This window comes from Sarcophilus harrisii, chromosome 1 (assembly GCF_902635505.1).
Source record: "Sarcophilus harrisii chromosome 1, mSarHar1.11, whole genome shotgun sequence".
Classification (NCBI taxonomy): Eukaryota; Metazoa; Chordata; class Mammalia; order Dasyuromorphia; family Dasyuridae; genus Sarcophilus; species Sarcophilus harrisii.
The window spans coordinates 644,423,275-644,495,363 of record NC_045426.1 but is presented as its reverse complement, the minus strand read 5'-3'; the positions used below and the strand labels follow the sequence as shown (position 1 = coordinate 644,495,363).

Genomic DNA, 72,089 nt, shown 5'->3' with positions numbered 1-72,089 from the left:
CAACTTGTGCTTCCCAAAAAAATGCCCATTATAATACCTTTGAGAAATGGTCATCTGGCCTTTGCTTAGAGAGCTCCAATGCAGGGTACCCTATCAACTGACAAAGCAATTCATTTCATAAACACACACACACACACACACACGCACGCACACACACACATACCTGCTCTTGTTGTTTAGCCATTTTAATCATGTTTGACTCTTTGTGACCTCATTTGGGGTTTCTCAGCAAATATGCTAGAGCGGTTTGCCATTTCCTTTTCCAATTCATTTTACAGATGAGGAAATTGAGTTAAATAGGGTTAAATAACTTGCCTAAAGTCACACACATAGTAAGTTTCTGAGATAGAATTTAAACACAGAAAGATGACTCTTCCTTACTCCAAGCCTGATACTCTACTATACCATCTAATTGTGTGTATGTGTATAGAGAGACATAGATACAGATACAGATAAAGATATAGTTATAAATAGATAGATCTATATATGTGTGTTATAATTCATGACCCTATTCAGGATTTTCTTGGCATTATAATTATATGTGATATTATAATTATATAAATATAATTATAAATTATAATTATATTTATATACATATATATATATATATATATATATATATATATATATATGTAGGCACACAAATGAAATTGCTGACAGCGAGTCCAGATTAACCTTTTTGAAATTTTTACTGATTCTAGTTATAGCCTTTGAAGTCAAAGAAAATAAATTTAATCCTTCTTCCACATGACAGATCTTTGAATGCTTGAAAATAACTATCATCTTTTCCCTAAGTCTTTTTTTTTTCCTAGGATAAACATCACCAAGTCCTTTCTTTAACTAATCTTCATATGACATAAAGTCAAGGCCCTTTACCCCCTGGTCATTTTCCTATGGCAGTTTTCTAGTTTATCAATGACATATATTCTCCCAACAGAATATAAGCTCTTTAAGACTGGAATGTTTTTAGATTTTTCCATTATGTCCTTAGTTAGCACTTACTCTCAGTGGATACTGTCTGGGGTAGGGGAAAGTGGTGATGTCAAGAAGAGAGGTAGATGTGGGGTAGAAGGACCATGATTTATTTTGGGCACGTTGAATTTAACTTTGAAAATTAAATTAGAAAATAGACTGGAGTAGAAATATAAATTTCAGAGTCATTTACTTAAAGATAACACTGGATAAAATTCTGGGTCTGGAGTTAGAAAGACTCATCTCTTTGAATTCAAATCTGATCTCAGACACTTACCCTGTGTGACCCTGTGTAAGTCACTTAACTATGTTTGCTTCAGTTTTCTCATATGCAAAATGAATTGGAAAAAATAAATGGCAAACTCCAGAGTCTTTGCTAAGAAAATCCTGAATGGGGTCATGAAGAATTGGACATGACTGAAAAACGACTGAACAGCATCAACAACTTAAAGATGAGAGAGAGACAGACACAGAGATATAAAGATGGAGAGAGAGATTCAGAGACAGACAGAGACAGAGAGCACCTAGAGAGAACCTTTGGGTATACACTCGTGTAAAACTGGAATATGAATGAAGTTCCATCAAAAGAGATAAAGTCTGAGTAATGTCATGAAAACCCTGGGAGAAAAGAGCATCTAGAAGACTATCACATATTCATTTGTTTCATTTTTTAAAAACCAGTTGATACTTTGTTCTTCAAAGGTAATAATTACTATAATTTATTATTAATTGTTATACTTTTTTGTAAGAGCCCTTTAATGTAATGGAGGCTAATCTGTAAATGTTTATAATGGGGACAAAACAGAACACATGAATAAAACTTTAAAAAATTAAACTGGTTTGCTATTAATTGGTTCTATCACCTCCCCAACTTTTGGGCTTACATTTGAGCCATTCTATTCCTCCAAGAATCAACCATTAACAAATATTTTTCCACCAATTGTTTCAAATAGTCAAATATTATGCTTGTCTTTTTTTCTTTACTGATTTTATATCTAATTTTGTAGATACCACATATCTTGTCATCACTTTTATTGACTTTATTAACTACCTTAAATATTCTTCAAGTAGCTTCATTTTGGCTTCTGTGCATCTATTGTTTTTTCTGGAAATTTTCACTGTATTGGGGCATTTTTTCATTACTCACTTTTTTGTTACATTTTATTTTTTAAGATGATTTTTTTTGCCTTTTTAGGTTGTTCTCTTTTACTAAGGCACAGTTATTTCCATTTTGAGGTGAAGTTGAGGAGATGAGCTCAGCCATAACCTCTTGTTTAGCCATTTTGGATTCCTCATTTCAGCTCTTCTATAACAGTCTATTTTCACCAATGATGTCATCAGAACCATCACATTTGAAACCCAATTCTTCAATTTATGAAATGCTGCATCCGGAAGTAAAAGTAACACAACAGAAATCAGAAATGTTGGGATTATCCCATTTAGCAACACAATCTTGAAAGCACTAGATGATCATTTTTACAAGATTTCAAGAGGAAGACACCCAAAGCATGGGGGGAAATAAATACTAGTAATGATGTTTCCCCTTGAAAGGGCAATTTAGAAGACATTCGTAAATATTGACCCATGTTTCTATTTGAAATCTTTATGAGAATGATCTCTATGTATCTACTGGGTATCTGATGAGAATGCCAAGGTAAAATTTTATAAGTTTTCTGATAGAAGACTTTAGAGTCATATAGTTGATAAAAAAAATACAGTTTATAAAAAATATCATTGTGTTTGATTACAAAAAAAAGCTTTTAACTCACTAGAGCAAATTGCAGCTTTAAAGATTCTCCCTTCCACAAGAAATCTCTTGTGTCTGTTGCAATCATATAGGATTCCTTGATAAATGCAACAAAGAAAACTCTATTCAGTGATTCTCTGTTATTAAACATTTCTCATTTTTATTCAATTCAGGACTAAAACAGAAATATACATATGCACAAAGGGAGTATTATTGTAATGGAGAATGTTCTATGCAAGATGCTAAAATGAGGAATTCCCTATCAATGATCCCTTCCAGAGGCTCTTGTTTGTGGGTAATCTTGTGTTTATTGCATCACTCCTCAGGAAAATAGGGACTTGTCTCCTCAAAGAGGTCCATGATTACCAAAAGGAGTTAACCTAACCATCCACAAATGAAACATCATATAAATTTTTTTAAAAAACATACTCTCCAGAAAATGATGCACACCTTGATGACCAGTCTATTGGGTCTGGATTGGTGACTGCAAATGGAGAATGAGTTAAGTCAGAACTGAACAGGGAAGATTGTGGGCTGCCCTATATTTGAGAAATTAAACAATGCTTTTAATTACCCCAAAATGACAAAAAAAAATCCTATCTCTGAAATAAGTTTTCTTGATAATACTAAATGGTTTTGAATTTGTAACTCAATAATCTTCTGAGCATCAAAGTTGCTGGTTAATACCAGGAAAAATACTGCTACATTGGTCTATCATTAAAGTACTAAAGTAAATAAACTGGGGCATGTTTTCACAGAGAACTTATACAGAAAAAGTAAAATAAAACATATTGTTCAGGTTATAAATGAATAGAAAATTAAATCATTAGTCTTGTGACAAAAGAGATGGACAGTGGATTGCTATATTAGTACTCATAAAATGTCCTTGAGAAAGGCCTGCAGCATTGGGTAGATTATCTGTGGAGGGTCTATGGAAGAACATAGATGTTACTTGCATAAGATGTAAAGGTCTTCAAGGGATTGCAATTTACAGTAAGTAGGAAGAATACATTGATGAAATCATAGATCTACTTAAGTATTTGAAGGCCAGGGTTCAGGATACAGGCTGAAGATCTGCTTTCTGTTCTCCTCTCTCAAGGGGCCAAAAACACTGGCATTTGGCATATGGGGGCAAAATCATAAGAACATTATAGGAGCAATAGAGACCTTCCTCCTGTACTGCAATCTCCAGAAAAAAGCCCTCATTGGACATGACCATCCTTTCCTTCTGTGGCATCTAGGTAACATTGAGGCTAGAATGCCACTTTTGGAGTTAGAAAGATCTTGGGTTCGAATTAGGAATTAGGTACTTACTGTAGTTGTACAACCCTACTCAAGTCAGTTGACTTATCTCAGCCTTTTTTCTCATCTGCAAAATTGGGATAATAATAGCACCTATATTACAATATAGTTGTGAGGATCAAGTGAGCTAACATAAAGTGTTTTACAAACCATGAAACACTATATAAATGCTACCTAGAACTTATTCTCCCCCTAACTTCAAATAAATCTCCGGATCACATAAGAACATCATGTATGATGACTTCTAAAAGAGTGTTCAGGCCTGAATGGAAATCCTACAAAAGTATATGTTGAATGAAACATACAATCAATCAACAAGCATTTATTAAGTACCTACTGTGTGCAAAGCACTATACTAAGTTGTGGGGGTGTGAAGATAAATTCTCTATCAATGCATACAAAAGGAATCCTTGGGGCAGCTAGATGGTACAGTGGATAGAGCACTGGCACTGAAGTCAGGAGGACCAGAGTTCAAATTTGATTTTAAACACTTAACACTTACTAGCTGTGTTACCCTGGGAAAGTCACTCCATCTCAATTGCCACTCCCTCTCCTCCCCCCACAAAAAGGAATCTTTATCCTACACCCATCCAGGCCATATGTAAACTGGGAAAAGAAGACTTTACAAAAAGAACTGGGAGAAGCAAATCTAAAGAGAAAAGAGAGAAAGGACCAGAATGGAGACAGAAAAAGAGGAAAAGTCTAGAGAGGAAGGGAAGAATGAAGGAGAAAGACAGGTTTCAGGTGAAAAAGAAGAAAACAACAGAGAAAGAAAATGGTCCTGGTAAAGGAAAAGGAGGAAAGATTGAGCCTTAGAATGAGAAAAGGAATTGTGGTAAAAACATGCTGAGGTCCAGAGAGAGGAGAACAAAGGTACAGAAAGATGAAGGTAGGATAAAGTAAAAGAGATGGAGTCAGAGCAGAATGGAGGAAATGAAAGGAAATGGGGAGAAAGGGGAGAAGGGAGAGACAAGCACAGAATGGTCTGAAAGGGTAGAGTAGAAATGTTGGAGCAGAGACTAAAGTGAGCTGGGAAGGCATGCTATATCTATTATTTATACATTTAATTTCCATAAAACTGCAGTTTGCCCATAAAATGAGAAGGGGCTGGAAGAGAAGGCATAATCTCTGTGTTTGCTTCTTGTTAGAATAACACTGATGAATTGTAGTAACCTAGTTAGCTAAGGGTGAGGTGAGGCAAGGTGTGAAAGACTAATAGGAATAGGGAAATAATTTTTTATATAAAATGGGAAGCATCAAGAGAGAAACAGACTTGCCATTTGGGAAAAAATGGAGCACAATCTCAGTCCCAGTATGTCCCTTATCTTTTTAAAAATTTAGTAATACAAAAAAGTTAAGCAGTTAATCTAAACAAGGTAACATATACGAAAAATCTCCTTGAAGTTGGCTTTTGCCAGCTTCAAAAGACTCTTAATGTTTGTAAACATCAGCTCACAGAGGTTTGCTTCTCAGGGTTGTGAAAATGTTATTTGGTCTGCTCACTCTGTGTAAAGATTAGAATGGATGGACAGTTTTGGATTGAAAATGAGGAACAGAAGGGAAAGAGGATGAAGATGATGGATGGGCAGAAGACTGAAGAGAATGAGATGAGAGGGCTATTGAAGGGAGGAGAAGGTGAGGGTATGGAGCTTGTGGAGCATAAGAGAAAAGGACTGAGAAGACAGGAGGAGTGGAGATGAAGCAACGGAAGAGAAAAGGAGGAAGGAAAGTGAGGACAGAGGACTGAGGAAGATGAAAAAGTTAAGAATGTAGGAATGGAGACAGAAGTGGGGAGATGAGGAGGCAGAGGGTGTGGGAGTAGAGAGAGGAAAGGAGCAGGGAAAGAATAGAAGAATAGGAAAAGAATGAAGGGACAAAAGCCTAAGTGGTGTGTGTGTGTGTGTGTGTGTGTGTGTGTGTGTGTGTGTGTGTGTGAAGAATGGAAAGGAGAAGTAAGAAGGTAGAGGGGGCAAAGAGGAGGGGAATGAAGGTTAGAAGGTTCTGAAATGAAGGGATAAGGGAGAAAAGATAGGAAGGCATGAGACTAAAGAAAATAAAAGAAAGATGGGGAGAGGAGAAGAGATGGAGGGGTAGAATTGCAGGGATGTAGGAACAGTTTGTGGAAATAAGAAAGTATGAATGAATGGGTAGGAAGCTGAAGAGGAGGAAGAGAGGAGTTAGGGAAAAGGGGAGAGTAGGAGATGGAGAGGCTGACCTAAGGGCCAGAGGAAGAGGAGGGCCCCTCCCTTGGAAGGTCTGGGCAAGATCAGAGATGGAGGCTCACCTGGGGCAGGCACCTCAATACGCTTCGCACTCGAGGTTCTGGAGTTACCGAGCCGTCTCTAGCGCAGGAGTCAGACCAGAGGAGAGCCGCAGACCCTACCCCTGAAGTCCGCTTATTCCGTTGGCACCAGGGGCCTGCGGAACCCTCGCTATCTCAGTGGTCCTCTGGCTGTAGCCGCTGCCTATTGCAGCGCTTATCTAGTCCAACAAGATGCCAGGGCAGCCTTACAAGGAGCGCTCCAGAGCCGGAGGACCCAGTGCGGGTGGAGGGGGTGGGGCGAAAAAGTTAAGGAGGTAGAAACAGAGCCCCATAGGGAGAGGAGGGGCTAGAGCAGGCGTGGTTAATTGGAGGGGTGGGACCAGAGACCCGCCCCTAGATGTAGGCAGTTTCCGCAGCTTACTTTGCCCCCAAGTCTCCACAATCACTTTCGATTTCTGGATCTGTGCGGCTTGTTGCCTTTGAGCTGGCGGGGAAGCAGAGCCACCTTCTCTATAGCTCGACCCCCAAACAGGAGCCCCAGGCCTGGATACGACCGTCTTTCACGGGGAGTGAGGGTGCAGTCCCAACCGGTCCATCCCTTCAGTGGATATCCCCTCTGAAGAACCAGAGAACCAGAGCTGGTCGTCTGAAATCACCAGGGTGAGTGCTCAAAACTTTATCCTGACTCACTCCTCAAACTTATACACTTTACTACTTTAGAGCTCATACAGTTTGTCCTCGTTCCTCCCACTCTCTATCCCCCCTTCCCCAATTCATACTGCCTCCCTAGAACTCAAAGAAATGTGTTCCATCTCCCTGAGGTCACTTGGGTATGTTCCTGCCCCCAGAGGATTTATGCCAGTTTGCCCATTCTCATCCTTCCTTATCTCCCTTGGGCATATGTAGCAGTTTGTCGCTCCCCACCTCAAGGACTGGCTCTCCTACGGATAAGTACAACTGCTGCAACAGCTACTGTAGATATAATGTTGATAGGTTGGCAAGGAGACATGTAAAAAGTCTCCATTTGGAGACTCAGGAGTCTCTTGCTAGAACAAAGATTAAAAATTATTTCTTGATCTCAATGTACCTTCTAAATCTTCCCTTCCTTCACCCCTTTGAGTTCCAGGGACCGCTGTGTTCTTGGTTGTCAGCATCATTCTCCCAGTAGGATTTAATTCCTATTAGATCATGGACTGAAGGAAAAGCAAGTTATTTGCCTTAATTCACCCCTAGGTCATTCTAAATGAAAGCCATTCTTTACTTATTTTGCTTCCACTCTTGCTAATCTTCCTTTTCTTAAATGTTTAGCAATCATTCAAGTGAAACTGTTTTCTCTAGTTACCAAAGATTTTTTTTTAATTTTTATTTATTTATTTCAAACATGCTTTTCTATTTAAATTTTGAGTTCTAAATTCTCTTCTCCCCCTTTCTCCATTTACTAAGAAGGCAATCAATAATGATATTAATTATACATGTGAAAATGTACAAAGTTTCCATGTTAGCCATAGTTCAAAAAAGAAGCCAAAAAGAAGATAAAGGAAGTGAGAAAATTATACTTCACTTTGCACTTGAAGTTTTGCAAACTCCAAGTTCTCGCAAGGTTTTTTTGAATTTTATTTTTCCATTTGTAATTGTCTTGGAATTCTTTGGAATTGTCTTGGATCATCATATTGATCAGAGATGCTAAGACTTTCACAATTGATCATTATTACAACATCATTACTACTGTGTGCAGTGATCTCCCATTTCTTCTCACTTCTCTTTGCACCAATTCATATAGCTCTTGCCATGTTTTTCTCATCTCTCTCTATCATTTCTGTCTTTAAAAAAAAATTTCACCCTAAGGCAATTAGAGTTAAGTGATCTACACAGGATCACACAGCTAGGAAGTGGTGTCTGAGACTAGGTTTTTTGCAAGTGATGATGGTACTTAATCTTGAGATTATGGAAAAAAGGAATAGATGAGGGAGACTATTCAGGGACATAGGACAGTTAAAAAGTACTATCTGGGTTAGGAGTCAGAGGACCTGGGTTTAAATTCTGGCACTCTCACTTCCAAACCTGTGTGATCTTGGTCAAGTCACTTTATCTCTTTAAGTCTCAGTTTCCACATTTGACAAATAAGTGGATTAAATGTGAGAATTTGTGATGCCCCTTTCTACCCAAATCTAGTCTGTGAGAGAGTTCAAGTCTGAGAAGTGGGATGAAATATTGTATGAGGGATACTTAGAATATAAGATATTTGTGAAACCCTCTCATGCCTATTAAGTTGGCAAAATAATAAAATGAATAAGAATTAGCATTTATATAAAACTTTACAAATATCATCTCCTTTAATCCAGATAACAATCTTGTGAAGTAGGTGCTACTGTTATGCCACATTCTCTTTGAACTGTTCTACCTCAGTTTCCCTGCACTAGTTTCCCTTATTGTCCTGACTGAGTTTCCCTGAATTTTTCTACCTCAGTTTCCTTAATTGTTCTACCTCAATGCCCTTTAGTTGTAAAACTCCCCCTCTGGTCCATTAAGACTGAAGACCATGTGCTCTAAGGTTATAAATTGTCAATGTGAGACTCAAGATGAGGGGGAGATCAGACTTCTTGGCTCCTAACTCCTTTTGCCCTCAAGAATTTATGGCACTACCCCTCTAAATATTCCAAAAGATAAGACTATCTGGGATACCTCATTCACATCCTTACTTCTGCTTATTCAGACATCCTGACTCTGGCTTCCAATTTCCCCCCATCCTGCTAGAACCAAATTTATGATCCTGAAACTTCCCACTCTTAATGTTCTGACTCTGTCCCCACCTTGGTCTACCCCTGTAGCTGAGCCATGTGGCTATATATTTCATTGAGAACTCACATTCACCACTGGATACTTTGAGACCAGAGTCCTGTCCAGTCAATTATACTCTCCATTTAATAAAATATTAAAAACTCTCTAATCTCTATCTTGCCTCAGTTTCTCCAGCATTACAGCTTGGAGGCCCCAGCAAGATATTAGAAGCTGAGAATGGGAATAGAGATTAGATTAGTTTCAGGACCATAAATTTGGTTCAGCAGGATAGGGGGAAACCAGAAACCAGAGTCAGGATGTCTGAATAAACAGAAGTAAAGATATCAATGAGGTATCACAGATAGTCTTATCTTTTGGAATATTTAGAGGGGTAGTGCCATAAATTCTTGAGGGCAGAAGGAGTTAGGAGCCAAGAAGTCTGATCTCCCCCTCATCTTGAGCCTCACATTGACAATTTATAATCCTTAGAGCAAATAGTCCTCAGTCTTAATGGACCACAGTGGGAGTTTTACAACTAAGGGGATTAAGGCAGAACAGTTAAGGAAACTGAGTTAGAACAATTCAGGGAAACTCAGTCAGGACAATTAGGGAAACTAGTGCAGGGAAACTGAGGTAGAACAATTCAAAGAGACTGTGGCATAGCACTACTATTATCCAAATTTTCCTGATGAGGAAACTAAAATTGACATAAGTTATATTACTTGTCCAATGTCACATAACTAATAAAAGTCAGCTCTTAATTTCAAGTCCAATTCTCTATCTACTATGCCTCCTAGCTGTTTCTAAAAAATCCAATGTCATTTGACTGTGGCAAAAAAGAAAAATGGTAGTGGAATTTTTATGGGGGAGGAGTAGAGAGTCCCAAAAATGGATTGAACAAGACAGGTAAAGGTAGAAGATGAGTTTAACCTTCAAATTAATTTATATATTTTTGGTCAATTTAATGATAAAAGTTTGATTTACATATGTTTTATTTTGCTTTTTTCCCCTTTTTGTATATATGAATGCTTATATCGGAGGGCTGACAACTATGTAATAAAATTATTTTTATTCAAACAAAAAAATTTATTATATAGTTGTCAAAATGATTCTTGTAGGAACAAAAAGGGTTACAGCAGATAAAAGGAGTGTGTAAAAGAGTATCATGTGAAATAAGACTGGAATGGATGGGTGGAGAACCTTAAATGCCAGTTAGAAAAGTTCATATTCTAGATTGTAGATAACTTGAAAAGTTACTGAACAGAAATGTGATCTGGTCATATCTGTATGTCATTAATCAACAAACATTAATTTAATGCTTTTACCTGTGCTAAGCACCAGGAATAAAGAGAAAGGCAAAAAATAATCCCTATGTCTTGGCAACTGGATAAAGAATGAGATAATTGAAATATTAGAGACAGGTTTACAACTTTAGAAGTTGTTACAGTAGTTCAGATTAGAAGTGATGAGGATTTGAAGCTAGAATGGTACTGGGAGAATAGAGAAAAAAATGAATTCCACAGATGATATAGACATAAAATCAGGTCTTGATAATTGTTTAAATCCAAAAAGAAATAGGTTATTTAAGGAGGAGGAGAAAATTTCAACATGGGTCATATTGAGTTTTAATTTCTGGCAGCACCTGAAAAGAGACTTAAAGGAAGAGAAAAATTTTATCTAACAGATGATAAAGGAAAAGTATCCTCCATCTGTGATACTTCCTGGACAAAGATGCAGCAGTGTTCAGCAAGTAATTGGAGAATACTTTGGGGAAAAACTTGGCTCAAGATGTAAATTTGGGAATTATTTGCATAGAAGTGATAAACCCTGGGAGTAACTAAAATTATCAAGGAAGAAAATTTAGAGAAGAAGGTGAGAAAAGAACCTTGTTTGGACACCCACACCTTAGGTGACAGGGTGAGGACATAGCACCAGGAGAAGAGAATTTTTTAAAAACTAGAGAATCTCACTGGAAGAAAAAATAAATAATGGCATGGGAAATAAGAAATAATAATTAAAAAATAAAACCTTCCCTTGATCATGTCATTGCCCAGTGTGGTAGTACTTTTCCACTTTTACATTTTTGGAAAGAATAGCCCTACTACTTCTCCTGGAATACCTATCTCTTCTGTCACTACTATCCATACTACTAAATCCAACGATCTTTTTTCTGCCATTATTTTTCTTGATCTCTCAAAAAAAAAAACAATTTTTGATACCATTGATAACCTCCTTTCTTATTTCCCATACCATTATTAGGGGATACTCAGTAATTGGAGAAATTGATGAACAAATTATGAGACATACTATTGTGATGGAAAAAATATCCCCTAAGTTTCCAAGCTACAATGAAAACAATTGTTATAAAAATTTTGATTTTTTTCTAATTAAAGCTTTTTATTTTCAAAATATATACCTGGATAATTTTCAATATTCACCCCTAAAAAGCCCTATGTTCTAATTTTTTCCCTCCCTTCTCCCCACCTCCTCTCCCAGTTAGCAAGTGATCCAATATATGTTAAACATGTACAATTCCTCTATACACATTTTCACAAATATGCTGCACAAGAAAAATCAGATCAAAAAGGAAAAAAATGTAAGCAAATAACAATAAAAAGAGTGAAAATACTATTGTGGTCCCTGTTCAGTTCCCACTGTCCTCTCTCTGGGTGCAGGTGGCTTTCTTTATCACAAGATCATTGGAATTGGTCTGAATCACCTCATTGTTGATGAGAGACATGTCCATCAGAATTAATCATCATATAATCTTGCTGTTGCTATGTGTAATGATCTCCTGGTTTTGCTCATTTCACTTAGCATCAGTTCATGTAAATCTTTCTAGGGCTCTCTGAAATCATCCTGCTGATCAGATGTTCTTAGATTTATTTAGAATATAGGCCCAAAAGTGGTATTATTCTTTCAAATGATAGGTACAATCTACTAATTTTTTGGACATTTTTCCAAATTGTCTTCTAGAATGGTTTGACCAATTCAAGGCTCCACCAAAAGTGCATTAATGTTTCTTTTTCTGAAACACTTCCAGGGGAGGTAACAGTGTTGGCAATTCAAATAGCAAAGTCCACAAGGAGGGGTATAGTGGAAGGGAAAATGAAAGTTTAGTTGGGGAAACAATTAAGGTAGAGACCTCTAAGAAATTTATGTTGCTCATCAGCATTGTATATTGAGCAAAATGTAAAAAATACCCCTATATTCAAGGTCTTTCATTTATAAGATACCTCAAGAAGTCTTTCAGATGAAATCTCCCTGTGCTCAGAGAACTATGGAAAAAAGTATTGGTCTCCCAGAGAGTCTTGGTTTTCTCTCCAAATCATTTCTTTCTTCTTATTTTCAGAACCAGTCCTGTCCAACTCCTTTCTTTCTCCTCTAATCATTGGCCTACTTATCATGCCCACCCTTTAACACAGTTCCTTAGTAAATGTTTACTAAAGTGCTTAATAAGTGCTTTGTTTCCTTCCTTCTTTTCCTTCCTTCTTTCTTTCCTTTCCTTTTTCCTTTTTCTTTTCCTTGATTCCTTCCTTCCTTCCTTCTTTGCTTCCTTCCTTCCTTCCTTCCTTCTTTTCTTTCGTTCTTCTCTAACTTTTCCTCGATCTTTTCTTTTCTTGTACCTAGCCATTCAACAGATTCAGATGAGTACTTTGAGATCAGAAAAGACTAGAAAATTTCCCATGTGTTCTATCATAGTTGTGGAGCAGTGGAACATTTTTAGTTGTATTACAATTAAATAATGTGTAGGGAATAAAAGTAGATTGATTTGATTATATTAAAAACAGATGATGTTTGTATAAGAAAAGGAAATGCTTCCAGAATAAAAAGAGAAAAAAACAGATTAAGAATACAATCTTGATGATAAGAACTTTTGACAAAAATTTGATAGCTAAAATCAATACCAATTTAATAAGAGCTATTTCCAAACACCAGATTAATGGTTTAAGGACATGAATAATTATTTTTCAAAGAAGAAACACAAACTATGTAGAGATTTCAAGGGATGTATTTAGGTTCCATGTATGAAAAAAATCTCAAATCCAAAAATGATGTGGACTTTCTTAGGAGACAGTAGATTCCTTGTCCCTGAAGATATTCAAGTGAAAGCTTAGCTACCTATTTGTTAGATGTGTTTCAAAGGGAATTCTTGTTCAGAGATTCTGTAAGCAACATGGTTCTGATCAGGATAACATAAGCAGGTATTAGGATCTTCAGTGAAGGAAAAGGTTGTTGCTAAATGAGTGTGTTTCAGGGATGGGTCCAGTATGGGGAAGAAGAGAAGGAGGAAGAGGAGGAGGAGGAGGAGGAGGAGGAGGTTTTTTCCATTTGTTGGAATCTACTTGGTATAGCTTCTAATTATAGATTACAGATGAATTATATCTCAGGAGAGACTTATATCTCAGGAGAAACACAAGTTTAGTTGCCTTATTTCAATTTCTTTCTATTTTACCTCAAAAATAGAAAGTCATTTTCTGATGAAACTTTCTTCACCTTCTCAGGAAGCATACCAGATCAGCGATTTTATCAAAATCCTGACTAGAGTCAAAACAAGGACTTCTTGAGCATGGGACAAATTCAACTGGGGAGGGCAGTTGTTCATAGAGGACATTCTATCTCAGATTGTTGTTGCTTCTCTTTTGCTCTTGAAGGAGATCAATGGCATCAAGAAGGTGATGTTTTGACTGGCAAGTGAATTGGATTTAAGTGAGACAGGACTGTACAGTCACCATCCTCGTTCTTTTTTTCTGGAGCTATCTAGGTCCATTGACAAAATATAGATCAAGTATGAAGGACAAACAACAATTTGTGAGTAGTAATAGCTGCTCCTCTAGGGAACACAATGATTCATTTTCAGTTGGGCAATGCTTCTTTTTCCTTCCTTTTTACCTCAGATATAGTCCTGCTGCAAGAGGGAGCAATCCATCCATAAGACAGGAGGTCTTTGACTAATTTTTTTAGGTCATGGTCCTTTTGGCAGCCTGGTAATACCAATGGACCTTTTTCACAGAATAATATCTTTAAATTCATAAAACATGGCTATTTTCAACAATGAGGTGACTCGAGCCAATTCGATTTATGATGGAGAGAGGACTATGGGAATTGAATATAGATCACAACATAATATTTATTGTTGTTTGCTTGCTTTTTTTCTCATTTTTTTCCATTTTGATTTGATTTTTCTTGTGCAGCATGATAAATGTGGAAATATGTTTAGAAGAATTGCACTTGTTTAACCTATATTGGATTACTTGCAGTCTAGGAAAGGAAGTTAGGGGGAAGACAGGGAGAAAAATTTGTAATACAAGATTTTACAAGGGTGAATGTTGAAAACTATATTTGTGTGTATTTTGAAAAAGCTATTATTAAATTTTTTAAAAAGAAATGGGATGTCTAGAAAAGCAAAAAAAGTCATAAAATGCATAGGATTACAAATGAAATCAATTATTAAAAGATGCAATTTTTCCCTTCCAAGTTTATGAACATCCTAAAATATATTCAAAGGTCTCTTAAGGGATCCATGAACCCAGGTAAAGAAATTCATGCCCTGGAGAGTTCTAATTGTTCCTAGTCCCTAATATTTTCTTACTCCTTCTCAGTCCACATGAGTTAAATATAAGGGTAGCTATTCTGATTACTGACCTTAGATATCCAAACTCTATGCAGTTAGAGTAAGTGGAAGGCAGTGGAGGTGGGAGGCAGAGATGGTGACAGACTCCAAGAGAATCTGCTATGACAGAAGCCTAAGGTGACCAGAGACAACGGAGTCTGCTCCCAACCCAATGTCCCACCAAATTGACAACCTGATGAAAAATTCTGATCATAATATTTGCCTTAGTTCTTGCTGTGCATGACATTCCCTGTCACTCCACTCTTACTATGCAACTGATTCCCCTTTTCAATTATTCAACAAGCATTTATTAAGCACCTACCCAATGCCAATCACTATTAGACTCTGGGAATAGAAAAGTAAAGGAAATAGAAATAGAAAAAAAAATTCCTGTTTTCAGGAATCTTATAGTCTATTAGGAAGAGAGTGATAAATAAGCACAAAATAATGTAGAAACAAAAATATTGTTGATGATGTGGTAGTGTGAGAAGGAAATTAGCATGCACAGGAATCAGGATAGGCAACATGTATAAGGAGACATCAGTTGACCTGAACCTTCAAGGAATTCTAAGAGGCAGGAAGGAGGATAAAGTATATTCCAGACAGCTAACAGCTTGCACAAAAGCATGAGGTTGGGAGAAAGGATGTTGTCCAACAGAAAATAAGCCTATGTGGCTGAGACACAGAGCATGGGGAAAGAGTAATATAGAATTAATGTGAAAACTTGGATGGGAGCTAGACCATGAAGTGTTTTGCATGCCAGGTAGAGGAGTCTGTATTTTATCCCACAGTAGTAGGGACCATTTAGAATCTATTGATCAGAGAATTGACATGATTAGACTTGTGCTCTGTGGTTACCAACCTCACAACTATCTGGAGAGGGGAGAGGCTTAAGGTGGGGGAGACCAACTAGGAGATTATGGCAGAGAATTCAGATGAGAGATGAGGAGAGCTTGTTCTAAGGAGGTAGCCATATAGATGAAAAAAGGGGGGGAATGACTGGAAGAGATATTACTGAGCCTCTTATGTCTTTTTTCCTCAGGTATAATGGAGACCAGCAGGTGCTCAAAGGCCTTTCTCTTCAAATTCCTTATCTCCTTCCTCCTCCTTGACATGCCTACTCAAGTTTCAGGTAAGGATAGCTCTTAGGTTTTTTTTAAATACCTCTCAGGACCTTGTCATAAGGATTGAGCTATGGGAATTCTGGCCTCTTCTCTCCTTACAAATCAAGCCATTCCTTCTTTACTGGAGGAACTTACCTCCATGTCCACAACCAGTCCTTTTCTCCAACCTGACATTATCTCATTGTCCTTATCATCCTGCCTCTTTCCCTCCTTGTGCTCCCTCCCTCCTTCCCTCTGGCTCTATTCATGGAGTTTTGGACTCTGTTCTCCTGCTCCTCTGTATCCTGGAGTCCAGGATACTGGACTCTTTTCTGGGTCCTTTTCTCCCACCCTTTTCTAACCCTATGTCTCTCTCTTCTTTCTGTCTGAACAGGAGCTTTCTTAGTGTTTGGACCTACAGCACCTCTCCAGGCTCCGATAGGAGGAGAGGCAATGTTATCATGTTACCTGTCCCCCGCTCAAAGTGCCCAGCATATGGAAATGGTCTGGTCCAAATCCCAGGATATAGTGCATCACTATCTAAATGAAAATGATGATTTCACAGACCAGTCACCTAATTACCAAGGGAGAACTAAGCTGATGAAAAATGCCATCACTGCCGGGAATGTTACATTGAGAATAGAGGATGTGAAACCTTCAGATGCGGGACAGTATAAGTGTTATTTGAATGATTATAGTCATTCAGCAGAAGCATTCATGGAGCTGGAGGTCATAGGTAAGGTCACAAATTGAGGTTTGTTTTCCTTGGATTTGTTTTAATGTATCAGGAAAAGCATGGCTTGCCTGTTCATTTATTCAACAACAGAAGTTTACAAGAGACCTGCCAGGCCTTCAGTGGGGTGCAGAAAATATTATATATATATATGTATATATATATATATATATATATATATATATATATATATAAAATGATAAAATATACCCTCAGAGAGGCTACTGTCTAGGCAGGGAGTTCATCATGTACTTAAATATCTATCACACAAAGCAGAAGTGCCAAGCAAGAAAACTTTTGAGAGAGTAATCCCTTTCATTTAGGCAGATCAAGGAAGACTTCAAGAAAGATGGGAGGAAGGAAAGCAGTTTTTTGGGAGGATATCATATGTCTATAATTCATCTTAACTGACTGATGGTATCCAGTTCAATGATTCTTACCTTTGATGGCAAATTCTTCTCCTGCTCATTTTACATATAAGGAAACTGAGGCAAACTGGGTTAAATGACTTTTCCAGAGTCACACACAGCTAGTAAGTGACTGAGGCCAGATTTGAACTCAGGAAGAGCAGTCTTCTTGACTCCAGACCTGAAACTGTTTCTTTTGTATCATCTAGCTGCCCTCTATGATATATAGTTACTGGTTAGATAATAAGACTTATTCACCAAATACTTCAAGAAAAAGAAAGCCACTTCACAGTATCAGAAAAGGGAGGATCAATAAATCCATAACAAAGATGAATTTTCACTTTTTATAGACATTATTCATTCTTTATTTTGGCTTACTCTCTTAATTCACACATGCACAAGAGCTTTGTTGGTTAGTAAAGAGCTCTTCAAGGCCTTTAGGATTGGACTCTCATTGGGTGCCCTTGTTACACCTGCAATTCACACTTTACCTATAGACCCTCATTCTGCTGTCATTAGTATTCATGATTTCTACAACAGAAAATACAGGAAACTTCTATTTAGTAGAAAGAAGAGAAACAAAAGATGAATTCAGGGAAAGCCTGTATGAGGGCAGCCCCAATTCCACCTGAAGCCTAAGATAGAGTTTGTATTTCAGAGCCACCAACCCTGTTTCAGACCTATCCTATCTGGTGGAGTGTGATTGGCATCCTGGCATTGGTACAGCTCAGCATCCTCATTTACTACAGCTGGAAAACCTACCAGTACAGAGGTAACTTCTGATTGGGAAGAAAGGAGTTCGGGCAGTTAATCCTTCAATTAGCATTTAAATGCTTACTATATGCTAAATACTGTGCTAATCCCCAGGAATAAAATTCTAAGTACAAAGCAAGGCAGTCCCTGCTCTCAAGGAGTTTACTTTCTAATCAGGGAAGATAAATTGTAAAAGAAAAAGGAAAAGGCAATTGAGACAAAGGTTGCACAGGAGGCAAGACTAGAGAAAATCCAGAGTACAGCCTAGAATAAAACTCTCCTGACCTCTCCTTAAATGGAGTATGTGAGAAGAATAATCCAATCCAGAAGGAGAGGTCACAAGGGTTGGAGTGAGGCTTCAGAATGAAGAACTTGGGTAGTGATGGAAGTCCAGAGTTTAGCTTGGAGAAGAAAGAGAAGAGACTAAGAAAAAATATGAACCCTCATGGTCTTTATCCCAAATACTCTGAAGTTTTGCTATAGATTCTCAGGCAGTGGGTACTGTGGCCTTCAGACTTTGTCAGGAACTCCAGGGATGCAGAAGAGGAGGCTGAGACTTAGTTGGTCAATCAATTAGTTCTGGAAGCTGCCTCAGGGCCAGTCAGTGAGTGTCCCAGGTCTGAGGAAGAAGGTAGTCAGGACAACCTGAATTTAATGGTCCCCCTGGCTGGAGTGAAGTGGTGAGGTGGGTTGATTAGGAGCCCTGGCAAGAAGTCCACTGAGAGATTCTGGACCTGGCCTTTGTGTTTCAGGGAATTTCCTAGTCCAATGGTCTCATAAAATGGGAGTGGTGACCCTGGCAGTTTTTTGGTGTTTACTGATGGGCTTCCTCATTTACTACATTGTGAATATGTCTGGTTGTAGAGGTAAGTCCTTCCTGGGTGTTAGAGGGTCTCTGTCCCTTTGTGGCTCACCAGACCAGGGCTGGCAGAAGGGACAAGGGCAGAGCTTCGATTCCTCACTGGCCCTCCTGAGCTTCACCCTGAATCTTGGGAGGAAGAAGAAGTGCTATGTTTCCCAAATGCTATCACTGGAGTTGTATATATGTTGAAAGTGACATTGGGATAGTGACTTTGGTGTGAGGCCCAGGGATGGGACTCTGCTGTAGTTGGGGACGCGGGAAAGAGGAATCTTTGGTTAGGAGTAGGGGAGGTGGAAGTTCTGAAAGGAGATTTAGAAGGCTGCTGACTGCTTAGGACTTATGATTTTCAGGCATAGAAGACCTGGAAGAGTGGGTATACAAGGACCAGGTGTATTTGGCGCTCTTGACATTCCTTCCTCTACTGCCAACGTTCCTGTTTGTTTCTGTTGATTTCTATGGCAAGCGCAAGGCAAAAGGTGATTAGAACCAACCTGGGGATGTACTTGGGTTCAGGTTCCCTGAAGAAAGACCAGACAGAAATCTGGACAATCTTCCTTTCCCACAACTGCCCTTTAAACATAGCACCAAAGATCCTTTTAGCCTCAGAGTTCAGGTTCTAGGGAGGCTGGACCTCTGTAGCTTCCCTCATTCTTCAGCAGATTCAAGGATCTAAAGGATCATAATGGACTTTAAAGTCCTTTCTTCTTCTCTCTCCTTCTCCCTTATCCGAGTCACCAAGCACAGATCCATATTAAACTTTATAATACAGACATCTAGGATTGAATGTGATACTCATACCAGAACTCCCCCAAGGCTTTAGACAAACAGACCCCTGATGCTCTCTAGCCTTCCCCATAGCTCTCTATTTTTAAATTCTTTTCTTACATATTCTCACTTACGTCTTCCCTTGCTTTGTCCACTTCTAGAGAAAAACGATCAAAACCAATCTGGAAACAACCCGGCAGGTAAGAAATTCTGAGCTCCTATCTCCATCTACCCCAGTCTTATTCCTTGTCCCCCAGTAAGTCAGGGATGTTCTTAAACAGCCAATTTTTCAGAAAAAGGAAGAACTCAAGCCAGATTTCTAGTCCCTCCAGAGCCTTGGTCCTTTCTCCTCTGCTCCCTCTTTCTGACTTTTGCATCACTTGTAAGTATTTCCCAAGGTCAGAGGTCTGCAGAATGCCAGGCTCTTTCTAGAAGTAACTCAGAGGAACTTTGTCCTTGCCCTAGGAATTCATTTGCCCTTTGTAAATACAACATTGAATCCTAATTCAAGCCCAAACTTCATACTGTGCTCCTGTCTTTCCTGTTTCCTTCTAGACCTGAAGTCTAGCATTCTATTCATTAATTAATTCTAGAAGACCTGGTTTCAAATCCTGTCTTTGACATTTATCCACTGAACCTCAATTTCCTCATCATTATGGTCATGGTACTAATTTAAATGTTACCATCCTGTTACATTAATTCATGTTTCCTCTCAGGAACAAGGTTACAGCAACTTAAGAAAATAAAAAATTCTTAGGGACCAGTTTGGAAAACAGGATTCAGGAAAACAGGATTCAGGAGATCGGGATTCAGAACCTATCTTCAGAACCAATAGGTTCTCCAGCACCCCCAAGCTATTTTAGAAGCCTCTGACCATTAGGATACTTTCTACCACAAATATATTCAAAATTCCTCACAATTTTTAATTTGGTTATGTTTTTATGCAGAAGGTATACCACTGCAGGAATCTCAAGAAAGAAACAATTAATAAGGAGCAACAACCATACACTATGTGACTTGGCCCTAATATCATCGCAAAGGAGAGGATTTAATCTTGTCTCCATCATCCCATCATACACTCCCCTCACTCTCATCCTTCCTTCACATTCACATGCCTTATTAAACAGAGGTTGGATATTGGGGATATTGTAAAGGGGCTTCATGTAATTGGGGAATTCCCTTGTTATCTTTTTCTCTTGAAATTACTATGAGTGTGTATGGGTATGTCTATTTTCATCTGTAGACTTAAGGTAACTCTTTTTTTATATGTAGGCCCCCCCCCCCCAGAAGTGTTTCTACAGATTTAAGATATTTGTGGGTCTGCATAAAGGTAAAACCAAAGACTCAAGTCCTTACTCATGTGTTTATTTTAATTAGTCAGAGTACATAATTCAAGGCAAAGGCATTTGGTTAAAGAGTATGTATGCCTAATTTCTGCCAGACTGTTTTCCAATTTTTCCAACAATTTTTCTTTTTACCAAATAATGAATTTTTCTCCCTAAAACTTAAAATTTTATTCTGTTCTATTGATCTTCCTTTGTATTTCTTAACCCCAGTAACAGATAGTTTGGATAATTACTACCTAATAGTAAATTTAAGATCTGGTAATGTTAAGCAAACTTAATATTTTTTATTAGTTCTTCTAATGTACTTGAACTTTTGTTTTTTAAAATGAATTTTGTTACTATTTGTTACTTATTCATTAAAATAAAATTTTGGTATTTTAATTGAGTAATTTAATTATATTATACATATTAATCAGTATAGGTAAAATTACATTTGTATTGTATTGGTCTTTCCTACTCATGGACAATTAATATTTCTTCAATTTATTTAAATCTGATTTCATTTTTGTAAAAAGGTTTTTTTTTTTAATTTGTTATGGCAGGTATACTCCTAGTTATTTAATACTGATTAGAGTAATTTCTCTACAAATGACCTATTTACAGAAGAATGATTTAAAGACATTATGCTTTTCTTTACAAAGATAATAGTTATTTCAAATAGTTTATCTCTTACTATGCTTTCTTAAAGATTTTTGTTTGTCACACATGAATACAGATGATTTATGTTACTTTGTTAAAATTATTTATTGTTTCAACCAAGTTTTAAGTTAAGCCTTTGGGATTTTCTATGTATATTATCTTATCATCTGCAAAAAGAGATTGTTTTATTACCTTGTTTCCTATTATGATGCCTTCTATTTCTTTTTCATCTCTTCTTACTCTTGCTAAGATTTCTTTTTTTTTCCTTTTTGAAGATATAACAAATCTGATTTTTTTAAATATAGCTTTTTATTTACAAGATATACGCATGATAATTTTTCAGCATTGATAATTGCAAAACCTTTTGTTCCAATTTTTCCCCTCCTTCCCCTCACCCCCTCCCCCAGATGGCAGGTTGACCAATACATGTTAAATATGTTAAAGTATAAGTTAAATACAATATATGTTTACATGTCCATACAGTTATTTTGCTGTAGAAAAAGAATCAGACTTTAAAATAGTGTACAATTAACCTGTGAAGGAAAATGTAGGCAGACAAAAATAGAAGGATTGGGAATTCTATGTAGTAGTTCATAGTCATTTCCCAGAGTTCTTTAGCTGGGTATAGCTGGTTCAGTTCATTACTGCTCTATTGGAACTAATTTGGTTCATCACATTGTTGAAGAGGGCCATGTCCATCAGAATTGATCATCATATAGTATTGTTGTTGAAGTATATGATGATCTCCTGGTCCTGCTCATTTCACTCATCATCAATTCATGCAAGTCTCTCCAGGCCTTTCTGAAATCATCCCGCTAGTCATTTCTTACAGAATCTTTATAAGATTTCTAATGCAATATTGAATAATGTTAATATCAGTGGGCATGCTTGATTTTACTGGGAAGGGTTCTAGCTTATTTCCATTACAAATAATGCTTGGTGATGATTTTGGACAAATTTATCAATTTAAGGAAAAATACATTTATATCAATACCTTGAAGTATTTTTAATAGAAGTGAATGTTGTGATAGAAGTGAAAGCTTAGCAAAAGCTTTTTCTACATTTATTGATAAAATAACATAATTTTATTCCTTTTATTATTCATATAATCAATTATGTTTATAGTTTTCTTTATGTTAAATCATCCCTGCATTCCTGATATAAATCCCACTTAGTCATAAAGTACAATCTTTGTAATATATTATTGTAATCTTTTAGCTAGTGTTTTATTTAGGATTTTAAAAATTCATTTTCATTAATGAAATTGGTTTATAATTATTGTTATTTTTATTCCTTTGGATTTAGGTATCAGTATCATATTTGTTTCATAAAAGGAGTTTGATAGGACCCTTTTTGTCTATTATTCCCAGTAATTTATTTGATATTGGAATTAGTTGGTCTTTAAATGTTTGATAGAATTTACTTGTAAATTCATCTGGTCATATTGCTTTTTTCTTAGAAAGGTCATTTATCTTGTGTTCAATTTCCTTTCTAAAATAGGTCTATTTAGATATTCTATTTTCCTCTTCTAATCTAGGCAGTTTGCATTTTTGTAAATATTCTTCCATTTCACTTAAATTGTTAAATTCATTATTATATGATTGGAAAAAATAACTCCTCATAATTGCTTTGATTTTATCCTATTTAGTAATATATTCACTCTTTTCATTTTTAATTCTAGTGATTTGGTTTTCTTCTTTCTTTTTAAAAAAATAATATTAACCAATAAATTGCCTCTACCCTGTGACCCAACAATACCACTACTAGTTCTATTTCTAAAAATGATTAGAGAAAAAAGAAAAGAACCTAAGTTTTCTAAAATATTTATAATACTTCTCTTTGTGGTTTCAAAGAAGTGGCGATTCTAGAGATTCCCATTAATTGTGGAGTGACTGAACAAGTTGTGGTATATGATTGTGATGTGATACTTCCATGCTATAAGAAATGGTAAGTTCAATGATCTTAGAAAAAATTAACTTGCACAAAATAATGGAGAGCAAGATGAACAAAGCCAAGAGAATATTTTATGCAATAATAACAACAATATTGTTTTAGGAATAAGAATACCTTTGAATAACTAAATCATTCATATAAATTTATATCAATACATTATTAATTACAGAGAATCTTTGAAACAAAACACTGTATCTAAAGAAAGAACTGATAAATAGAAATATGCATTGAATGATTTTATATAAATGTGTACAAACACATGTCTTATGGTTGCCATCTTTAGAATGGGAAGGAAGGAGGAAAGAAAAAAAGAAAAATTTAAAAATTACATGATAACTCTATTATATGTTTAAAAGGAATACCAAGTTGAACATAATAGATTTGCAGTACCATATACAATCACTTTTTTCCTATTCTCCTATATTATGGAAAGGCTTATTTTATTTCTAAAATTCAGAATAAAATAATATATATATATGTATATACATATACATATATATACATGCATGTATGTATATATATAGCAAGAAAAATAGGGATACAATGCCTTACCCCTAACAACAACCTGGTCTTACTGTACCCCTCCCCACTCCTTACACCCACATAGCATCCTGGAAAGAGTGGATGTGTATGAAAATCATACACAAAGACACACAAATAGGGTAAATGTACAACCAGGTAAAACTATTGTTGTGCTAGTCTCAAAGTCCTTATGGTTTCCTAGTTATGTTTGACCTCATCTATGTGGGTTGTCTTCATTGGACATAAGGTCACCAGTCTTCTGTCTATCACCAATTTCTGGGCTTTAAATTTTAGGATCATGATGGCCTAAAAAAAGATGATGGCCATCTTTTTCATCATAGTCAGAGTCCATAAGACTTCATGCCCAACTGGAAGGCAAGGCTGGGGTTAGTACCTGCAGTCTGAGATACTCTTGAATTTTAATTCCCTGTATCTGGTGCTGAATCTTAGTCATTTATATAAGACTTATAAGTTAGAACTTCAGGAGCTCCTCTCTGGTTTGACATACAGATGAATTTGAAGCAGACCTAAAGCTAAGTGAAGAAGGCAATATTGTTTCCCTCTCCCTCTCACCCCCATTTCTCCCTTTATTATATATACCTGTCAGTAGCAAAATCATCTGGTTTTGGTGCTGTATTTTGATCTCTGAAAAACATTACTTCTTGTTATTCCGTTGTTCACTCATATCTTATTCTGTGACCCCATGGGCCATCATACTCCAGGCCCTCCTGTCTTCCACTATTTTTCCCAAGTCTGTCCAAGCTCATGTTCATTGCTTTTAGGAATACTACCTATACATATCCCCTGCCATCGCCTTCTCCTTTTGCCTTCAATCTTTCTCAATATCAGGTTTTTTCTCATTAGGTCCTGTCTTCTCATTACATGGCCACAATTAAGCTTCAACTTCATTATTTGATCTTCCAGTAAATAGCCTGAATTTATTTAATTTTTAAATAAATTTTGAATGTAATTTAATTTTAAATTTTAAATGTTGACTGCTTTAATCTCTTTGCTATCCAAGGGACTTTCAGAAGTTCTACAATTCAACAGCATCACTTTTGTAGCATTCAGCTTTACTTACAATTCAACTATAATGCTGGAGAAACTGAGTCAGGAGAGAGATTAGAGAGTTTTTAATATTTTATTAATTGGAGAGCACAATTGACTGGACAGGACTCTCGTCTCAAAGTATCCAGTGATGTATGGGAGAATCCCAAATCCTCATATACCTTTTACAAACAAAGAAGGGGAACGAAGCGGGAAACTTCTTCACAGACCCATTTGGTTCTGTCAGGATGGGGGGAGACTATAAATTCTTACTAAAAGCCAGAGTCAGGATGTCTGAATAAACAGAAGTAAAGATGTCAATGAGGTATCTGGGATAGTCTTATCTTTTGGAATATTTTAGAGAGTTGGTGTCATAAAATTCTTGAAGGCAGAAAGTTAGGAGTCAGGAAGTCTGATCTCTCCCTCATCTTGAGTCTCACATTGACAATTTATAATCTTAGAGCAAATGATCTTCAGTCTTAATGCAGCAAAGGGGGATTTTACAACTAAGGGGATTGAGGCAAAACAGTTAAGGAAACTGAGGTAGAGCAGTTTAAAAAGACTGTGGCATAACAACTCTCAATAGGCATACAATAATACTGGAAAAGTCATGCTACCTTTTTACAATTTGTACTGGAATACAAACTTCTTGAGGGCAAGGACTGGGTTTTGGTTTTTGTTTTTGTCTTTACATCTCTTATGGCAGGGGTCCTCAAACTTTTTAAATAGGGGGCCAGTTCACTGTCCCTCAGACTGTTGGAGGGCCAGACTATAGTAAAAACAAAAACTTTGTTTTGTGGGCCTTTAAATAAAGAAACTTCATAGCCCTGGGTAAGGGGGATAAACCTCTGCAGCTGCTGCATCTGGCCTGCGGGCCATGGTTTGAGAACCCCTGTCTTATGCCTAGCACAGTACCTTGCATAAAACAAATACTTTATTTATTTATTTATTGAATTAAAATGGTGTTTTTTTCCATATTTGGAATTCTAGAAATTTATAAGATATATGTGTCCCTATATAAATTAAATCCACATGACTCAAGCTAAATTGATAGTAATCTCTGGAATCTGGTCCACCTCTACAGAGAAGATGTGACCCAAGGATCCTGCCTATATTGCCAACAAATAAGTTATGGGTGAGAGACAAGAAGGACCCCAGATATTTCAAAACTGGATGATCATTCCTTCAGTATCTGAGAGAATCTTTGCACTAGAATTATATTTATCTACTTCCTCAAATGATCTGGTCTGAAGTTGTGATGCATAAGGGTGTAAAAGGAAAGCTTTGTTCTTGCTCACTCTTAATTGGGGAAGGTAGCCTCTTCCTTAGCTTACACTAGTCAGTTTAGCTCCCCACAAAATGCTGTTTACATTAAGAAACAACAATACTTATAGCGAGTAGCAAGTAAACTGCTAAACAACAAACAAATCATTCTGCTTAGATTATGCAAAGAACATAAGTGAACAAATTATTTATCCAGGGGTAAGAGGAAATATCAGTTCAAGCCTCAAGCCCACTGAAGAATAAATTCTCCAGTATTTCAGAGAAGCAAACTGGAATTGAAGAATATATTAAGATGGTTTCTCCTATATATCTATGGTTTATAAAGTTTTTCTCTTCTTGAACTGTTCTTGATATTCTGCAACCAAAAGCTCTGAAACCAACTCTTATGTAGTATCTCTTAAAGATCAGCCCTTTTAATCATGAGACATTTCCTTTTATAAACACAGCCTCATATTAAACATGCCAGATTCAGTTGTAAATGGATTTAATGTGAATCTTCATGCTCTGCTCCTGCTAGAGCCATTGGTAAGAAGTGGAAAAAGAAGGATGGGGGCATTTTAGGAATAGGGGGTATAAAGGATATTTGTAGAGGGTCTCTCTGAGGATATAAAGAAGAGAATCAAAGGACCTGAATTACAGTGGGAGCTGAGGATAAGCACTACTGATATTTCTGAGGATACCAAATGGAAGTCTGGGAGATGTTCAGAGTCTGTAACTTTCACTTATGAGACATTTTGCCCATTTTCTATCTTCACATTTTGAGGAAGGAATACAACCCAATGAATGACCTTTAAATGATTCAAGAATGAAGGCCAGAAGAGTAATTATGGTCCTAGACTTTATTCTTCATGACCCTATAAGAGGAGGAATGCAACTGGCAGAAGAGAAGTAGGTAACCTGTCCTTTGGGTTGGCTAAGGGGTAAGGTGGACAATGGAAGGAAAATTTGGGGTTTGAATCAGTTTTCAAAGATTCATTGCCCTGTTATGTGTAGTACTTTGGCTGAATTAGCCTATAGGGTTGATCCCAATAAGTGTTTGGGAGGGAGAGAAAAGGAAAGTGAAAGGATGGGGCTTCAGAAGACTCCAGGGACACTGATTAAGCATTTGAGCAAATCAGAGATGAAATGCCTAGCCATGTGGAGCTTCAGTGCTGAACAATATGATGCTTTGAAATAACAAAACAATATCTTCATTAGCTGCTGAGCAAGACTTGCTAATGACTCAGTGGATCTTTTACAAAGGAAAAATAGATTCCAACTCAGTCTTTCTTCCTTCTAACATACACATAATATGTATCTCCAGGGAGTGGCAGAAAAGAGTCAGCTCTTCTTTCCTTCAGCTTCTTGGTAACCTCACCTACATGGCAGCTAGTGCAAGAGGACTCACCTAGCTGAGTTTAGAATCTTCTGTTCAGCTCTTTCCTTAGCTATATAAATAAAATTCTTTTAATAGAGTCTGTATGATCTCTTCATGGATATAGGATTAGTGAGGTCTTCATTGGGAAGTGGTGCAACCAATGTTCCCTGTAGCAGATTCCCACCCCTGATCACTCTGCTTCTTTAAGCATTCATAATCTTTCCTAGTTAACTCCTATCCCCATACATAATCTTGTGCCAAGATTAGCGCTAAAAGAAGAAGGAAGATGGGAACTAGTGCTACAACTGAGCTGTGGAAAGAGGGTAAGGTACTCTGTCAGTGGAGAGGTTTCTATGATAAGACTCAACAAGAACAAGATAGGAGTCCCCCGCTTATGTTGCAGTTTCTGGGTAAAATAGAAGAGCCAATTAATACATGGAATGTGATGAATTAGATATTTAGCTAGGATTCCACAGTTTCATAGGACTGAGAGAATAAAATTGAGGTCATCCTGAATAGTTTGTATTATTCTAGGAATGTCTCAGAGTCATCAAGGACTCATACTGGCTTATATTAAATCTATGTTATACTTATTCAGCTAAAGGAAGAAGTATTAAGGTAGAAGATACAAAATGGCTTTTTGTTTTAGGATTAGTTTACATATAAGCAATACTAATATTACTTAATTAAGATAAGCAATCCTACTGCTTCTCTTCTCCTCCCTTGGCTGGATTTATATTAATTAATTAATATGATTAATTTAATATTAATTAATTAATTAATTCGGAATCCTGAAGATGTACTCTAGAACTTTGAAGATATTTGCCTTCAGTACACTCAGATTGCTCATCACCTTCACTGTTCCAGTTTTAAATCCTGAGTCAAGTGCCATAATAAATAAATGAAATCATATCAGTCTCATCTCTTTTGAGGGGGTGGAGAAATTATCCTGTCACTCCCTGTGACTAAAAACCAACACCAACAAAAAACACAAACAATTCATTTAAGAAGTACTTGTGGTAGATAATGGAGGGACCAAATTTGTCACACTTGCCTGTTGATCCACATCTACTGGAATGTAGAAAGACAGGCCAGGATGTAGCTTCCAATCCAGACATTTAGGTGGGGAAATGATCTTGACTTCTATTATTCTAGGAGATAAGGCTGTAATATCCTTTTGCATTCTGTCAGTAATGCCTGTATATATACATACTGTACTCCAGACCATATGAAGTTGGACTATAAATTCTTTTGGGTGTCAACATCACAATTCATAATTGAGTTGATGATATCTTTTGGATTCCATTCCTAAGAAACAAGATTGGAAGAGAGCTTCTAGGCACCTGAACCTTTCATTGCCAATGAATATAGCATGACTACCAGGGCGCTTATTATTCTTTTCTAGAAAAGAGTTAGATACAACAATATCTGCTCAATGTCCAGGACTATATAATATAGTTTCTCCTTGATACCACTCTTAATTTCCCTCTCAGCTGTAGAAGTGAAACTTACCCACTCTTAATCTGGTTCTCCGTGAGGCTAGTTCCAGATGGCATGGAAAAGGCCATAATCTTCAAAAATGGGGACAACATGAGTCATACCAGCAGCAGAGTCTACCACAATACCAGTTGTATGACAAGAGTCATATAGGGTCAGCACAGATTAAATGACAATGTATATGGATGGAATGTTGAAGATTTCAAACATAATCCATATTATCTTTCCTCTGTTAGCTTTGGGATCCAGTAGTGCTTCTGTGAGAAGCAAAGGACATTCTTCAAGGGTCACAGAAAGCTCACTGTAGAAAGCATGGTTCAGATCTTCTCTATGTTATTCCAGTTGGTGACAATACCATGTCCAAAGGGTATTCCAGGGACAGAATATTTCTTTTTCTCTGGGCTTTATCTCACATGTAGCTATATTTCTGGCCCACATCCACCATCATATCCTGATACTCAATAACGGAAGCATAGAGAGTCCTAGGGCATCAGTCCCTTCAACGTCAGTTTGCACATGACAAAATTATTATTGGAAGCAAAATAACAATATCATAATCCATGGTGAAATTTGAAGTGGCGAGTTTAAACCCTTAAGACAGAGAGGAAATGGTGCTATACCTTTAATCAGGCAGTGGACGGGAGGCAAATATAAGAGCTTATAGCTCTCAAGCTCTCATTTTGATGTGTTCTCCCCAACATCAATTGCCTAAGGATGAGTTAATGTATCCTCATAACTATCAATAAAGTTATCAATTTATTCAGTTAACACAAATAAACTTTTACCAGGAGATATTTCCTAAAGAGATAAAATAAAAACACAGATGTATACCTTAGGAATTGTCCTCTTTCCTCTACTACTTCTGTTCCTGGGGATAGTGAACTCAAAATTAATGCAATTGCTATAAAACTTTTGACCCAGAAAATTCACTTTCAGAACTGGAGTAGCTACTGAACAAGTTGCCGATTTCCTCCAGGATTCATTGTCTTGTCTATCAGGTAGAACAAAGTGAACTGTTTAATTCATCCCACAGATGACTTCACATCCCACTAATACACTTCAATATGGATTCTAATTCTTGGGACTCTGGTACTCTTCTGATCTTTTGAAGTTAACAAGGTTATAGTCTAGTCCGTTTTATCTTCACCTAAGAGGAAGAAAGAATGAAATGTGAGAGACAGGAAAATAGTTTCACTACACACAAAAAAATAGATCTGGATAGATATACTAAGTTCCACATAGAAGCTAACCAGGATCCTGCCTTTATGGTCACCATGAAAGAAAGAGATATTAGTACATTTTGTATGCATAATCAGTTCCATCTTGGTCGCCAATCAAAAGCTTTTTTCTTTAACACTAATGAAATTGTTTATCATTGTTGCTATCATTGTCGTTGTTGTTAAGTCCTTCATTCTCCTGAAGAGACCAATAACATCTCGGGAGAGTGATATCTTGACCTGCAAATTAATTGGATTTAAGTGAGGTAGAGCTGTGTAAAGATACTTCACTCTGTCCTTCAGTCATCTGGATCCAGTGGCAAGGTAGACATAGATCAGAACAACTAGGGCCAAGTCCCCAGATACAGTGGGAGACTTTTTAAGTAAAACTTTTCCCAGGCCTCAGTTTGTCTGAGGCATCACTTATTCAATGATTTATGACCAGGTGTTACTTGTCCAGCTTTCTCAAACAAGACCATGCACCAGGAAGGTGATTCTGTGACTTGCAAGTGAATTGGATTTAAGTGAGAGACAGCTATACAAAGTCAGCAGCCTCACTTTCTACTCTGGGCATAGTGGCAAGACATTTGTCAGCACTACTGAAGATTTCTCCAGATGCAGTGGGAGACCTTGGTCCTTTTGAGTTAAGGTCTTTCCCAGTTTTCAATTTAATTGAATCAATAACTATTCCATGTTTAAGCCTAGGTAAGAAATAAGTGTCTCTTTTACTTAGTCAAAAAAAAAATCATTCTGGAAGAGAAAGACACTCAGGATTTCTGACCAAAACAGATATAGTTGCTATTTACATTCATTGAGCCATTAGGGCTCAAACAGTGACCAGGTAGGTCTGGCTGGTGACCTGTTGTTGAGTCTGAGTGATTTGGGTTTAAGGCATGACTCTTAAGAAAATAATCTAGTTCTTAAATCCCAAGATATCTAGTGAGGTTTCAGTGATGAAAATCATCACCAAGTAACAGTATGATACCCTTTGTGGACTGAGGGAGAAGAAAGAAGATAGGAAAGGAGAAAATACTAGTGGGGAGGACAAGTCCTTTTGAATGCTTTGAAACTGAACTCTTATTGGTCAGACTCCTAATTACTAGGTTAACAATTAGGGAGATTGCTAGTTGCATTCTAACAAGGTCATGGCAGCATTAGTGGGGGAGAGGGAGATTAAAAAGAAGTAAAAGCTCTCAACGATTTTTTGTAGATAATCTGATTGGATTTTAGCACTTTAGGGAAGTTTGGATTGTTCACAGAGTGAGAGTTAGCTTCTGGGATCATGTGGAGGAAATAGTGTCATTATCTGGGACTCTAAGGAAATGTCCCTAAAGTTTAAGACTCTGTGTGATTTTTCCAGGAAATGACTTTTATCACTTGGACCTTTTGCAAGCATTTTGTAATTTATGGCAGTGCTTATGCTGTCATAGTAAGGGAAAGGATAAGTATGCATGTACTTAGAAAAACTTTCACATAGAGCATCTACTACATTCCTGATATAACTTTTTTTCCTGGCTTTAGTCCCATCACCTTAAGGCACATGTGATAACCCAGGCATAATAACACCCAGTAGTATCTGAGAAGGATCCTAAGAAGGAATAGAGAAGACTGCTAGGTGGGTCCACAGGCTAAGAAGCCATCAATGTCAGTCTAGGGGCATTAGTGTGAAGCATTTAAAGAGTGAGGGCATTCACAGAATCTCAGAATTGGAAGGCTAATTTGAGATCCTCTTGTCTAAGTCATACCAGAAAAAGAACCTTCTCCATGACATAACCAAATAAGCAGCGTTCCGGCCTTCACTTGAAGAACTTTGATGAAGAGGAACCCACTACTTTCCAAAGTGACCCATTCCCCTTTATACTATATCTATACTATACTATACTATAGATATTTTACCCTGACATGTTAAATATCTCCCTATAACTCCCCCGTTGCTTCTAGTTTTGACCTCTCAGGTCATGGTCAAGCAGAATGAGTCTTAGATGACACTTTCCATATGGAGAGCTGTCCAGAGAGATTGTCAAGTCATCTACAAAAAAATCATAGTTTTTACTGTCTCTTTTTCTATGTTTATTTTTTTCAATTACTCTTTTCTTATTTCATTGGGTCCCTCACTGCAGCAAGGCATTTTTTTTTATATGTTCCTACTCTAATCTATTCACCATCCCATTCATCCCAGAAGCTACTCAAACCTTCTTACACCTCTTCAAAGGCTCTATTCCCCACACCCCATCCACTTCTCAGCTGAGAACCTTGACTTATATTTCACTAAAACATTGAAACCATTTGCTTAGAGCTCTATTCCCCTCATCTCATTTTACTCAGATGTCTTTCCCTACTACCTGCTTTTTCACTACAATCTCATGTGAAGTCAGTCTTTCACAAGACATACTTTCACAATATCTCTTATATGACAAAGCCACAGACCTGATGGTCACCTCACAATAATTTTTTTTCAATAGCCTGCTTCAGTTGCCTTCTTTCTCTGCCTCAAGTATTTCCCCATTCTAATCCACCCTTCATTCAGGGATCAAATTTATCTTCCTAAAGCACAAATCTGATCATATCATCTTCCTATTCAACAAACTCCAGTAGATTCCTATTACCTTCAGATTATATATAAAATCCTTTTTGCAACTTGCCCCATTCCTACCTTTCCAGGACTCATACTTTACTTCCATCCATGTAATCATCAATCCACCGAGTATTTGGGAAAGATGATGGAGTCCGGGATCAGAAAATTTCAAGTTCTTCAGATTTTCAGGGTGAACATAGACTAGTGAAAAAACAAATAAGAGTTTGAGCTTAACAGAGGTCCTCCTGGGACAACCCGAGAAGACACAAATAAAGCCCCCATTGAGAAGTGTAAACACTTCCAGGCTATTTCCACAGAAATAGGAAACAGGGAACCCTGGCATTAGCCAGGTTCAGAAATAGTCTCTGCCCAAATCACAAGAACTTTCACCTTCTAGACTATGTGGTAAGTATGTGTGGGTAGGTTTGAGTCCAAGAAGACTGAGGGAACCTCAGACCCAGTTGTGCTGCTGAGACATCACCTTGGGCAAGAAAAAGCCAGCACATCTGATAAGTGCAGAAGATATGGAGCAAGGAAGCTGTTAGCTTCTCTTCCCCTATGGGAAGATGAAGTTTCTAGTTTGGATTTTCAGGCCAGAAGGGAGAACTGAAGTAAAGCCAGAGGCAGCATTCCCTCTCCCATCTCAGGACTAAAGGTAGTTATACTAATAAATTCTCATTTAAAAAAATCAGGCAAAGGACCCAAATATAGTAACTTACTATGGGAATAGGGAAAACTGAGTTTCTTCTTTAGGGAAGGACATTGAATTAAAAAAAAATTTCTTCTACCCTAGAAAGTATTGTTAAATGGCTACTGGCCAGAAAGAATTTATAGAAAAATTCAAAAAATAATTTAAAAACAAAATGAGAGAGACACTGAGGAAAAACTTTTTAAGAAAATCATCCAAGAAAAACAAGAAAATTATGAAAAGAAAGTCAACCAGTTAGAAAAAGAGATCCGGAGTCTTAAAGAAGAAAATAGTTTGTTTTTTTTTTTTAATTAGATTTGGGCAAGGGGAAGCAAGTGAATCCATAAGAGAACAAAAAATAACAATATAAAACATAAAGAATGAAAAATAGAAGAGAATGTGAAACATAAGAAGAATAACAGATTTAAAGACCAGATCAAGAAGAGAAAAAATAAAAATAATTGGGCTACCTGAAAGCTGTGATCAAAAAAAGAACCTTGACACAATACAAAAAATAGTGAAAGAAAATTGTCCTGAAGTGATTGAAGAAAAGAAGAAAATAGAAATAGAAAAAATCCACTGATCACCACCTCAAAGAGATCCTACAAGAAAAACATGTAGGAACATAATTGATGAATTTAGAAAACTCCAGATCAAAGACAAAATTTTACAAGAAACAACAACAAAACAATTCAAATATACTGGAGCTACAATAAGAATTGTACAAGATTTTTCAGCAGTACAATAAAAAATTTAAGGTCCTAAAATATTTTATATTGACAATCAAAAGTATTTGGTTTATTTCCAAAGATAATTGTATCCAAAAATTTAAGCATTATATTGAACAATAACAAAATGGATATTCAATGAACTCACAGATTTTAAGGATTTTATTTCAAATAGCTCAATTTAACATATGAGTCAATATCAAAGACTAACTTCAGGGGATGCAATAATGACAAATTGTCTAAGACTAATATTAATAATTGGCTAGTCCAAAAAATTGGGGCAGAGCTGAATATGATTTAATTCTAAAAAGCAAAACTATCTAGGAAAAGGTAAAAATAGCAGTCATGCTAAATGAAAGAGATGCAGAGGAAGAACCAACAGAGGCATTAAGTGGGGGAGGAGGGCTGATAGTTCTGAAAACTTACATTCAGAATGGGTTAAATAGGCAACAATATATACATGTGTGCATGCATTGTGTTTCTACACTCATGAAGGGAATTACACCCACCAAAATCTCCCACCAAGGGGAGAGGGAATAGGATAACGTATAGTATAGAAGGGTATGTAGATTTACTGCAGTGGGACAAGGTGTATAGATTAATGGGAATGGGGTAAAGAGGGAGGGAAAGGGTAAGGAGAGAAGATAGGGAGAGATCCATGGGTAAGGAAAGGCTAAGTAACAGCCAGGCAAGTCAAAGAGTAGAACTAAAGTAGAAAATTTCACAGGGATAAGAAATAAGAGGCATACACAAACACAATAACAATGATTAGGAGTAGAATTTATTAGAAAAAAAGTAGGGCTATAATCATTCAATTGTTTAAGATTCTAGTAAAGAATCAACTAAGAGAGAAATATACTTTGGATGTCAGCCATATTAACATTGTTTTAGATGTATGTCTTTGTACATCTGTATATGTGATTATAAGTAAATGTGTTTGGGTATGTGTGTGTGTGTGTGTGTGTGTGTGTGTGTGTGTGTGTGTTTTAATTCAATTATTTATTATTTATTTAATAAAATAATCATTAAATAAATAAAATTTTTCCAAGTATGCTTTGGTTTGGAAGTAAAAAGAAATCTAGTGACACTGACCTTCTTGCTATTCCTTACAAAGGACACTCTATATTCATGTCTTTATGTCTTTTCATTGGCTGTCCCATGTGCTTGAAATGATTATTCATCTCTACTTCCTTGACTTCTGTCAAAACTCAGTCGAGTTCAAACTTTCTAGAAGAGATCTTTTCTCATCCCCTAGGGTTTTCCCCACTTCATTACTTTCTATTGCTTAGTGCCCTACTTCTGGGATTACCTCCCATTTATACTCTACAGATATCATTTTTTTGGTATGTTATTTCCCCTACTCAAATGTAAGCAGGGATCGTGATAATTACTTTTTTTGTATACTCAGTACTTATTACAGTGGTTGACATATAGTAATCACTCAATAAATGTCTATTAACTCCTTTTTTTCCCCATCTTATATGAACAATTTGGTTTCCCTCACATTTTCAAACCAGACTAGCTAACATGACTGTTTACTCATAAAACTAGCTAACATGACTGTTTACTCATAAACCAAATGAATTTTTTCTTTCAGACTTGTTAATGTCTGCTCTGATTTTCAAAATGCCTACTTTGGTCTTTAGTTGGGATATTAAATTTGATGTTTTCCTAGGATTTTAGTTGCATGTCCAATTCATTGATCTGTTCTTTTTTTTTTCTTTATGAAAATATTTAGAAATATAAAATTTCCTCTACAGACTACTTTACCTGCATCATATAAGTTTTGGTATATTTTCTTATGGTTTTTATTTTCTTAGATGGTAATTTCTATTTCTACATCCTTTTCTAAATGGTCACAAACTAACTCTTTAGTAACATCTAGAATTTATCAGAATCAAGTCAAGTGATTAGCCTGTAGTTTGGAGGTTTTCCCTTTTCTTCCTTTTTCAAAATCAGGACAATTTTCCCTCTTCAATATTATGGTAGCTACCTCATTCTCCATTTTCAAATTCTGTATAATTAAAAAAATTAATGACTATAGATGATCTTTGGAAAACAGGGCATGAGAATAACCCAAATGTCTGGATCTAGGGAAGCAGAAAACAGTCAGAGAAGTATTTAGAGAGGAAAGAGCAATCACTTATTAATATATTCATTCCCCTATTTTGTTCCATAACGTTTTTTAGAGGAGGGTTCAAATGATTAACTATCTAGGATAATGAATGGAAGAAATATCCAAGTAGATAGAAAGTAAAAATGTCACAAAGAGGAGTAAAGAAAGGAAAAAGAACTAAGTAGCAAATTTGACTCTCCTAGAAGTGAAGAGAACTGTATGTTCTCAGAAGAAAGCACCTGCTTGTCCTCCAAAGAATAGCATAGCAGAATCATAGAACCTCTGAAATAAAAGGTCACCCAGTAAACATGAGGGTAGAGTAAGTGTGGGTGGAAATCCCAGTTCAGAGATAGTGAGGAAGCTGTTTAGGGATCTCATTTAAAAATACCATAGAAATGTGTTGTATTTTGAATTAAACAATACAAAATAGAATCTCTCAAACCTTATCAAACAAATGACTTCTTGGTTCACAAAGGGAACAAATCTCAACATCTGTAAGAAGACTTTCCCAGTTCTTCTTAATTTCAATTTACCCTGTATATATTGTATGAAGTCCCCTCTATTTGGAGGAGTTCACCATCATTTGATGGTGAACTTTTTGAAAGAAGAATTTTTTTGGCCATTCTTTTTATCTTCTTAGAATTGTTCCTGACACATAGCAGGTGTTTAATTGACTTGGCATCTTTTGTTTGGCACCACAGGGAAGAACCAGGAGCAATGGGTAGAAATTGCAAAGAAAAAAAATCTAGTTTTGATTTTGGGATATATTGTCTAAGAATTAGAGCTTTCCAAAATTGAAAGAGGCGGCTTGGAGGTAGTGAAGTTCTCCTTGGTGTTCTTTTAGCAGAGGCTAGCCGACAACTTGTAATTATATTATGGTGGGAATGGATTATATTAGATGGCCACTGAGATCTCAAATTCTCAAATTTTGTGCCTCAAATTCCATGATTCCTTGACTAGATGACATTTAAAATCCTTTTCACTTGTTAAATCTATTATGCTGTGATGTGCCTACATCAAAGTCATTGCTAAAATTATTAAACAGAACTTTACTGTGCACAAACTCACTTTTTCTACTTTATATATTGATGTAAGAAATATTTCAGTTCCTAAGCTTCTAACACTCCATTTATATTATTAAAATTTGACTTTCATTCACACTTCTTTTTTCTGTACTGGTTTAATCACTGACATATTTTTACCCTAATTTGTAACACCAATGACTCTACAACCAATATTGAAAATATGTTTCAGTGTTATATAAGCTTAGAGAACACTTGAAAGCTGTGAAGAACTTCATATTATATAACTTCAGATACCCAGCTCAGTGGCCATTTAATACAGTATTTTGCTCATTATTTTTGTTGTACAGGACATAAATTCTACTCTTCAAATTTTGTTTCCCTTTTGAAAAACTCAGGAAGAACATGTTACAGTTCTATGTTCTCCTTATATTTTCCTCCACAGGTTCCTCTGTCTCATCAAGTATTGTCATTTTCCTTCATTTGGAATATCTAAATGTCTGAAGTCATTTACTCTATTTCCTTCTAGTGTTACTGTTTTTCCTGTCTTTTCCTCCCCTTTATTCTCCTTACTGCTCAACTCTGATACTCATCTCTCTGATGGTGGTATCCTTGGAGGCTGGATCTCAAAGTATCTCAACTTCCTCCCAGTATTGGTGATTCATGGTTGACCAGGTTACGTCTCTGCTCCAACTAACTTTTGGGTGATCAAAAGTGATCCTAGATGGATGCTATACTCTTCCCTCAGATGTGGTGACGTGCCACACATCTTCCCATATGTCAAATATTAGGACAGAGTATCATATCCTAATGACCTAACTTGCTCCCAGGCCTAGCAATTTAGAATTGATACATGGAGGCCAGTATGACAACTAGGACAGGTAAAAAAGACATTATTATAAGGACCTTTGATTATCATCAACATCCAACAGTAGCAACTTTTCTAGGACAAAGGAAATTTAGTATTGGTGGGTGACCAAATTTAGGTCCTTTTTGTAAATAGTTCTACAATTTTAAAAAAGATATAATTAAAATATTAAGATGAAATAAGTAACTAGGTGGAGTTGACAGAGAAAGACTGAAACACTGCTAAAATTACTCCCTGTAGCAAGCAGGAAAGGGCACTGATGGAGATCAGTTTAACTTTCTGAAGTTCCACCTTCTGAGGAAGTAATGGGTAGCCTCACTTTGCTGTGTCCAATCAGAAATTCAAATTATGTCAAACCCCTGTGATTAAATTTCCCCTATAAATTTATCCATGGCTAATGCAATCTTTGCTGAATCGCTTTTGGTTTAAGCCCACCATGGCACTTCTTCCTCGAAATGCCTCTTTCTTCTCATACCTCTCCCATGCCTCATGGTGTCTTTCTCCTTCTTAGAGCCAACTAATTCTTTTAGAGTGCTAAATCTCTTTTAGGATTTAATCTGACAGATAAGAGAATACCCCAAACTCATGGGATGTTCCCTTTCTTTTGGTAAATTGTGAGCTCCATTAGGGAATTTGTTTTTTTCCATCATTAATTATTAAAACCCCTTTCCTTGCTATGTGTTCTCCCAACTTTATTTCATATTTAACATATTTATGCATTTACCATTACTGGTTTCTGTTGTATTTCTTCATTTTGTCTGTAACCTTTTCTCCTAAATATGTCTACATTTTGCCAAAGAGAATGGCCATTGTAAATTTTTCACATGACTGAACCACATCATTTGGTTTACATCAATATGCCTGAGCCCCAAACCATATCAATATCAATAACCACAAACCACAATTTATTCTGGCCATTTTTCAACTGATGAGTATCCCCTCTATTTCCAATTCTTTGCCCTGAGAAAGGAGGTACTATAAATATATTTTTGTTTATATATATTGGTTTCCAACACGCAAGCAAATGTGAATTTTATTTTCCAACAGAGTAACACCAATCTTATGATTGTCAGTATAATGCAATTGCTACTTTTAACAACATTAACAGTAAGGCATATGATTGTTCCATTTATATATCCATTTCAGATAGAAATACCAGCTGTTGTTGATTCCAAAATTTTTCCAATGTGTAAGTGTAATATTCTTACCTTGTAAGAATCCTAACATGTAAGGCTGCTTTTAATGATAATAATATTTTTAAATATTATTTTAAAAATTTAAAAACATATTTCCATATTAGTCATGTTGTGAAAGAAGAAACAGAATCAAAATGAAAAATCACAAGAAAACAAAAAAAAAGTGAAAACAGTATGTTTTGATTCATATTCAGACTCCATAGTTCTTTCTCTGCATGTAGACAGCATTTTCCATCATGAATCTTAGATGTCTTAGATCAGTGAATTGCTGAAAAGAACTAAGTCTATAAAAGTTGATCATCGCACAGTATTATTGTTATTGTACACAATGTTCTCTTGGTTCTGCTCACTTCAGCCAGCAAAAGTCTTTCTAGGTATTCCATTATATTCATGTACCACATGAATGTTCAGTCATTTCCCAAATGATGACCATCTCTTAAATTTCCAATTATTTGCCAATACAAAAAAAGAACTGCAATAAATATTTTTGTACATAAAGGTCCTTTTTTGTCTCTTTGGGATACAGACCTAGTAGTGGTATTGCTTGGCTAAAGGGTATGCATGGTTTCATAGACCTTTGAACTCTCCAGAATGATTTGAGCAGTTCATAATTCCCCCAATAGTGCCTTAGTGTTTAATTTTCCCACATCTCTTCCAACATTTATCGTTTTTCTTTTCTGTCATATTTGTCTCAGGTTACACCTCAGAATTGTTTAATTTGCATTTTTCTAATCAATAGTGATTTAAAGTATTTTATATGATAGTAGATAGCTTCTATTATTTTGTCTGAAAATTGCCTGTTCATATCTTTTGACCATTTATCAATCAATCAAGAAATGATGTTTCTATTAGAGAATCTTTCTGTAAAAAAATTTTTTTACAATAATGAATTGCCAAATCTTTATTTCTCTACATTCAACTTTCCCCTGATTTATTCTATTCTCTCTCATTTCAGCCTGTCCATTCTCAAAAGTGTTTTGCTTCTGAATTTTACCTCCTTCTATCAACCCCATCCTTTCTCTTATCTTCTTCCTCTCCTACTTTCCTTTATGGTAAGATCATTTTCTCCATCTAACTGAGTGTGTATTTTATTCCAGCTTTAAGCCAGTTCTTATGAGAGTAAAATTCATGCATTCCCCTCTATCCCATCCTTCTACTTCCCCTACTTTTCTCTCAACTATAAAATGTCTTTCTGGCCTCTTTTATTCAAAAAACTTTCCCCATTCTACCTTACCCTTTCCCCTTTACATTTCCCCAGTGTATTCTTCTTTCTAACTCTTTAATTTTATTTTTAAAAAGATATGTATTCCATCATATTCAAATCTCAACTGTTCCTTCTAGCTATGTATATTCCTTCTAATTGTCTGAATAATTAGAAAATTTTTAGAACATAGAAGTATCATTTTCCTACATGTATGTAAACTGTTTAACTTTATTGAATTCCTCAGGATTTCTCTTTACTGTTTACCATTTTATGTTTCTTTTGAGTCTTGTATTTGAAAGTCTCATTTTCTATTCAGCTCTGTTCTTTTCAACAAGAATGCATGAAAATCCTCTGTTTCATTGAATATCTATTTTTTCCCTGAAAAATTATACTCGCTTTTGCTGGATAGGTGATTCTGGGTTATGATCCTAGTTCTTTTGCCTTTCAGAAGATTTTATTCCAAGCCCTTTGAGCCTTTCACGTAGAAACTGCTAAATCGTGTGTTTTCCTGACAATGGCTCCATGATATTTGAATTGTTTCTTTTAGACTGCTTGCAATATTTTCTTCTTGAATTGGGATCTCTGAAATTTAGCTATAATATTCCTGGAAATTTTCATTTTGGGAAATCTTTCAAGAGGCAATGGGTAAATTTTTTCTATTTCTATTTTCTCCTCTGGTTTTAAAATATCTGGGAAGTTTTCCTTGAGAATTTCTTGAAAGATAATGTCTAGACTTATTTTTTTAATCATGATCTTCTGGTAATTCAATAATTCTTTTTTTAAAATAATGCATAATTTTTTGTTTTTAAAAAATATTTTTATTTTTTCCAGTTATATTTAAAACATTTTTATTTGTTTTTCAAACTTTGAGTTCCAGATTTTCTCTTTTATCTCCACCCCAGCCCCCATTTAAAAAGCACATGTGAAGTAGTGCAAAATGTTATTATATCAGTCATGTTATGAAAGAAAACATAGCTCTCCTTCCTCCTCCCCCAAAAAAATCCCTAATAAAAATAAAATAGAGAGACAGATAGAAAGAAAGAAAGAATATGCTTCAGTCTGTATTACACAATCAGTTCTTCCTCAGGGTATAAATAGGGTTTTTCATCATAAATCCTTTAGAAACTCTGATTCATTGTATTGCTGTATAGCAAAGTCATTCCAGGTGGTATTCCCAGAACATTGCTATTACATTGTACACAGTATTATTTCACTTTGCTTGAGTTCATGGATGACTTTCCAGCTTGTTTCAGAGAGCATCCTGTTCATCATTGTTCATAAAAAAATAATATCCCATTATAATTATACACCACAATTTATTCGGCCATTCTCCAACTGATGGGCATCCTCCTAGTTTCCAATTTTTTTCACTCTGAAAAGAGAGCTAGTATAAATATTTTTGTACATAGGTCCTTTTCCTTTTTAAAAAATCTCTTGTGGGATTCATGCTTAATAGTGGTATTGTTAGGCCAAAGGATATACATAAATTTATAATCCTTTGGGCGTAGTTCTTATCCTTTGATCACCCATCAGTTGAATCATGGCTCTTATTCTTTATCAATTTGATTCAGTTTCATAATTGTCCAAGAATTGAGGTCCTATCAGAGAAACTTTCTTCAAAATTATTTGACTCCAGAGAAGTCCTGCACTTGAAAATCAAATTTCTCATTTAGCTCTAATAAAACAAATGTTTGAAAATCCTTTCTACCTTTTCCTCTGAATGATTATACTCACTTTTGCTTGGTAGGTAAATGTTGGTTGTAATCCTAGCTCCCTTTCTTTCTGAAATATCATATTCCAAGCCCTCTGGTCTTTTAACATAGAAACTGCTAAATCTTGTGTTCTCGTTACTGTGGCTGCATTATGCTTGAATTGCTTTTTTCTGAATGCTTGCAATATTTTCTCCTTTGACCTGGGAGCTCCAGGATTTGGCAATGATATTCTTGGGAGTTTTCATTTTGCAATCTCTTTCAGGAGGTTTTCAGTGTTATATTTTACACTCTGGTTCTAGAACATCAGGATAATTTTCCTTGATAGTTCCTTGAAAGATGATGTTCAAGCTCTTTTTTGATCATGACTTGCAGGTTGGCCAATAGTTTTTAAATTATCTTTCCTGGATCTATTTTTCAGGTCAGTTGTTTTTCCAATGAAATATTTCACTTTTTTTTCTATTTTTTCTTTTTTTTTTTTTGTTTTGCTTTATTGTATCTTTATTTCTCATGAAGTCATTAGCTTACACTTGCTCAATTCTAATTTTTAAGGAATTATTTTCCTCAGTGAGCTTTTGTACCTTCTTTCCCATTTGGTCAGTTTTGTGTTTTAAAGCCTTCTTCTCCTCATTAGTTTTTTATATTTCCTTTTGTGCCACTCTCAATTTTTTTCTTAATTTTTTCTCTATCTCCTTTACTTGGTTTTCAAAACCTTTTGAGCTCTTTCATGCCCTGTGATCAATTTATTTTTGGAGACTTTGGATGTAGGAGCTTTGACTTTGTTATCATCTTCTTTGTGTTTTGATCTTCCTTGTCACAATAATAACTTTCAATGGTGAGAAATTTTTTTGTGGTCTGTTCATCTTCCTAGTCTATTATTTATTTTTTAACCCTTTTTAAAAGTATGGCTCTGATTTCAGGGTAGAGGGTGCACTGTCTCAAGCTTCAGGGATTTTATGCAATTGTTTCCAGATATGCTTCTAGGAAGTGACCACAAGTACTCTTTTCTGCCCTGGAACTGTTGGAATGTCCCTGCCCCTGTATAGCTATGATATTTATTGTACTAAAACAACCGAGTCCTTTTTCAGTGCTAGTAAGAGACCTCCTGTGAGCTAAGGCTTCAGGAAGCTGCCACTGCCACCACTGTTCAAGCCCACTCTTGGTTTGCTTGTTTCCTCTTCTCATCCTACTGACAAATCTTTCCTGCCAATCTTCTAAGTCATCATTGGTGACTCTGGGCTTAGAGGCCTAGAAATTTCCAGTGCTATTGCTTATTCAAAAGTCCCCTTCTGCTTTACCAGTGCTAGAGCCAGGATTGTGCTGGTGCTGCCTATAAGGATTGCTCACTGTGTTCCCACCCTGGCGCCATAGACCTTTTCGGCTGACCTTCCAAGTTGAAAGGTGTCTCTGGCCCGAGAAGTCTAAAAGCCACAAGTCCCACTGATGATTCAGAGGTCCCTAGGCCTGTTTCTGCTTTGCTGATGCTGGTTCCAGAGCTGGAGTGGGGGCTGCACTAATGTGGCTGAATTCCCACCCTGGTGCCATAGACCTTTCCTGTTGACCTTTTGAAATGTTGCCATCAACTGGACAATTGTTCTGCTCTGGCTTTTTGTGTGTTCTGGCACTCTAAAATTTGTTTAGAGTCATTATTAAAAAGAATTTGGAGAGCTTATAGGGGAACACATTTAGCACAATGTGTTCCTGCTTTAACTCTGCAATCTTGGCTCTTCCTCCTGATTCAAAGGCTTATTAGTGGGTTAGTCAATGTCTGAATTTCTCCACCTAAAACAAAAATGTACATAAGCCTCAGCACCAGAGTAGTAATGTACTAATTCTTGCACTATCTACCCTTTCTATCCTCCACTCTCACATCCCCAGTGAGCAGAAAGTAAGGTTGTCTCTAGGTTGAAATTATGGGCCCTTCTGGCCCCTGCTATGCCCTGTTCCATCTCTGCATCCCATAACAGACACTTCTTTCCCTTCCATCAATAACATTACCATTTCCCCTTTCTCCATCCTCAGCCTATACCTCTTTTAGTCTCACCTATTTGTAAGATACATTATTAGGCTATATTGGTTATGCTGGGGAGTGAAAATAGGTTTGGGGGCCAGTTTTGTATACTTTTCAATGGATGCTTTACTCACAGAATCTCAGAGTTGGAACAGAAATCAAAGGCTCAACTTGTTCAAAACATACTTGATTCAGACTCTGCATTGAAAGTTATTATCCAGCCTTTGCTTAAAATCTCACTGGGATGGGTAATTCACTATCTTCTAATGGAATCCCTTTCATTTTGGTATTATTTTAATTGTTAGGCAGTTATTCTACACATCAAAGTTAAATTTCTTGGGAAATTTTGTAAAAGAGAACTGATATTAACTAACTAAATAGAACTAGGATGTTAATAATTGGCGGTTAGTAATGAAGGAAACACAATAGGATGGTGGCTCTGAAAGCATTAGAGAAAAGTAACCTAACATCAAGAGTGTTCTAATTTCCTGAGAGGAGATGTAGCCAGCTTCATTTTGGAAGACTAATATGAGAAAATCATTATTTGTTTATCATAAGACCATATATTTAAATCTAAAAGAGATAAACAAGGCATCAAGTTCTTTCTTATTAAAGCTGAAGAAGTTGGAGCACAGAAAATCTAAATGATTTCTCCAGGATTACATACATAGTGAAAATAGAAAATGTTCCACTTGTGCCTCTAGTACTAAATTAGTAAAAATGGGTGAAAGCTTCAGAGAAGATTATTTAACCTTGGTATCAGCTAAAGATTCTTCATGATTATATTTAATCAGAAATAGAAAGTACTATCTCCCATAGGCTGTAGAAGGACTTCTCATCAAAATCTTCCATGTGCAAAGCACCAGGTTAGGAGCCAAGAATATAGGTCAAATTAAAATACATAAGTGCAGGACATGTAGACAGATGTTTCTTATTCTGAGAGATATTGGAATACCTGATCTTTGAGTTCCTTTCCAATTAAGATCTCCTGTGATCCTGGTAATAACAGACCTGGGAAGACCTCTCTCCTTTCCCCATATATGTAAATAAATATGTCCAGTCCAGGCCCCAGATCCTCACTTAAGACCTTTAGCTCCATATCAGTTTCCACATAGTAAAAACCATTGTCAAAAAGACACATGTACCTTCCTGCATCTAAGAATCTCCAGGTAACATTCCCACTTGTGATAGCATCTCTCATCAGTTCTGTCCTTAGTAATTAGGGTCCTGGTCTCCAAACTCATCCTCCCCATCTCGATAGAAATGTACCAAACGAGTAGAATCAAACCACTTCCATGTGCTGAGCACTCTGAGGTGGGAAAAGGTAACAGGGTAACTCTGCCTCTGCCCCAAGTGAGGCCTGGATGGGTCCTACAGGTCCAGTCACTGAGAACTGCCCTGTTCAATCAAGCAGAAAGAAGAGAAAAAAAACAGCAGAAGATGGAAATTTATACAAGGTTTATGCAAGAAGACTTTGGAGGGCAGAATACTAAAATGAGGGAGGAAGAAAAAAATGGATGGGAAAAATTTTAAGGAAGCAACCAAGGGAGGGGACAGTATATCAGGACAATGAGAAGACCATAGGAGAGAGGAAAGGGGGAAGTTGAGAAAATTTCAGGAGGAGTCAAGGAGAATATTAGGGAATTTTTTTAGGAGGGTACTAGGATGGAATAGAATTTCTATTCTATTCCACATATAGAATTTCTATATGTTCAACCTTAAGTGTTTAGAACCCTATTCTTGGTCCCCAACAGTTAAAAAGAAGCAAATACACTTACTTGAGGCCAATGTTTGCTTCTTGTGAAGGAGGATGAATGCAATTACAAAATTAGAAAGAAAGAAGCTTGAGAGATGGAGAATTTCCATCACACCTGACAGGACACAGAAAGGGGAAGGTAATAGTGATTGATGTGAATTTGGATATGGGATGATAAATGATTATAACAAAGGGGAGACATTGTCTGTGACAAGGAAAGACAATGCCTAATTGTGATCAGTATCTCTGACAGGGAAACAAAAAGACTATGACTGATAACTGGAGATCATTGGCTATGACACAGAGCATCAGCAGTTATGAAAAGGACATAGGAAATAATCAGTGTGATGATTGTCAGGACCTCTAACAATCCCATTCAAGGCTACCTGCCTGTGACTCCTCACTCCAAAGACTACACAAAAAAATCCTTATCATTCTTGGACCTAGAACTAAGCCTATGAACTTATTCTCCCTAGAGCCTTCTTCGGTGCTCTAAGGGGTTTTTTCAGATGATATCCACCTCATATTTCCAACTCTTGCCTCTCTGTCTAGACTCCCCAAGGTCACACCTTCTTTTGCTCTTACCTGTTATGAGGTAGCCCAGAAAGATCTTAAATGAAATGATGTCTGCATCAGAAGACCTCTCTCTAACTAGATCACATTTTTCAAGATAAGCAGAGTCCCCACCCTCTCTCTCCAAGCTAGTGATTCTGAAACTCTCTGTCAATATGCAAACTCTATTATCCATCCTTTACTGTTGACTTTCTTCTCCCTATTATTTTTAAAACTAGCCCCTAAATGTCCTATGTCAAATTTACCATTTTATCTCTGTCCCTCTGTCTGTATATATATATATATATATATATATATATATGTATATATACATATATATACATACATACATATACATGTATGAGTCGTATATATGAGAGTCAGAAGCTATATATATACATATATACATATATACATACATATATGGCTTCTGCGTCTCACTAAAATCCAAATCTCTTCTGAGATTTCCCTAGCCAACTATTGCTATTACTGGTTGGAAATTCACTCATATTGTCTCTCTGCCCCCTCATTGGTGGGCACGTTGGAAACTGAAAGCAAGAAGAAAGGTCAGAGAAATCAACATGTATCATTTCCACTACATGTATACTATTCTACTGGGAATGATAATATTGACTTTATACCATCCTTGCTCATGCTTTAGTGATAACCATACCTACTTATTGATATGTGTTTTAGAATCTCAGATGAATAAAAGTGTTGCAACTACTCACTGTTTAGATATATATCTTTCATTTGAGAGACAAGCTAAAAGACAACTCCCAATTAGCCATGACTTCAGTTCAGAAAATTTGTTAAAGAAAGAAAAAACAATATGATGTGAGGACAATGTGAAGACCTTCAACAATGTTCTTTTAAGAAATCTTGATGTTCTAGGGATTCACTAGTTAGCTGAGCTAAACCCATGCTAAGTTCTTGAGAGACTGGACCTTTTGCCTTTTTTACAGAATATCCTAGAAAATAGAGAAGAACAGTTCACCATAGCTAATTATTGCCTATAAGAGGGTTCATCAGATTTCGATGACCAAACAGAGACAAATGATGAACAATTGCTTTAGTGAACATAGTGCTAAAGAGATCACCAGTAGTAAAAAGGTTGTCTGCCTCAATTCTAGGAAATAAAAGTGATGTTTGTTATAAAAAAAGACTGTGTACTATTAAAGGGCAAGGGATTTCTAGGGAAAAAAAAACTTGTACTCTAGAGACATTAGGGAACAGGTTTACTTGTCAGAATATTATGACACTGATGTTAGCCCAAGTATAAACAGAAAAGTCTATAATGATGTTGATAGTCAGTCATCTGCTAGTTCTAATATAGAAACAAAGAGATCAGCCACTCAAAGAGAACTAAACTCGCCAGACAAGTCAGAAGACTAACTGACAAGTGAACCTAAAGAAATGGTTCTATACTGAGAATACCAGAAATTACCCATGAGAAGTGTGCCTTGCATGTAATTACTGGTGTTTATTGTTACACATGTTGATTACTACATTGTTAAGTATGCTTTATTATTTAACTGTTTTCTTCATGTATCCTTTGGCTTATATTCCTATTATAGCAATATCTGCTACTTATGATCATTCCTTATTTATATGTATGTTACAACTTATTGTTATTATAGTAGCAATAAAAATGTTAACATGTATATAACATTTTAAGATTTGGAAAGTAGGTTATATATATCTTCTCATTTGACTCATAATGACTGAAATAGATGAGGCAGGTGCTATTATCATGGGCTATTTTATAGATAAGGAAATGAAGACCAAAAGAGGGTGTCTTGCCCACAGTCACAAGCCAACAAGGATCTGAAGCAGGATTGAAATTCAGGTCCTCTTGATTCCAAATCCAGTGTTCTGTCCACTATTCTATTCAACCTTTATTTTTTTATATGTAGTATTATATATAGGATAGCATTATTGTTACAAGAAGCAAGTTTTAATTTTTAAGATATTCTTTGCTTCATTGTTTATGATAATTTGATGTGTGCTGATGGATATACACGTTCTGCCAAAGTATAAATGTATTTCACTCTGCTTATCACTTAACTATGTTGTCACTGGATGCTTTAATACCATTTTATGTCATGTACTGTTAATTTACATTGATTTCCTCGTAGATTTTTAACAATGCTAGGAGCATTCTAGGATGTCATAGACATTACTCTTAAGTGTCTAAAACACTAGTATTGTGTTTCTCTTAGCTAGGTTTTTTAAAGTTCCAGCATAAAGTTTCATACACACACACACATGCACAAACACACATAGATATACACATATATCACATATATACACATATATATACATACATATATATAATACACACACACACACACACACACACACACACACACACACATATTATTGCCAGGTCCCTGAAGGACAGTTCTGTGAAGCTGCCTATATAGAGATTTGACTCTTGATTAGTGGAAAGACTTCTAAGAGAAAGAAGCAGAGAAGAATGTGAGCCAGAATCAGAGAAAAGTATAAGGACTGGAGATCCAATATTATCTTTTATGGGTAACCGATTAGTTTAAAAATCTGAGAAATACACAGATAACATAAAGTGATGGAGAAAGGACAGAGAGGACTTCTGAGGGACAGAGAATGAAAAGAGCAAAAGACACTGAACTGGAAGAACAGAGGCCACATTGGCTAGATATAGTAAACTATGTAGCGAATGAAAGGATGTCAGGCTAGAAAGTTGTCTGATTGTGGAGGACGATTCAAAGCTGACACTTTGCTCCCTTGTCAATAGATCATTCAGAGATGACCTTCTAGCCTACTGGAGGTCACTAGCTTGTTGGACCTGACAAACAGGTTGTGAGCAGCAGAAAAATCATCTCTACATTATCCTTGAGAAGGAAACATCCAACATTTTCTTGAATATTTTTTGGGAGGACAGGATCTATTATCTTCAGATCATCCAATTTCACCTTTGAATAGCTCCAATTATGAATAAATGTCTTCTTTTCACTGACTAAGCTGAAATCTGCCTCTGCCATTTTGCCCACTACTCCTAGTTCTGACCTTTTGGGCTTAGGATCAAGCATATCTTCTTATTGCTTTCCTATGTGAGTCCCTTTTGAATATTTGAGAATCCCCAATACCTTCAAAGTTTTCTTTTCTTTAAATGAAATTTAATTCAACTCAATAGATATTTTGCATATTTATCAAGCATTAGTTTAATGCTTATTATTTGTCATACACTGGGCTAAGCCCTGGAATTACATAAATAAATAAAAAGACAATTCCTGCTCTTAAGGAGCTTGCATTTTATTTGCTACCCCCTATTTCTGTAAGGCCCTAGGTAGAAGTATTTTCAGAGTATTATTCTGACCAGGGGATATGAAGACTAAGTATTCCCATTTCCTGAATCTCCACCTCTTCACTAATCCAGTCATCCTCTGCATGCTTTTCAGTTTGGCTATAGACATCCTAAAATATAACACCCAGAACTAAAGATGATACTCTAGACCTTGTCTGACCCAAACAACTTACATTGATCTGATCCTTTCCCATCCTCTGAGCACAATGCCAGATTCCATTCCAACCATTCTATTTATCTTGTGCCCTCTCTCCCATGGAATCCTGTCTGGCCATTTTATTCCCTCAAGTTTTTAATGTTCAGAGCACTTCCTCCAGTGCACTCCACCCCATATGTACCATCTGTTCTACCCTACCACGTTCTACTTCATTTAGCCTGATCTGTGCCAGCCTGCAGTTATTTCTTCTGTCTACTACTATCTTTCAACATATGAGAACCAAAGTGTGTAGAATAGTTGCTTAGGTTTAGATACTATGTAAACCATGATTTCTGTCTGATTACTGTTATTTTACCAGATTGGAAAGGGACCCTCATTTTCCAAGGTCTAAGGACCCAGTAAGAAAATGGGTCAATATGAGCTGAGGGTATTTTGGGGGTGGGGAAGTAGAGAAAGAAAGGAAAAAAGCAAGACTTACCTCCTAACCTTCACTGAACTGAGAGACTATGCTGGGCAGCTGGGTTGCTGACTTGTGTATAAAATTTCTTTGCTAAATGTCTTCACTCGGCAGCAAAATTTCTTTTGGATGCTATTTGGGCTGGGAGCCAGTCATGCTATGGCAAGCAAATTTCTTCTCCATTTCTGTCTCCTCATGACCTCCTCCTTTCCCCCTGGCAAGGTATCACTAGACACATGTGCTCTCAAAAAAGAAGATGCCCTAGAACAGAGTCCAGATCTATCCAGTTTCTGTTCCACCTTCTGAAACCTGTTCTATACCTGCTTTTCTTGTCAGCACGATGTAATCCAGACCATCCCAACAAACTCATACAAGTTCCTTCCAGCCCTTATATCTTGCACCTGTTCCTCTCCATTATCATATGTCTATTCAAGAAATATCTCCTTAAACTGTGAGTTTTCTGTTGTTTGTTTGTTTGTTTTGGTATCCCCAGCCCTTGGTAGAGTTCCTGGAACATATTACATGCTTAATAAATTTTTGATGATTTTACTTAATTAGAAATCTGCTCCAAATATAGCCCTCTTTTCATTATCACCTGGTGATTTTAAAACTTAAGAGTTCACAAAAGAATAAGATAGACTATTCATTCATATATCAAGTAAGGACTCTTTCCTTTATTTTGGTCTGGAACTAATTTCTTTAAAAAAAAAAACTCCCTCTGCTAATTCAATTGCCTTGGAAAGTGGCTTAAGGCAATGAGAGACTAAATAATTTGTCCATGACCACATAGTTGGTGTGTGACAAAGAAAGGAAATTTTGAGCTCAAGACTGGCTTGGCCACTATATTATTCTGCCTATAAGATCTTTTATCATTGAATATTGTCTTACTCATCAAGACACAACTCTAAAGGCAGCCTACTAACCCTCTCATTTTCAAAAATGAAGCACCTGCAAGTCACTGAATATTTAATACTAAACATTTAAAAATATTTGCCCTAATATAGCACACATGTATAACAATGACATAGTGTCACTTTGATTTTCTGGATGCAGTCCCCTTTGTTTCCTCTGGAAATGCATCTGGTCAGTGAGTTGTCAGGAAATGGTGACTCCACTAAGTCTCAGAGATATTGATTACACATGGTTGGAGATTTTGTGTCCCCAAACCAGAAAGCTGTACCAGGGAAGCTGAGGAAATAAGGATTTGTGGAGGAGAGGAAGCTAAACTGGGAAGTTGGGGAAACTGTATCAGGAAACTGCTGGTCCTATCACACCTACAAAGGAAAGACTGACACTTAAAATGGAACATGAATGGGCCTGAGCATGGGCAAGCAGGGGCATCAAGAGATGGATAAAATCAAAATTATCACTGTGAGTTAAAATATTTTAGTCTTAGGGGCAACATAGGAGGAAGGAATGTGGGAAACAGAATCAGCAGTGATTCTTAGGAGAGGCATACCCAGCTCCACTGAACTTAACCTCTCCTTCTAAGTTAGTGGCTCTCAGGCGTATTCACAAAAGGGTAGTTGTCTGAGCAGTCAAAGGTTTCCCCCGAGGCAGTGGTGAGTTTCCCTTCTCTGAAAGGTAGTGATGCAAGGTATAACCTAGAAGTACTACTGATTGAAATCACAAGTACTCACCTCTCTGTGTCCTGTACTAAATGTGTGGTTGACTTGGGATCATTCTTGTGCAGCCTGGTCTCTGGTAAGAGAAGGTTCCCTTTTAGCAATACATTGCCTAATTAACAAATCCCTACCATAAAGGCAAACAAAAAAGATTATTTCTTACAAGTCTCAGTTTCCTCCAGAAATGGAAAGTATCAAAAGAATTTAAAGTACAACATGAATCAGGAATGGTACATGTTGTTTGTTCCTTTGCACAAAAAGAAATGTTAGAAAACTGGGGAAATTTTTTTACATTCAAGGTTTTTGATAAAGGCCTTATTTCTAAAATATATAGAGAATTTGCTAAATTTATAAAAACTACAAACCATTCCCCATTTGCTAAATGGTCAAAGAATATGATTAGATAATTTTCAGATGAAGAAATTAAAACCATTTCTAGTCATATAAAAAACTGCCTTAAATCACTATTGATTACAGAAATGCAAATTAAGACAATTTTGAGGTACCATATCATACCTCTTAGATTGGCCTAAGATGACAGGAAAAGATAATGATGAATGTTGGAGAGAATGGTGGAAAACTGGAACACTACTACCTTGGTGGTGAAGTTGCAAACTGATCCAACCATTCTGGAGAGCAATATACATTCTGGAGAACTATACTCAGAGAGCTATCAAACAGTGCATACGCTTTGATCCAGGAGTATGTCTGCTGGGTCTCTATCCCAAAGAGATTACAAAACAGGGGAAAGAACCCATATGTACAAAAATGTTTGTAGCAGCCCTTTTTGTAGTGGAAAGAAACTGGAAATTGAGGAGATGTCCATCAGTTGGAGAATGGCTAAATAAGTTATGGTATATGAATGTAATGGAATATTATTGTTCTAAAAGAAGCAATCAGCAGATTGATTTCAGAAAGTCCTGGAGAGATTTACATGAACTGATACTAAGTGAAATGAGTAGGACCAAGAAAACATTGTATGCAGCAATAAGATCAACTGTGATGGACTTAGCTCTTGGAGAGAAAACTAGGAAGACTAAATGTAAATCATGGTATTTTCACCTTTTTTGCTATTGTTTGCTTGCTTGATTTTTTTTTTATTTTTTCCCTTTTCTGATTTTTCTTGTGCAGCATGATAAATGTGGAAATATGTTAAAATAAAAAGTTGCACATGTTTAACCTATATTGGATCACTTGCTGTCTAGGAGAGAGGGGAGCTTGAGAAGGAGGGAAAAAATTTGAAACATGCATGTATTTTGAAAAATAAAATGCTATTTTTTTAAAAAAGAGATGTTATGTAGAGACAAATCATAACATGCTTTCATAATGTGATTAGAACAGATTTAAATAACTTATCTTTGCACACCTAATAGTCTGGGAGGAAAATGTTGAAATCACATCACAACATAAGTCTTGTGAGCCTATTTGGGATTTTCTGGGCAAAAGTACTGGACTTCTCCATCTCCTTTTACAGATGAGAAATTGAGGGAAGCAGAGTTTAGTGACTTACTTAGACCTGTCTTATAAGTCAATTGTCATTATGTTAAGCAAACACTTTACATTTTACATCAGATATTGTCAAATCAAATTAAAAAGCTTGGGTCAAACATCCTTCTGTTAGCATATTTTCTGATGAATGAAATGGTTCATTTTCACATCAAGTTGCTTACTGGAATTTAGGAATCTCAGACCTTTCAATTCACAAGATCTTAGCCAGTTCTTGAGACATCTAACAGAGGAAAACTTATGTGCCAAAGTCAGGACAGAATAAACACAAAAGAGGCAGAAGTGGCCATGTGATCATGGATTTATGATGGTTGGGTAGAAAACCTATCACCCCTTCCCCAACCTGATTCTCCTATTGCAATATTAAAGAGTCCTCAAGCTTTAGAATGGAAAGGAAAGTCAAGGAGGGAAGAGGATTGCTTCCTGTGTATTTGATGAGGCATCATCTGTTCTGGTTCAGCTGTCATCTACCAGTAGAAATCCCTCAAAAATCAATCATCCATGGCTGGAAGCAGCACTGTCCCCAAGCATCCATCTAGAGATAGAAATAATTTCTGAGCATGATAGATGGGAAGTATACAAGGGCACCCTGTTTCATAGGTTTTGACTTATACTGGGGAAGTAACTAAAATAAAAAGGAAATATGAGCTATAAATGTGTCACAAGTAGGCAGTGAGGAGTACTAGGAAAGAGGGAATATGATAGTTGTTCAGAGTAAAGGACTAGACTTCCAGCCAAGTGGCAGAGAGGACACACATATCTACTTAATCTCTGAATTTGCTACACTATGATCAAGTAGGATTTATACCAGGAATGCAGGGCTGGTTCAATATTAGGAAAACTATCAATATAATTGGCCATGTCAATAACCAAATTAACAAAAACCATATGATCATCTCCAATAGATGCAGAAAAAGCATTTGATAAAATCCAACATCCATTCCTATTAAAAACACTTGAGAGTATAGGAATAAATGGACTTTTCCTTAAAATAATCAGCAGCATCTATTTAAAACCATCAAGTAAGCATCATATGTAATGGAGACAAACTGCAACCATTCCCAATAAGATCTGGAGTGAAACAAGGTTGCCCACTATCACCGTTACTATTTAATATTGTATTAGAAACGCTAGCTATAGCAATAAGAGCTGAGAAAGAGATTAAAGGAATAAGAATAGGCAATGAGGAAGCCAAATTATCACTCTTTGCCGATGACATGATGGTATACTTAGAGAACCCCAGAGATTCTGCTAAAAAGTTATTAGAAATAATCCACAACTTTAGCAAAGTTGCTGGTTATAAAATAAACCCACATAAGTCATCAGCATTCTTATATATCACTAACAAAATCCAACAGTCAGAGTTACAAAGAGAAATTCCATTTAAAGTAACTACTGATAATATAAAATATTTAGGAATCTATCTGCCAAGGGAAAATCAGAAACTTTATGAGCAAAATTACAGACCACTTTTCACACAAATTAAGTCTGATCTAACCAATTGGAAAAATATTAAATGCTCTTGGATAGGGCGAGCAAATATAATAAAGATGACAATATTACCTAAACTAATCTATTTATTTAGCGCTATACCAATCAGACTCCCAAAAAACTATTTTAATGACCTAGAAAAAATAACAACAAAGTTCATATGGAAAAACAAAAGGTCAAGAATTTCAAGGGAATTAATGAAAAAAAAATCAAATGATGGTGGCTTAGCTGTACCAGATCTAAAATTATATTATAGAGCAGCAGTTACCAAAACTATTTGGTATTGGCTAAGGAATAGATTAGTTGATCAGTGGAATAGATTAGGTTCAAGGGATAAAACAGTCAACAAATATAGCAACCTAGTCTTTGACAAACCCAAAGATCCCAGCTTTTGGGATAAGAACTTACTGTTTGATAAAAATTGCTGGGAAAATTGGAAACTAATATGGCAGAAACTAGGCATTGATCCATACTTAACGCCGTACACCAAGATAAGGTCAAAATGGGTTCATGACCTAGGCATAAAGAATGAAATTATTAATAAATTAGAGGAACATAGGATAGTTTACCTCTCAGACCTGTGGAAGGGGAAGGTCTTTATGACCAAAGCAGAACTAGAGATCATTACTGATCACAAAATAGAAAATTTCGATTATACCAAACTGAAAAGTTTTTGTACAAACAAAACTAATGCAGACAAGATTAGAAGGGAAGCAATAAACTGGGAAAATATTTTTACAGTCAAAGGTTCTGATAAAGGCCTCATTTCCAAAATATATAGAGAATTAACTCTAATTTATAAAAAATCAAGCCATTCTCCAATTGAAAAATGGTCAAAGGATATGAACAGACAATTCTCAGATGAAGAAATTGAAACTATTTCTAGTCATATGAAAAGATGCTCCAAGTCATTATTAATCAGAGAAATGCAAATTAAGACAACTCTAAGATACCACTACACACCTGTCAGATTGGCTAAGATGACAGGAAAAAATAATGATGATTGTTGGAGGGGATGTGGGAAAACTGGGACATTGATGCATTGTTGGTGGAGTTGTGAACGAATCCAACCATTTTGGAGAGTAGTTTGGAACTATGCTCAAAAAGTTATCAAACTGTGCATACCCTTTGATCCAGCAGTGTTACTACTGGGATTATATCCCAAAGAGATTATAAAGAAGGGAAAGGGACCTGTATGTACATGAATGTTTGTGGCAGCCCTTTTTGTAGTGGCTAGAAACTGGAAACTGAATGGATGTCCATCAGTTGGAGAATGGCTGAATAAATTGTGGTATATGAAAATTATGGAATATTACTGTTCTGTAAGAAATGACCAACAGGATGATTTCAGAAAGGCCTGGAGAGACTTACACGAACTGATGCTGAGTGAAATGAGCAGGACCAGGAGATCATTATATACTTCAACAACAATACTATATGATGACCAGTTCTGATGGACCTGGCCATCCTCAGCAACGAGATCAACCAAATCATTTCTAATGGAGCAGTAATGAACTGAACTAGCTATACCCAGAAAAAGAACTCTGGGAGATGACTAAAAACCATTACATTGAATTCCCAATCCCTATATTTATGCACACCTGCATTTTTGATTTCCTTCACAAGCTAATTGTACAATATTTCAGAGTCTGATTCTTTTTGTACAGCAAAATAACGTTTTGGTCATGTATACTTATTGTGTATCTAATTTATATTTTAATATATTTAACATCTACTGGTCATCCTGCCATCTAGGGGAGGGGGTGGGGGGGTAAGAGGTGAAAAATTGGAACAAGAGGTTTGGCAGTTGTTAATGCTGTAAAGTTACCCATGTATATATCCTGTAAATTAAAGGCTATTAAATTAAAAAAAAAAAAAAAAAATCTCTGAATTTGCTCTCAAAATTTATTTCATGACAAATCTTGGAATTAGTGCTTCACTGGAAAAAAAACTCACAAATAATTACCAAGAGAAGACATCCTTGAAATTCACCAGAAAAGGTCTGTTTTTGTTTGAGGGCAGGGACGGTTAGACCAGGCACAGGCTGAGGACAAGCAGTGGCAGCAAGAGCATGGTAGGCAGCTCACACTGAGCAGCCTAGAGAGGGGTGGAGTATGATCTCAGCCGTTTTTGCAGGGAAGTGTTGCTACAGTGTTGGCTACTTTGCCCTGGCAGCAAGCCAGTAGATCAGCAGAGAAGTTGTGAACACAGGAGGTAAAGACTATAACCTCAAAAAGCTAGGGTCTCTCAAGACCTGGCCACATCCACCTGGAGTATCTCAGCACGCTCTCAGAGTCTCAGAGCACAGGCACAATGCAGCCATTGCTATCCTGCTAGTGCCTCACTGCTGCCCCCCCCCAATCTGTAGAGGAAGCTCGATAATACCATCCACCCCCCCCCAAAAAAAAAAGTAGACTGAATTTGGGTTTTTTTGCTTGTTTTTCTTTGATTCTTCTCTGATAAAATGAGCAAAAAATTTAAATGAACTCTATCAATAGCTTCTATATGGATAGAGAGCAGACTTTAAACACTGAGGAGACTAAAAATAGACTGTCTCCAGCCTGTTGAATCCCCAAAAGGGGATATGATCTGGTCCTCAACACACAAGACTCTGATAGAAGAAATTTAAAAGGCTCTCACAGGAGAGTTAGAAGAAAAATGGGAAAAGGAAAGGGAAGCTTGACAAGTGAGTCTGGATAAGTCATCCCACTCATTTAAAAATAGAGTGGATAAAGAAATCAAATCTTTGAAAAACAGAATTAGTAAATTGGAAAAAGAAAATAGCTCTCTAAAAAATAAAATTGGCAAAATGGAAAAAAAAATTCCATAGAACAAAATAACTCACTTAAAAACTCAATTGGACAATTAGAAAAAAGATATAAAAAAGTGAGTGAAGAAAATAATTAATTGAAAATCAGAATCAAAGAAATGGAATTGAATAACTTGAGGAGACACCAAGAATCAGTCAAGCAAAACCAAAAAAAAAAAAAAAAAAAAAAAAATGAAACAATGAAAAAAAATGTCAAATACCTTCTTGGGAAAACAACAGACCTGGAAAATAGATCTAGAAGAGACAATCTGAGAATTATTGGACTCCCTGAAAAATATGATGAAAAAAAGAGTCTGGACACTATTTCTCAGGGAATTATCAAAGAGAACTGCCCAGAAGTTATAGAAACAGAGGGCAAAATAGAAATTGAAAGAATTCATTGATCACCTACTGAAAGGGACCCTAAAATCAAAACTCCAAGAAATATAATGCCAAGTTCCAGAATTATCAGATGAAAAAATATTGCAAACTGCTAGAAAAAATAAATTCAAATATAGAGGAGCCGCAATAAGGATTACTCAGGATCTAGCAGCATCCACATTAAAGGACTGAAGGGCCTGGAATATGATATTCCGAAAGGCTAAGGAACTTGGTATGCAGCCAAAAATAACTTATCCAGCCAAAATGAGCATCTTTTTCCAGGGAGTAAGATGGACATTCAACAAAGTAAGTGAATTTCATCTATTTTTGATGAAAAAAACAGAAATAAACAAAAAGTTTGATCTACAAATATAGAACTCAAGAGAAACCTAAAAAGGTAAAAAAGAGATCTTGGGAACTATATTTCTGCAATAAAGATATATAAAGAACACATGTATATTTTGTTCTAGAAACTAGAGGTGGAAAGGAAATTGTACACAGAAAAGGGTAAAGTGGAGGTACCCAAGAGGCAAGGATCTATTATATTTGAGAGAAAGAATGGAGGGGGGTGAACATAGTGTGTATCTTACTGCCATCAGAACTGGCTTAAAGTGAAAAATATTAAACATATTCGATTTATGGTGAAACTTCTCCCACCTGATTGAAAAGTAGGAGGGGAAAAGTGAAAAGGGAAAAGTGTTGTTTACAGGAAACACACCTGAAGCAGGGTGATACATACAGAGTAAAGGTAAAAGTTTGGAGCAGAATTTACTATGCTTTAGGTGACGCCACAAAAGCAGGGGTAGCCATCCTGATCTCAGATCAAGCAAAAGCAAAAGTTGACCTAATTAAAAGAGATAAGGAAGGGCACTATATCTTGCTAAAAGGTATCATAGTAATGAAGCAATATTGTAATGGGCTGAGGTTTGAGTTGATGCACTGAGGTCCCAAGTACGTGAAGCTAAATAGTAATTGGGCTATACTCTATTAATATACATGATTGGATAAAGAATGGTCCCTGCCCACTCTCCGTGCAAGTCCTGATGTGTTGTATAGGAAATGATGATTTTGGTGGGTGGAGGCAGAGAGGGAGACAGGAAGAGAAGCTAGGAGAGATTGGGCCTGGGTTCGAGACTCCGAGCTGCTGGTTGTGTGGCTGCTGGTTGAGCTAGCTTCTTGACTCAGCTGCACACATTGCTATTGCCGATTCTCTTCCACCTCCGATCCTTCTTCACTGAGAATAAAGACTGACGATTTTCCCCTAACCTGAATTCCTGACTCCTGCTGATTTAAAAATACACGATCTTCACACAATATCAATATTAAACATACATGCACCAAGTGTTGTAGCATCTAAATTATTAAAAGATAAATTAAGAGAGCTGCAAGAAGAAATAGACAGCAAAACTATAATAGTGGGAGATCTCAAACTTGCACTCTCAGAATTAAATAAATCAAACCACAAGATAAATAAGAAAAAAGTCAAAGAGGTAAATAGAATACTAGAAAAGTTAGATATGAGAGATCTTTGGAGAAAACTAAATGGAGACAGAAAGGAGTACACTTTTTTCTCAGCAGTTCATGGAACCTATACAAAAATTGGCCATATGTTAGGACATAAAAACCTCAAACTCAAATACAGCGAGGCAGAAATAGTAAATGCATCCTTTTCAGATGACAATGCAATGAAAATTACATTGAATATAAAGCTAGGAGAAAATAGACCAAAAAATAATTGGAAACTAAATAATCTCATACTAAAGAATGATTGTGTAAAATAGCAAATCATAGACATAATTAATAACTTCACTCAAGAAAATGACAATAATGAGACATTATACCAAAATGTGTGGGATCCAGTCAAAGTGGTAATAAGGGGAAATTTCATATCTCTAGAAGCCTGCTTGAATAAAATGGAGAAAGAGGAGGTCAATGAATTGGGCTTGCAACTAAAAATTCTAGAAAAGGAACAAATTAAAAAACCCCAGTCAAACACTAAACATGAAATTCTAAAAACAAAAGGAGAGATCAATAAAATTGAAAATAAAAAACTGTTGAATTAATTAATAAAACTAAGAGTTGGTTCTATGAAAAAACCAACAAAGTAGACAAACCCTTAATAAATCTGATTTAAAAAAGGAAAGAGGAAAATCAAATTGTTAGTCTTAAAAATGAAAAGGGAGAACTCGCCACTAATGAAGAGGAAATTAGAGCAACAATTAAGAGTTACTTTGCCCAACTTTATGCCAATAAATTCGATAACTTAAATGAAATGGAAGAATACCTTAAAAAATATAGCTTGCCCAGATTAACAGAGGAAGAAGTAAATTGGCTAAACAGTCCCATTTTAGAAAAAGAAATAGAACAAGCTATTAACCAACTCCCTAAGAAAAAAACCCCAGGACCAGATGGATTTACATGTGAATTCTATCAAACATTTAAAGAACAATTAACTCCAATGCTATATAAACTATTTGAAAAAATAGGGATTGAAAGACTCCTACCAAATTCCTTTTATTATACAGACATAGTACTGATACCTAAACCAGGTAGGTTGAAAACAGAGAAAGAAAATTATAGACCAATCTCCCTAAGGAACATTGATGCTAAAATCTTAAATAAAATATTAGCAAAAAGATTACAGAAAATCACCCCCAGGATAATACACTATGAACAAGTAGGATTTATACCAGGAATGCAGGGCTGGTTCAATATTAGGAAAACTATTAGCATAACTTATTATAGCAATAACCAAATTAACAAAAACCATATGATCATCTCAATAGATGCAGAAAAAGTATTTGATAAAATCCAACATCCATTCCTAATAAAAACACTTGAGAGGATAGGAATAAATGGACTTTTCCTTAAAATAGTCAGGAGCATATATTTGAAACCATCATTAAGCATCATATGTAATGGGGAAAAACTGGAACTTTCCCTAGTAAGATCAGGAGTGAAACAAGGTAGCCCACTATCACCATTATTATTCAATATTATATTAGAAACGCTAGCCTTGGCAATAAGAGTCGAGAAAGAGATTAAAGGAATTAGAGTAGGTAATGAGGAAACCAAATTATCATTCTTTGCAGATGATATGATGGTATACTTAGAGAAGCCCAGAGATTCTACTAAAAAGCTATTAGAAATAATTCATAGCTTTAGCAAAGTTGCAGAATATAAAATAAATCCATATAAATCCTTAGCATTTTTATATATCACAAGCAAAACCCAACAGCAAAAGATACAAAGAGAAATTCCATTCAAAATAACTGTCAATAGCATAAAATATTTGGGACTCTACCTACCAAAGGAAAGTCAGGAATTATATGAGCAAAATTACAAAACACTTTCCACACAAATAAAGTCAGATTTAAATAATTGGAAAAATATTAAGTGCTCTTGGATAGTTCAAGCAAATATAATAAAGATGACAATACTCGCTAAACTAATCTATTTATTTAGTGCCATACCAATCAGACTCCCAAGAAGCTATTTTAATGACGTAGAAAAAAATAATAACAAAATTCATATAAAAGAACAAAAGGTCAAAAATTTCAAGGGAATTCATGAAAAAAAATCAAATGAAGGTGACCTAGCTGTACCTGATCTAAAACTATATTATAAAGCAGCAGTCACCATAACCATTTAGTATTGGCTAAGAAATAGATTAGTTGATCAGTGGAATAGGTTAGGTTCACAAGACAAAATAGTCAATAACTATAGCAATCTCCTGTTTGACAGACCCAAAGATCCCAACTTTGGGGATAAGAATTTGTTTGACAAAAACTGCTGGGAAAACTGGATATTAGTTTGGCAGAAATTAGGCATGGACCCACACTTAACACCGTATACCAAGACAAGATCAAAACAGGTCCATGATTTAAGCATAAAGAATGAGATCATAAATAAATTAGCGGAACATAGGATAGTTTACCTCTTAGACCTGTGGAGGAGGAAAGAATTTGTGACCAAAGAAGAACTAGAGATCATTATTGATCACAAAATAGAAAATTTTGATTACATCAAATTAAAAAGCCTTTTTACAAACAAAACTAATGCAAACAAAATTAGAAGGGCAACAAAAAACTGGGAAAACATTTTTACAGTTAAAGATTCTGATAAAGATCTCATTTCCAAAATATATAGAGAATTGACTCTAATTTATAAGAAATCAAGCCATTCTCCAATTGATAAATGGTCAAAGGATATGAACAATTTTCAGATGATGAAATTGAAGCTATTTCCACTCATATCGAAGAGTATTCCAAACAACGATTGATCAGAGAAATGCTAATTAAGACAACTCTGAGATACCATTACACACCTGTCAGATTGGCTAAGATGACAGGAAAAAATAATGATGAATTTTGGAGGGAAAGTTGGTGGGGAAACTGGGACATTGATACATTGTTGGTGGAGTGGTGAACAAATCCAACCATCCTGGAGAACAATCTGGAATTATGCCCAAAAAGTTATCAAACTGTGCATACCCTTTGATCTAGCAATGCTACTACTGGGCTTATATCCCAAAGAGATACTAAAGAAGGGAAATGTGCCAAAAATGTATGTGGCAGCCCTGTTTGTAGTGGCTAGAAATTGGAAAATTAATGGATTGCCCATCAATTAGAGAATGGTTGGGTAAATTGTGGTATATGAATGTTATGGAATATTATTGTTCTGTATGAATTGATGCTGAATGAAATGAGCAGAACCAGGAGATCGTTATACACTTCAACAACAATACTGTATGAGGATGTATTCTGATGGAAGTGGATATCTTCAACAAAGAGAAGATCTAATTCAGTTTCAATTGGTCAATGATAGACAGAAGCAGCTACATCCAGAGAAGGAATACTGGGAAATGAGTGTAAACTGTTTGTAATTTTGTTTTTCTTCCTAGGTTATTTTTACCTTCTGAATCCAATTCTTCCTGTGCAACAAGAGAACTGTATGGTTCTGCACACATACATTGTATCTAGGATATACTATAACATATTTAACATGTATAAGACTGCTTGCCATCTAGGGGAGGGGATGGAGGGAGGGAAGGGAAAAGTCAGAACAGAAGTGAGTACAAGGGATAATGTTGTAAAAAAATTACCCATGCATATGTACTGTCAATAAAAAGTTATAATTATTTTTTAAAAAAAGAGTAAAGGACTAGGCTCAACATTCTAATCTCTCTCACCTCACAAAGTAAGTGATCAGTGATTATGCCATCTGTAGATTTTAGCTAGAATTTGAGGGAGTCCAAAGGAAGTAAGGAGAGAGAGAATTCTAGGAATGGGGAACAGTCAGTGGAAGTGTTCAGTGTCAGGAGATAAAGTAAAGAATGCAAGGAACAGCCAGAAGGCCCGTGTCATAGGATGGCCGAGAACATGTAGAGGAGTAAATCAAAAGAAGATTGGAAAGGTGGGAAGCAGACAAATTAAGAAGGGGTTTCAAAGCCAGAGGAGTGCAATTTTGATACTCATAGTAATAGAAAGCCACTAGAATTTATTGAATTTGGTAACTTATATGTTCTAGAGTAGCATGGTAGGATACTTGAGGCAGTGAGATCCACTTGCCAGTATTTGCAGTAGTAAAGGCATGAGGAGATAAGGGCTTACCCTAGGTGGTAGAAGTGTCAGAGAAAACAAACTACAAATGAGAGATGTTGCAAATGTAAATTTGAAAGACCTTAGCAAGAGATTGGATATAGAGGAGGAGTCTGAGAGAGTGAGGAGTTAAGGTTGACCCCTAGAGTGCTAACCTGGATACTTATGAAGATATTGGTACCCTTAAATGGAAGAAGGAATTAAGGAAAAAGGAGGATTTGAGGAGGAAAAATTAGTTCGGTTTTCAGCATATTGATTTATGATGTCTATGAGACATTGATTTTGAGATACTTAATTGACTTTTGGAGGTACAAGACTGGAGGTCAGGAGAAACTGGACTGGACAAGTAGATAAGAAAATTGATCATGAGATGATCATTGAATCCAATGATTAGATCACTGGGTGAAATAATATAGAGGGAGAAGAGTAGGCCTATGGTTAACTCATGGTGCACAGACCTGGCCTTGATAAAGATCCAGTGAAGGAGATTGGTCAGATATGAAGGAGAAGAACCAGAGTAGAACAATATCATAAAAAAAATCTAGAGAAAAGAAGGGATTAAGCAAAAATAAAGTGGCAGGTAGGTGCTCCATTGGATGGAGCTCTGGGCTTGGAATCAAAAGGACTCATCTTCATGAATTCAAAGCTGATCTCACATATTTACTAGCTGTGTGACCTTGGACAATTAAAGATCCTGTTTGACTAAGTTTTCCTCAGTACTAAATATGAGCTGGAGAAGGAAATGGCAAACCACTCCAGTATCTTTGCCCAGAAAATTCCAAAATGGTGTCATAGAGAATTGGAAAGTAGGCTCCCACTATAACTGCCATCTCATGGAGTTTAGCCACAAAAGAAAGGAGAACGATGACAACAGTAAGCAGAGATGGACAGATGAATTGGTATTTTTTTTAATGGAAGGAACATATTTATGTTTACAGGCAAAAGGGAATCAGTTAACAGATATGGAGAGATTTAAAATTGAAGAGAGAATGGGGATGTTAAAGGGAAGAATCTGCTAGTGGAGACAGAATGGAATGGGACTATTTTTACATGTAGAAGGTTTGCCTTGGCTAAAAGAATTAAATATGAGATTATTTTTTCACCAGAGAGGATGGGGATTATCCATAAGAGACTTGTGAATAAATGAAAAAGTTTGAAAGAGCCACTGTAGTGAATGTGATAGTGAAATAATCAGGGAAGTTTAAAAAGATTGCCCTGCAGCAGTGAGAGTCCAAATTGAGACAATGTAACATAAATTTACAGTGGTCCCAGTCAGCAAAGTTTTGTAATTTTCTCCAGCTTCTGTCAGCTGTAGATGTATGGGAGCAAAGGCAGAAGATGGTGGGAGTAATTCTAAATTATAATTTTGCTAGTCATATTAGGCAGTAAAATAAGGGGGCAAGGGATTCAGGAGAAGAGCAAAGTGGAGAGTTGAACTGGTTTTCCAAGAGCTCAGAATAGGGAAGGGAAGAATGTAGCCAGTGTAAGGGTGATAACCTGGGAAAGAACTAAGGAATTAATGGATGGAGGTGATGCTGAGAATGAAGAACAGAGCTTCAGGTTGCAAAGAGAAAGATCTAATTTAAAATCCCCTTATATTCAAAGCCCTTCATTACCTGCCAACTCCTTTTCAGGCTTCTTACAGCTTATGCCCTCTACCCCATGTACTCTGGGACTCAATGATACTGACCTTGCTATTTCTTGAACAAAACACTCCATATCCAAGCTCTAGGGATTTTCAGTGGCTGTCCTTCAGTCTGAAATTCCTTCTTCTCATCTTAGCTACCCAATTTTTCTAGCTTCCTTCAAGTGGCAGCTAAAATCATATCTCCTATGAAAATACCTTCCACTTCTTCATTTTAGTGACTTTCCTATGATAATCATCAGCATTTATTTCATGTATTACTTTTTGTACATCAAATTTTACATTCTAACTCCCCCTAAAATTGTGAACATCTTGAAAACAAGGACTATCTTTTGCCCTTTTTTATATCCCCAGAGCTTAGCAGAGTGTCTGGCACTTAGTAGGTGTTTAACAAATATTTACTGACTGACCAACCACATGAGTCATAGAACTTGACCCATAGAGGGGATGGGGGCAATGCAGACAATGAGGGACTGGACTCTCAAGGGCTTTAAGCAAATCAAGTACTGTAGAGCCTGACAAGAGAAGGTGGTCCTCAATCACTAGCCTGGAAAGAGAAGACTAAGGGGTTTCACCTCCCATACACTGCCATAACTAATTTCCACTCCAACTCAGAGAAATGGATATTGCATCTTCCTCTTTGATCTCACACAGGAACAAGGAAAGGAAACCAACTTATGTATGGAATCATGTTGACTCACTTCAGTGATTAGACATCTGTGTGAGAAGAACATTCATAGAGAAAAGAAGAGAGGAATGAGTAAAGAGAGGGGGAAAGGGAGAACTATGTAGAGAGAAAATAGAGATATCAGAACAAAAGAAAGAGAAGACAGGAAGGAAAGGGAACAAAGGGTCTAAGGAAAATGGGGAAAAGAAAGGGAAAATGACCTCTTTTTGACTTCCCTCTACTGTCCTCTTCCCAGCTCAGTCTGAGGCAAGTTCATAATCTTCTTTAGTCTGTCCTATGCCCCCCCCCCAAGACTTCCACTGAGCTTGGGGTGATTTGTCCCTTCCCTTTCATCCTTTTTTCCTCTTATACCAACCTTACCCCCACCCCCAACTGAAAATGTGTCCCTTTGACTCAACTTGCTTTCTCATCAGCTGCCTGTGAGGATTTTTATCTGTAATTCAATCAACTGCAGGATCCACTTGAAATTACCTTATTGTCAGCTCAGGCTTGGGAGGGTCTGATGATAAACCCTCAATGAACATTATCTCTTTAAAAGTATAATTTCTTTTTGCAGCTATAAAACACTTTAAAATTAGCAGGATACAAATTCCAACTTTAAATATCCAATCTTGCCAAACTGATAGCTCATTATAAAGAAATCCTGGAAGCCAAAAAGAAGTCATGTGTTGATGTTAAGGAGAAACAAGATGATCCTTCCCAGCTCTTCTTTTGAGGAAAGAGAGCAAAAAACATTTCTTTCTAGGCCTCCTGCTGCATTTGGGCCCTCTTCATTCTCCTACAGTTCCTCCCTGGGCTCTTATGCAGCGCCTTCTATTTGAATTAATCCAGACTTTAAAAAGTCTCAATTCTTCATGCTTTAGACAAGTACATAGAAAATGGGAGATGGAGGACATGGCACTGAACTCATGACTACACAAGGATTGGTCAGACTTAGGGATCAAGATTGTATGAAGACCGGAGATTTGTATCACTTTTACAAAGAGAGTAGGGAAAAATCCTCACAAGATACTACAAAAGTCTTCCATGAGTCCTAGAAGGAAGGTATATAAAATAACTATCAATTCACAACCACACTTATGCCTCCTCCAGCAACCAAGAGATAGTATCTTGTTTATTCATATTGTTTGTTATATTACAACTTGCCTATGTGATTCCTCCTATGCTGATGGACTTAACCACTGATGTATACCTGCTTCAATTAAAACAAAAGAAAGGAAGAATTGTAGAGGGTCATAGACAGTGAGGGAACTCTAGATGAGGTATAAGACCCTTCAGCCCAGAGGGAATTTGCTGACAATGTCTGGTTTGGCTCCCCATCTCCCTTAATGGCTCTTGGCCTTTCTGAGAAATCAGCGGGCTATAACAATCTATGTTGTAATTAAATCAATGTGATACCAAATGACAAAGAGTCATCTAAGTCATCTACATACAATAGCAAATTGTTTATGTGGTCCCACATGCACAGTCTTGTGTTGGTTATATAAGAATATTAGGGTATATAAAATGAGAGAATTTGGAATAAACAGACTCCATGTTTGACTATTCATGTGAGTCCTGACTTATTATTGCTCTTCTAAAACCAAGGACTCGAGCCGGTACCGAGGTCTTCCAGAGAGCTAGTCTGAACACAACAGAAATGTCTCTGGGAAACTATGCAGGACTTTGAATTAATCAATCAAAAAGAATTTATTAAGCAGCTATTCTGTGCCAATCACTACACTTGGTTCTGGGCATACAAAAAACAGTTTGTAGTCTCAAGAAATTTACATCCCAAAGATCTGCACTTTCTCCTCTAAGTAAAAGCCCAATTTTCTTTTGAGGCAGTGATATTTCTTTCATAATATTGTTTGACAGCAAGTCATAGAATAAGTTTCTGAAGCACTGAAGTTAAGCATTACATAAAAGTTAATGGGGAAAGATATGGTAGGGAGTGGGTAGGGATGTGAGTAGCACATTAAAATGAGGAAATATGCAAAAGTTATATAAAATATGTCATGTCAAAACTGATTTTATGACTGAAAAGAAGGCATACTGATCCTTCAGTGAGTGGAAAATATAGTGGTGATGTTGCTCAAAAGCAGGCTCTCTTAGTTTGGGCAAGGTTGTCACTCTCTTTTGCCCAGACTCTCTACCCTTGTATGAGTGGAGCTACTACTATCTTTGGACAAGACTCTTACTTTTATCTGCTTACTTTCTCAGATCTTCCCAACACAAGGAGAGTATCTTTTTAAAATTTCTAATTGGTCACAGAAAATAATGGGAAGGAAACTAGTGAAAGTCTCACTTGCAGCTAGTTATTGAGAAACCAAACCCACTACTTCTGCCTCACTCATTCATTATCTAGAACAATTCTATCCACTGGAAAGGTATTTTTAAAAAATGGAACTGAAATAGCTAAGTTGATAGAACTTGGACCTGGAATCAGAAAGCTTGAGTTCAAACTTAGCCTCAGATACTTCTAGCTGTGTGAACCTAGTCAAATCACTTAACTTCAGTCTGTCTATCTCTTCACCTGGAAAAATCAGATAATGATAATATTTCCTTCCCAGGGCAGGATCAAATGAAACATTTGTAATCTAAATATTTGCAAACTTTAAAGGGGGGGAGTGAAGTGCGGTAAAGCCAAGATGGCAGAGAGTAGACAGGCTTCATCTGAGCTCTTTTTGTCTTCCCTCAGATCAATACCAGATCAAACCTCTGAATAGATTTTGGAGAGACAGATATGGAGTGTAACAAATTTCCAGCAGAACATATTTTGTACAAAAGGAGTCACATATTAAAAAAGGTTATTTATTCTCACATAAAAATGATTCACATTTCATCTCTATTAAGCAAAGCCAAATACTAAATGACATAATCTTTTTAGGGTTCTCTCTCTTTAAGGTCACTACTTTGTAGTGATACCATTGCTTGTTACAAGGTCAACAAGCCCAATCATGCTATTACTGCCATTTCTGCAACCATGCTGATAGGCCCTATCCTTGCTATCAGCATTCACAGGCTTTCTAGGACCTTTTAATGCTCATTTTCAGTGTCAATGTTAAAGGAAAAGAAGCATAAAGTGGAGAAAAGGCAGTCAGAGTCTTTCAGTGCAAGTCTAACTAGTTAAGCCCACACTCTATATGAGGACTACGATCTAGAGGATCCTATGATACTTACATGATGTCAATATGGAGAAATACCCTTCATTCCCTCTCTTTTCATCTCTCCCCTCGCCAGCCCCACATTGAACTTGAGTCACAACTTGTCTTCTTAAGAATTGCACCGAACATTCTGAAAGGCAAAAGAACTTGGATTGCACGCAAGACTCACTTATCCAGCAAAATTGAGCATCATCCTTTAGGGGAAAAGATGAATATTCAATGAAATAGGTGAATTTCATCTATTTCTGATGAAAAGACAAAACCAAATAGAAAATGTGATCTTCAAATACCGAACTCAAGAGAAACATAAGGTAAAAAGGAAAGAAAAAATAGCTTTTAAAAGTTAAAAAGCTTATGTCTCTATAAGGGAAGAAAATATTTTAACTCTTGAGATCTCTATTTCTGTATGGGTATACTTAGAGGGTGCAGGTATGATTTGATTTTATTGTGATGATTTTAAAAAGAAACTAGAGGAAGAAAAGTGATTCTACTGGAAGAAGAGGAAAATAGAGTTAAAATGGGTTAAATTACATCTCATGAAGAGGCAAAGAAAGGCCTATTGCAATTGAGAGAAAGAAGGGAAAAGGATGAACATTGCACAAATCTTACTCCTATCAGATTTGGCTCAAAGAGAAAATATCAGATACATTTAGCTTCACAGAGAAGCTTGTTTCACCCTATAGGCAAATACAAGAGGAAGGGGGAAAGGAAAAGGAAAGGCTAATAGAAGGGAGAACAGAAGTAGAAGATGAAAGGTATAAGAAAGGGGAAGAGGCTGCAAAAGAGAAGAGCTGTTTGGGGGAGGGAGTGACCAGTGACAAAATACTGGAGAAAGAAAGATAGGAAAGAAAGGGAAAGAAATGAAAGGATGGTGGGAAAGGAGAGGAAAGCAAGGGGAAAAGAAAGGAGGAAAGGGGTAATAGAAAGAGAGGGAGAAAAGGAAGAAGGAAATAAGAAAAGAAGGACAGGGAAGGGAGGAGAAGAGAGAAGGAGAGAGGGAATGAAAAAGATATGGAAGTAAAGAGGGAAGAAACAAGTATTTATGAAAAACCTATTATGTGCCAAGCACTTTACAAATATTTCCTTTGATCCTCAAAATAACCTATGAGGTAGGTGCTATTATTATACCCATTTTACACTTGTCCAAGATCATTCAAAGTAGTAAGGCCTCCTAGCATTTAGATAGCAGAGTAGAGGGAGTATTGACCTGAATTGAGAAATTAATATATGAATCAATAACCATTTATTAAACACTGTGATATTTTTAAAGTTTATGAAATAATTTCTGAATAATTGAATCACTCTATTAATACCAGCATGTTTGTTAATTAAAAGGTCGACCATTTAACCATCTCTCTTTTATATCAAATCATGGTAGCAGCTCCAATATTCCCTTTGGAAGAGAGATCTTCCAGAGGATGACAACAAACTGTTGTTTGGTTAACAAGTGAAGTGAGAATGAATATTATGATCAGGGGTTGGACCTTAACTGTCATTATATCATTTACTTCTAACTCCCAAGCTTTGGGAAATCTTTTCAAAGAATTTATCTCCACCCAAACCTGAGTAGAGCACCTGGGTAAACTCTGTGTAGAAGAAGCTAACTCAGCCTTCAGAGAACAAGATCTTGAAATGAGGACAAAAGAAAATCAGGGAAAATCTGAATCTCCTTAAATCATTGGTTATTAATAACCATTTCTCTCAGCACCTACTTAGTGTCAGGCACTGTGCTAAATCCAGTAGATACAAAAAGAAGAAAAAGATAGTCCCTGCCTCTAAGAACCTAAAATGGGAGAGGTAACATTTAAACAAATAAATACAAAGCAAAAATATTCAGGATAAAGAGGAAATAATTAAAAGATGGAAAGCACTGGAATTAAGAGAGATTAGGAAAGTCAAGGGATCAAATCCTGGTTCAAATACTTACTAGCCATGTGATCCTGGACAAGTCCTTTAAACTTCTGATTGCCTCAGTTCCCTCATCTGTAAAATTCCTCCCAGGATTGTTATGGGGATAAAATAACATTTGTAAAGTGTTTTGAAAGTATTCTATGGAAATGCTAACAATTATTATATAAATAGCTATTATGCTACTCATGAAACCACTCAGTAACACTTACAGATTCATAAAATTAGATAGATTTGGAACTAGAAGGGACATTTACAAGCCATTGGGTCTAGTTCCTCATTTTACAAGGAGGAAACTGAAGCTTAGTGACTTCTTCAAACTTACAGAGTTCATAAAGTAAAAGCGAGCATTTGAACCCCGGTCCATGCTCTTCCCACCTTACTACATTGCCTGTCTAGTTCAATTCTCGTTGCCTCATATTAGCCCTTGTGTTTCCCACACTCTTTTGCCAAATCTTTTCTCCTCTTGGGTCCTCTAAATAAGTGGCTGTAAGCCTCTTCCCACCCAAGAATTAACACAATTGTCCTGGACACTTGCCTTTCCTAATGCACAAAAGAGTTTGCCAGCATTTTGGATGCAACTTCCTATTGAGGACCTATGTTAAATCTGCAGGCCTCCAAAACCCTCAATTTTTTTAAAGATGTGAATAATTACTCATGATTCCTTTGGCTTTGCCTCTGTCCTTGTCTTAAGAAGCCTTCTTGTTCTATAAAGAAAAAAACCTTTTCTTTTTTCTTTCTTTC

General features: G+C 36.3%; 1 protein-coding gene and 1 long non-coding RNA gene across 2 annotated transcripts; one reads left to right on the top strand and one right to left on the bottom strand.

Moving 5' to 3' along the window:
* The first annotated feature begins 6,727 nt into the window (after nt 1-6,727).
* Nucleotides 6,728-21,023, top strand: LOC100916273 (myelin-oligodendrocyte glycoprotein). The gene is made up of 8 exons (XM_012543903.3): nt 6,728-6,944; nt 15,719-15,808; nt 16,174-16,515; nt 17,578-17,691; nt 18,425-18,538; nt 18,885-19,010; nt 19,461-19,499; nt 20,247-21,023. Exons 2-8 carry the CDS (start codon nt 15,724-15,726, stop codon nt 20,285-20,287), a joined length of 861 nt encoding a protein of 286 aa, XP_012399357.1. The 5' UTR covers nt 6,728-6,944; nt 15,719-15,723; the 3' UTR covers nt 20,288-21,023.
* An 8,995-nt stretch (nt 21,024-30,018) lies between these two features.
* LOC116420737 lies at nt 30,019-51,680 on the bottom strand. Its single transcript, XR_004231149.1, has 3 exons — nt 50,568-51,680; nt 32,815-32,937; nt 30,019-30,091 (listed from the first exon to the last, which is right to left on the bottom strand). It is a non-coding gene; the product is annotated as an uncharacterized LOC116420737 (long non-coding RNA).
* Between the last annotated feature and the right edge of the window lie 20,409 nt (nt 51,681-72,089).

What these genes read in the sequence shown, in the direction of transcription:
- LOC100916273 (XM_012543903.3), top strand. Translation starts at nt 15,724, where the DNA reads ATGGAGACCAGCAGGTGCTCAAAGGCCTTTCTCTTCAAATTCCTTATC. An exon ending in CATGCCTACTCAAGTTTCAG is followed by an intron (nt 15,809 to 16,173) that starts GTAAGGATAGCT and finishes CTGTCTGAACAG; the next exon opens with GAGCTTTCTTAGTGTTTGGA. An exon ending in TGGCAAGCGCAAGGCAAAAG is followed by an intron (nt 19,011 to 19,460) that starts GTGATTAGAACC and finishes GTCCACTTCTAG; the next exon opens with AGAAAAACGATCAAAACCAA.